At 44.4% G+C, this 72089-nt stretch overlaps 1 protein-coding gene and 2 long non-coding RNA genes across 3 annotated transcripts; 1 reads left to right on the top strand and 2 right to left on the bottom strand.

Annotated features, from left to right (window-relative positions):
- Positions 1-28627: 28627 nt before the first annotated feature.
- On the top strand, positions 28628-29226 carry LOC311313086. Its single transcript, XR_014630593.1, has 3 exons — positions 28628-28782; positions 28880-28974; positions 29101-29226. It is a non-coding gene; the product is annotated as an uncharacterized lncRNA (long non-coding RNA).
- Positions 29227-39281: 10055 nt separating this feature from the next.
- Positions 39282-45354, bottom strand: LOC311329702 (uncharacterized protein; the record flags this gene model as incomplete). The annotated part of the gene is made up of 3 exons (XM_084461599.1): positions 39282-39318; positions 44159-44628; positions 44737-45354. The coding sequence occupies 3 exons, from the start codon at positions 45352-45354 to the stop codon at positions 39282-39284; spliced, it is 1125 nt and encodes a 374-aa protein (XP_084317725.1).
- Positions 45355-45441: 87 nt separating this feature from the next.
- Positions 45442-46622, bottom strand: LOC311313083. Its single transcript, XR_014630592.1, has 3 exons — positions 46540-46622; positions 45939-46025; positions 45442-45588 (listed from the first exon to the last, which is right to left on the bottom strand). It is a non-coding gene; the product is annotated as an uncharacterized lncRNA (long non-coding RNA).
- Positions 46623-72089: the final 25467 nt, after the last annotated feature.

Raw genomic sequence — 72089 nt, 5'->3', positions numbered from 1 at the left:
GCTTTTATGACGTCAGAGTAGACGTTGCTGACGCAGACACTTAAATAGTCAGTGATCGATTCCACCTCATCAGAGTAGCTAGTGACTTCTGGATTTGACACACTAATTTAGAGAAAACAAGTAAGTCCATAATAGGGATAGAATTTAGAGTTGGAATTTTCTAAAATCATTCTGTATTGCTGTCTTTGACAAAAACACCTCCAATTGAAGACAGAATACAGAACATTTCTCTCAGAACTTTGTTTAACCAGGTTAGAAATTATGTCCAGGTTGAGAGCGATACTGGTTGATTACAGGACTAACAGTGATGTGTCTGGGTAATATGAGTTCCTGGGTGAACCTCCTCTTCATTAGTGATTTAATAATAATAGCAATAGTGATAATAATAATTTTAGATTGTTTTGCTTGCTGTTTTGTAAAGAGTTATCTAGTTACAGTAGGCCTACTGTGCTGTGTTGTAAAATCCTGTATATCCAAATATAGGCTGTAGTATTGCTGTAATATAAAGTGGTATATTAACCTTTTGAAGGAGCATGGTACTGTATTGCCCTGCTATTCATGCAGTAGCAAGTGCACTGTGGCATCTTGTAAAACTGAAGTTACTGTATGTGTAGGAGTACTGTACCATGATAGGAGTAGCCTGTGCACTGTGCATCTTGTAGCCTACCTTTTAGCCATATTATCATCCTACTGCTCAAATGTAGCATGCTCAATCAGGTTAGTAGTCAAGTGGAAATGAAATAAGACCTATTAGGGGACTGGAGAGGGCATGCAGTGTATGCTGTGACAGAAATCATCAGCACTAGCCTACTATCTAGACAACTATCTAGCCTACTATTTTCCCTGTAGCGTACCAGATAGCTACAGACACTCAAAACTGACCAGCAGACTGGTAGCTTTGACCAGCAGCTTTGCTACCTTCTCATCGTGTTCCTTTCTCTCCTCTTTTCTTGCTGCTGCCTTTATGTTTGCAATACATGATGACTGTTCACTCTGCGTGCAGCTTGTTAGTCTCTTGATGCTCAGACGCTTTGCACCTAAACTACCTGTATACAGTAGCTAGGTATGGGCCCACTGTTCTGTGTTGTAAAGTGCTGTATGACTACTGTACTGTGATGTATTGTATTGCTCTGCTATTAATAGCAGTAGCCAGTTCACTGTGACATCTTGCAACACTGAAGCTATGTATAATCGTACTGTGACATGCTAGGAGTAGCCAATGCACTGTGATATCTTATGATCACTGTACTACAGTGTATTGACTTCATGAATGTGACCCCGGTGTGACTGACTGGTTGTCCCTGTGCCCCCCTGACCCCCATAGCCTTTAGGAATGACAAAGCCCTGCGAGACTGTCTGGGTGGAGGAGCAGCTGCAGAACGTGGCCAGAGACATGGGCCGCCGGATGGCCAAGATGAAGAGGGAGTTGAGGGAGGAAGACGAGCGGAGGAGGAGGCAGGAGAAGGAGATGAGGAGGAGCGAGACAGCCAGGATGGTAGAGGAATACCTGAAGGACAGAGAGACGCAGAGCCAGGAGAGGGAGAGGGACCTCGTCGGCTCACAGATGCCCAGATTGAGGAGGCAGGCGTGGGTGGAAGATGAGGGGAGGGGGAGGCAGGAGGAGGAGAAGAGGAGACCCGGGAAGTCGGAGGAGATGGAGCGCATTCAGGTCCTCCTGACGAGATCGATGGATGACCGGATGACCGCGTTGAGGGTCGAGTTGAGGGAGGAAGATGAGGGGAGGAGGAGTAAGGAAGAGGAGAGGAGTAGGAACGAGATAGCCAAGATGGTTAATAAATGCCTGGAGGAGAGAGGGGAAAGGAGCCAGGAGAGAGAGAAGTACCTCCTGATCAGGGAGTTGGACCAGCGGATGTCCAGGTTGAATGTGGAGTTGAGGGAGGAAGAAAAGGGGAGGAGGATTGAGACGGCCAGGATGATGAAGGAGAGAGAGGTAAAGAGCCAGAAAATGGAGCAGATGCAACTGGAGAACATGATGGCCGTCATGATCAGGGAGTTGGACCAGAGGGTGAAAAGGTTGAGGACGGAGTTGAGGGAGGAAGATGAGGGGAGGAGGGGGGAGACAGCCAAGATGTCTGATATTGCTGTTCAGTGTCCCTCTAGGGAGCTGGCGACCAGTGACCAGCGGCCATCTCAGACATCTGGGGGCATCTTTGCTCGCCTGAAAAAGATGTGGAGTGAATTTAAGATGAGACAGCAGGAAAAGAAAGAGAAGAGGAAGGCCAGGCAAGAGGAGGAGAAACAGAAAAAGAAAGAGGAGAAAGATAGAAAGCAGAAAGAAAAGGAACTGAAAGAGATGAAGCCTCTAGAGAAGCACCGGAAGAAAAACGAGAACTTCCTGACCTTCTTGAGGTACATGGAAATGGTGGACAGCAAAGAGAAAGAGGAGAAGGATAGAAGGGAAATGGAAAAGCAGAAAGAGAAGATGGCTGTAAAGTACCGGGAGGAAACCGAGGACATGAAAAAGTGGAAAGAAGAGGAGGAGATGAAGAAGGCCAGGGGAGAGGAGGAGAAAGAGAAACAGAAAGAGGAGAAAGAGAAAGATGACGAAAAGGGAGAAACAGGAAAAGAAGGGAGAAACAGTAAAATAAGACGCAGGATCTGCTGGTAGAGGAAAAAGAACAACCATTGCAAAGGTGAGAGTATAGCCACATAGTATACCTTTAGCATCACCTGTGTTTTCTTCACAGTATTTGAAAACACACAAGCAAAATCAGTGACTGACAATATACTGTGGATATGTGAATGTATTTGTAATGACAGTCACTGACCCAGACGTCTGTGTCTTTGTCCTCTTGCAGATTTTTCGATATTTTCAAAAATATCAGAGACCAACACCCTCAGACAGACAGACAGACATCACAACAATTGTGCAATGTTCTATAATACTTACCATAAGGTTTATTTTCAGATGTGGGGGTAAGTGAGAGTCAACCTCAAATTTTCAAACATGCTTAATTTTGGAACCATTGTAGAAAAACATTTAAGGTGTAATTTCCAACAAAATTGGAGATGCACACTCATTTAGTGATACTTTTAAGAATGCCAGAACCAAGGATCAAGGTCACGGTCAAATTACGTAGCATGTACTCTTTATGTTCTGCTTGAGTGCCACCTGGGTTGGAAGAATGTTCTCTAGTTCCAGACTTGTGCGGAGAGCTCTTTCCTGGCATCTTTTATGTCCTTGCTGCTCACTTGTTGGGGTGATATATCAGCACCACACATCTCTGCAGCAGTAACACTGATTCTTCACTGACCTCACTTGGCATAGCGGTTCATTGAAAGCATCATTGACCAATGGATGGGGAGTCTTTCGTCGTTTCCCAGGCATTCTTCTACTGTCCTCCACCAACCAATACTGAATGCGACAGTGTTGGGTTCATTGTGGCAAGAACCATTGGTATACAGTTAGGTCCATAAATATTTGGACATTGACACAATTTTCATCATATTGGCTCTGTACACTACCACAATGGATTTTAAATGAAACATTAAATATGTGCTTTAAATGCAGAATTTCAACTTTAATTCTGGTATTTACATCCAAATCAGGTGTAGGAATTACAACAAATTTTATATGTACCCAACCTCCCTTTTAAAGGACAAAAGTAGTTGGACAAACTAACAAAATTATGAATCAAATTGCCATGTTTAATATTTGGTTGCAAATCATTTACAGTCAAATCCAGCCTGAAGTCTGGAACCACAGACATCACCAGACGCAGGGTTTCATCCCTGGTGATGCTCTGCCAGGCCTCTACTGCAACTGTCTTCACTTCCTGCTTGTTCTTTGGGCCGTTTCCCTTCAGTTTTGTCCTCAGGAAGTGAAATGCATGCTCAGTTGGATTCAGGTCAGGTGTTTGACTTGGCCATTGCAGAACATTGCACTTCTTTGCCTTGAAAAACTCTTGTCTTGCTTTCGCAGTATGCTTTGGGTCATTGTCAGGGGCATAGATTCACTTTTATTCCCATGGGTTTTTTCACCTCAAAGGGGCCCCTAGCCTGTCTGTCAATCAAAAATATGTTTCTAATAATATATTCATTAAAATAACCTATTGAATTTATCTTAATTTGTACCAGCTGAAACATATAGCTGTGATATACTGGAGCTATATAAACTTATTTCTACATAAGAACGAGGACCTGGGATAACAAAAGACGTGTTTTATTATAAGAGACCAGACTAAACATGACACAGCACTTCCAGGCATCAACTGCAGTTATGTAGTCACCAGTAGGCCTAGTATGTGCTAGAACTCCCCAACAAATAGTATAGCCATACTAATGTACTGTAAGACAAATCACTAGGCTCAATAGGCTATACGGTATTTTCACTCAATTCGCTCAGAGGCAACATGTCATGGTAAAGGCTAAGCCTAATAGTCCAATGTAGGCTACTCAAAAAATTTGTTTAACACATGAAAATGACAAAAAATATTTAAAAGTAGGCTATTCTTGGAATGTGTAGACTATCTGAACTGTGTTCTTCTTTTCTTCATCCTCGCAAATGTCTCAATTAGGCCTACATTGCTTAAGTCCACCCTCTGTCATTTCTCTCAATAAAACGCAGTGGATATACACCGAGTCTGACTAATGCCCCACAATATATTAAAACATAGTAGTCCTAGTAGTTTTGTTACCAAAAAAAATCAAAAGAGGATATTTTAATTCCCTACTAACTAATGACCCTGATAGCTCGCCTCAGCTGGACTGGACACGATGAATAGCAGCCGACTGGCGTTACCTCAGACAAGCAGCAGACACGTGCCAACAGTTTCGTTATATGTGTATGACTATGACCAAGAGACAGCTTAACTATCAAAAAAGTGAAAATATAGAGGCTGAAGAGTGTCCCGTAACACAAGGTGCAGAGATTAATCTAGAGAGGAGAGAAAGAATTTGCTTAGTGACACCTTACAAGCTAAGGAGCTGCAGGGGTTGGCTCAACTTGGCCGATGTTAACTCAAGCAGTGGACATACGCCGAGTCTGACTCATGCCCCACAATATTAAAACAGTAGTCCTAGTTCTGTTACCAAAAAAATCAATCAATTCCCTACTAACTAATTACTAACTCGCCTCACAGTGGACTGGACACGAGAAATAACAGCTGACTGGTGTTACCTCAGACAAACTCGTACTGCGACTGACTGAGGCGGAGAGAATCGTGTGAGGGATTTAGTGCGAAACTGTTCTCTGAAAAAGTCTGGAAAACCTAAACCCAAATTTACTACAATACAAGCATGTCTGTGATTGGTTGTAAGCTGCGCAGCCTGCGCATGCGTGATTTCATATACTGGAAGCTCCAGACAGAGCCAGTGTTGCCAGATTGGGCGGGTTCACGCCCAATTGGGCTTCTTTTCATCACGTTTGGCCGGAAAAAATAGCATTGGGCGGTTGGGCTGGAAAAAATAGCATTGGGCGGGCGTTTAAAAAAAAAAAAAAAAATTAAAACTGGCGGGACAGACGGTTCAATTTTATCCAATTATGTTAATAGGGTGGGAGATGTGCACCTGTCCAATAGGGGCGAGGGAGCTCTCCCTGTTCAATGCATTTGATTCACACGGTCAAGGAGAAGGTCGGAGTCAAATCTAGCTAGCTACCCCCCGAAGAAACCTAAAGATGCCAATTTGGGGATGTGGGATCAGCAGGTTTCTGTCATGATCACCGCATCGATGCCTTTTGTCTGGAGGTAGAGGCTTTTAAAGATGCCAGAGGAAATCTGTGCTTTCAGGATGTGGCACTTGGCGCAATCAGATTGCTCACTCTGCCCATATCAAATGCTCATGTGGAGAGAGAATTTTCCCAAGTGACGCTAAAGATGATGCCAGAAATCGCATGGGATTACCGCTGCTTTCTGCTCGCATGGACGCGCGCTCGGTCTAACGGAGCGGTTTGACGTCTGTTCCACCTCCCCGACAGTTGTTGGGGAGCTTTGACTCAACCATCTATTAATACTTGCTAATTAGCAAGTTCACCACATGTACATAGTTTTACATTGACAAGTTACGTTAGAAGTTGGAATGGACTCTTGGCCTGTTCGGCGTGACGGTAAGACATTTTTACTTAATACTGCAGGTGTTTCTGGATGTCGCATCATTGAGTGATTCATTACTTGTGTCTCTGCCTGCTTGCCTGCCTGCGTATCACACTCCTGACTCGGTTATTGTAGGCGAGCAGGCAGGCTATTCATGGGTGGTTATACAGGTGGTTATATAGGCCTACTATTGGAAGTTGAGTAGCCTAGTCCACTGTCACATTCTGCGGTTTCTTGTCACCACTAAAGCTTGTTATCTAGCTTGTCATCTTGAGTTGCTCTCTCGTCTATGACCGCAGCACCGCCGTTCCTCTGTTCATGATATAGCCATATGCTTCTCATGTGTTATTATAATGTGTTGCCTGCATTATCATTTCTTTGACTATTTGATGGGATTACGCAACTTTCTCTCTGTCGTAGGCTGTGTGTGACATATGTGTAGGCGTGTGTTGCAGTTTACCACGAGTTATTATTATTTTAGGTATTTCAACTGAAAGGCATTTTTCTTGGCATGCACTGCTATATATTATATACTATAATATTTGTGCGGTTTTTTATCACATTCGGCGGATTTTGAGCACTCATTGGGCTGGAAAACATCACACCAATCTGGCAACCCTGGACAGAGCGCTTTCAAAGTCAGACTGAGACTCCGCGGCTCTCGCTGTACTCGGCTCTCGTGATCTCGCTTGTAAACAGAGGAACTGTTTATGTTAGTATCTTTTGTGAACACAATCATTCCCCCCAAATGACCAGAAAAACTCACAAGATCGATTAATGGTCACCTTTATCTAATATAAGTCAACACGAGGCACACAGCAAGTCAGCGTCAACATGCTGTCATAACGTTAGCTAGTGCTACTGTAGCTACCACATCACTGCAGCCAAGATTGTTTGCTGCAAGCATGGGCATCATAAATAAATGCTAATCAAAATATGGTTTACGACTGTTGTGCGCTAGCTCACTTTACATTGTATGCTGTTTTCATTCAATATATTGCTCTCGTTCAGTTGTAGAAAAGCCAGCTATTTCTATTGCTAGCTAGCTAACCTATATAACGTCAGTGAGACAGCAGCCTCTCTGGCAGAACATACCGGTAGATGGGGTAACAGTTAGTCTAACGTTAGAGAAAGCAATTTACGAAGATGTTTTCACTCATGAGATTAAGCATCGATGCCCTGTTTAGTTGTTGGCTAACCAGCTATTTCTAGTTAACGTTACAGGCAGTCAGTGTTGATCCAAGACTGCAGCATCAGCCTCAGTTAAGACGAATAACTAGTCCAACAGCCTATGGCACACTTTCCAATCATATAGTATGGATAAATCAAATTAAACAGACGTATACTGAAATTAAAATTTATGTAGAAAAAACACAATTTTGACTGTAGTGTCTCCCCTTAAAGCACATCTTGTTAAATTTCAAATCCATTGTGGTGGTATAAATGGTTGCCACAATGAACCCAACACAGTGTATTACTCTCCCATTCCTTCATGGTTTCAGGGCCGACTGCTGGCATAAACACTAGTTCATGTTGTAGCTGGTAACCTACAGATTATATATTGATGAACTCATCCCTATAGAGTGCCTAAGTGGAAACAGGAAGTTTGGCCAGCCGGTGATTATCTAAAAAGAATGCAGCCACAACCAAACACCTAATTAGCAGGCTTATCTCAGAATCAAAATATCCCACACAAGGTTTTGGTTAATGTCAGCTAGCTTATATTAGCTAACTTGCGAGTTAACAGAGATCAGTAAAATTTATGTTTTAAATTGACAAACACATGTGGTCATGGCACAATTAAAACGGGATCAAAAAATTATTTGTCATCCACCGTTCACTAGCCTACCGTCCATATTTTTACCAATTTAAAGGACAATGCTCGTTTTTGACAACCTGGACCTTATTTATGACATATTATAAGACGTTTGACTCACCGAGATCACTTTGGCGTAGTTCGGAGGCATGTAGAAGAAATTTAAAATCCAGCGCAAGCCAGTATATCCATGTAATGGCTGTGTCGGGGCACTTAGAATGCAGTTTCTAAAAATCTATTTTCTGCCGCGAAACGGTTGTTTTCATCAATCTGTCTTGATGAATCGCTAGTTGTGCTTACATAGAGCATAGGCCTGTTGTGGTTTTCACACCAAGCGAGGTCCATGAACAATCAGTTACTGCTGGAGAGATTTGTGGTGCTGATGTACAAACCAACAAGTGAGTAGTACGGCATGAATGATGTCTTGAAACAGCTATCCACCAGAAGTCTGGAACTAGAGAACATTACTCCAGCCCAGGTAGTACTCGAGCAGAACAGTAAAACACTTGCTACGTTAATTTGACCTTGACCTTGATCCTTGGGTTCTGGCAGGCTCAAAAGAATGTATACTGTACATCCCCAATTTTGTTGGATATGACACCTTATATGTTTTTCTACACTGGTTCCAAAATTGAGCGTGTTTGAAAATTAGACCCAAGGCACTAGCGGCCATCTTGGATTTTACCTCTCACGGTCCTCAGGGGTCAGGTGGCTTTCCTCCACACTGATAAAATTATGGTATAGGCCATTCTAACTAGAAATGTCATGCAATTTCTTATAACATGCACAATTGTTTCACCGGTACCCAATTTCAAGTCAAAAAAATACATTTTTCAAAAACACTGCCTGCACAATGGTCTCAGCATCAGCAGAGATCCCGACCACAGCCTATTCTCCAACCTGCTGAACTATCCACACCAATCCAATACGACCTGTTCTCCAACCTGCTGAACTCTACACATCACCCCAACCACTGCCTGTTCTCCAACCTGCTGAAATCTCCACACCACCCCAACTACGGCCTGTTCTCCAACTTGCTGAGCTCTCCACACCACCCCAATGATGGCCTGTTCTCCAACCTGCTGAAATCTTCATATCACCCCAATAATTGCCTGTGCTCCAACCTGCTGAACTCTCCACACCACCCTGAACACAGCAAGTTCTCCAACCTGTTGAACTCTCCACACCATCGTGACCATGGCCTGTTCTCCAACCTGCTGAATTCACCACACCAACCTGACCACAGCCTGTCCTCCAACCTGATGGACTCTCCACAGCATCCCAACCACGGCAAGTTCTCCAACCTGCTGAACTCTCCACACCATCTTGACCACAGCCTGTTTTCCAACCTGCTGAATTCTCCACACCACCCCAATGACAGCCTGTTCTCCAACCTGCTGAACTCTCCACACCACCCTGAACACCGCAAGTTCTCCAAGCTGCTGAACTCTCCACACCATCGTGACCATGGCCTGTTCTCCAACCTGCTGAACTCTCCACACCACCCTGAACATAGCCTGTTCGCCAATCTGCTGAACTCTTCACACCACCCCAATGATGACCTGTTCTCCAACCTGCTGATCTCTCCAAATCATCCTGGCTACGGCCTGTTCTCCAACCTACTGAACTCTCCACAGCACCTCAACCATGGCCTGTTCTCAACCTGGGGAACTCTCCACACGACCCCGACCACAGCAAGTTCTTCATCCTGCTAAACTCTCCACACCACCCCAATGACAGTCTGTTCTCCAACCTGGTGAACTCTCCACACCACCCCAATGACAGCCTGTTCTCCAAGATGCTGAACTCTCTACAACACCCCAATGACGGCCAGCTCTTCAACCTGGTGATCTCTCTATGCCACCCCAACCATGGCCTGCTCTCCAGCCTACTGCTCTCTCCACACAGCCTGTTCTGTCACCAGCTGATCTCTCCACACTGCCCCAATGACGGCCAGCTCTTCAACCTGCTGAACTCTCCACACCAACCCAATACGACCTGTTCTCAAACCTGCTGAACTCTACACATCACCCCAACCACTGCCTGTTCTCCAACCTGCTGAACTCTCCACACCACCTCAACTACGGCCTGTGCTCCAACCTGCTGAACTCTCCACACCACCCCAATGATGACCTTTTCTCCAACCTGCTGAACTCTACACATCACCCCAACCAAGGCCTGTTCTCCAACCTGCTGAACTCTCCACACTACCCAAACTACAGCCTGTTCTCCAACTCGCTGAGCTCCCCACACCATCCCAATGATGGCCTGTTCTCCAAACTGCTAAACAATCTACACCACCACGACCACGGCCTGTTCTCCAACCTCTCATCTCTCCACAATGCCGCAATGGCGGCCTGTTCTCCAACCAGCTGAACTCTCCACAGCATCCCAACCATGGCCTGTTCTCCATCATGCTGAACTCTCCACACCTCCCCAATGACAGCCTGTTCTCCAACGAGCTGAACTTTCCACAGCACCACAATGATGGCCTGTTCTCCAACCTGCTGAACTCTCCACACCACCCTAAACACGGCCTGTTCTCCTACCTGCTGAACTCCACATCTGGTAAATGATGGTATAGGATATACTAACTAGAAATGTCATGCTTTTCTTATAAAATACACATTTGTTGCACCGGTACCCAATTTCAAGCTAAAAAATAAAATTTTCATTCAGGTTGCAGAGATCTCACCCACCCTGACCACAGCCTGTTCTCCAACATGCTGAACTCTCCACACCACTGTGACCACGGCCTGTTCTCCAACCTGCTGAACTCCACCTACAACATCCATTGTCATCCGCTTATCCGGGGTCAGGTCGCGGAGGCAGCAGTTCCAGCAGGGGGCCCCAGACATCCCTTTCCCTAGCAGCATCAACCAGCTCTGTCTGGGGAATCTTTAGCCGCTCACAGGCCAGTACGGAGATGTAGTCCCGCCACCTGGTCCTGGGTCTACCCAGCGGCCTCCTCCCAGCCCAGGAGGCATCCTCACTAGATGCCCGAACCACCTCAACTGGCTCCTTTCGATGCAAAGGAGCAGCGGCTCTACTCCGAGTCTCTCCTGGATGACTGAACTTCTCACCCGATCTCTCAGGGAGACCCCAGCCACCCTCTGGAGAAAACTCATTGGATGGCCAATCACAACTCTAATGTGAGTCGGGTTTGATACAACAACTGTACCTACTTGATACAATGATATGACGACTAACCCACTTTTCGATGCTCGTGATTGTTTGTAGGTCTATCCAATTGCATCCAGGGCATTTTGGTCTGCCACCATTGATAACGCCCCTTGAAATTCAAAAATAAACTTAGCAGCTCTGGACACTTCGCCCCCCCACCAGTGTGCGGCCGGTTGCAATGCCTTCTCCCTGCTCTCCTCCCTGCAGCTGCACTGCCATCTCCACGACGATCTCCGTGACGACGATGATGAGGATGACGACGCCCCCCTTGCGAACTGTGCTGATCCGTGTCTCGGCAGCGTGGGAGCGACGGAAGTGGTGGCCAACTTCCAACCCCGAGGGCCCCCGCGACAAGTCGCCGATGTCGCCTGTGCCCCCTGCCGACGGACATTCAGCCAGAAGCAGGTGCTGCTCCGCCACCAGCAGTCCAGCTGCAGTGATCTGTAAAACCCTGACAATGACAATAGCCCTCTTGCTCTCGACTCGCCCACTCCCGGCTTTGAGGCCGTGTGGTCCCCCGCCTCGGATGCCTCCAACAGCCCCGACGCCACCACAGACGGCCCCGACCCCCGCCTGCTGCACCGTACCCATGCTCGTACTACAGTAAGAACTTCCACTCTCCTGCGGGCCTCAACAGCCACCAGAGGACCTATCACGTCAAGGAGTGGCTCCTGGAAAAGAGGACTAGGCCCGCTGAAGTCAGACAAGGAGGAGGAAGAGGAGGAGGAAGGCCGCCTCTGACGAACAATGGCGACACCAAGCAGAAGGTCCTGGCGTACGGCTCCTGCGACATGGAGTTCCCGAGCACGGCCAAGCTCTACCTGCACCGCAAGAAGAAGCACAGCCAGGAGAAGGACATCCGTCGGGGCGATGGCACCCGGCCGCTGATCAACAAGCGCCTAAAGGGCGAGACGTACCCCTGCCAGGTCAGGCACGCCAATCACAACTGTTTATCTAACATGGGTCCGGTTTGATACAACGACTGTACCTACTTGATACGACGATACGACGACTAACCCACCTTTCTTTGCTTGTGATTGTTTGTAGGTTTCTCCAATTGCGTCCAGAGGCATTTTAGTCTGCCACCAGGTCTGCGGCAAGGTCTTTCTGCACCACCTGTCCCTCCTGGCCCACATCAAGCTGCACAACGCCCAGAGTCAGTGCCAGGTGGTGGGGGTGGTGTCATCAGGGGTGGAGAAGGTCCCCAGAGGGATCCGCCAAGCTGGCAGAGAAGGCGGTGAGGCCGGGGGCCTGGGAGGCCCAGAAAGGAGACAGGAGGAGAAGGGTGAGTTCCTGTGCGCGGAGGTGTTCCCGCCGTAGTGGTCTGCAGCGTCTGCAGCCCGGACATGGACGTTGTCTCCAAGGGGCCTGGGGGCCAAGCGGCAGAGGCTGCACCACTGTGGGCCCTGCCCCCTTCCTGGACGCCTTCCTGCAGCACTGCCAGGTGCACCTGCTCGCCAAGTCTGAGAGCTCATGAGTAATGTCATCACTTTGATTGCCTTATTCCTTATTATTTTCTTTGCTTTAACATAACCAGACTTACCTGCAAATTGATTGTGGTTCATTTTCATTGTAATATGAGTTGCAAATAAAGATTGTTTTCAAGAAATATGTGGCCCAACATGCATCAAATCCCATAAATAGGATTCAGAAGGTGGGATAGCTCATGAGCTCACAACAACTATCAGCAGCTTACATAACATTAATGGTAGCGGTCAGTGGCTAAAGCAGTTACACCGATGATTCCTGTAACGTTAGCTATTTTGCTGCAATTGGTTCAACTTCTGTTTCTGGACAAAGGTAAGGGATAAACCCAGATAACACAAGGCTAGCGGACCTACAGCAAGTCCCCGATGGATGCTCCACCACCATTCCACCGGTAGTTTATTGTCTATATCCTAGGCCCATTGGCCCTAGGCTTATGGATTTCTATTGCTAAATTAACTGACTGAACATTTTTTTGGTAACCCTTTCATAGTCCACAATTACTAAACATTTACCTGGTAAATACATGCAAGTATAGCCTAATATATATTGGGTGATTACTGAGACACCTATACTGTAGGTATAATTTAAAAACGGGAGTATTTCAGATGTTCAATTACTGCACATAAATTCAATAACTGACATAGCACCACCAGGTAACCTCTATCTAAGCCTGTTGCCCTCTCGTGGCCGAAAACGGTAAATGCAGTCTATCTGCCTCTATTGCTGAAACTGAACAAGGAACGTCTATCTAAGCCTGTTGCTGCCCTCCCGTGGCTGAAAATGATAAATGCAGTCTATCTGCCTCTTGAGGTAGCAACATAGAACTGCAGGTTCTGGGACCACTGCATCTTGTGGTAGCAACATAGAACTGCGGGTCAACAACACGACGGAGGAACCCAGGGAGGAAGCTAGGGAGGGAGGGAGTGACAACTGGACATTTGCTATCATTGGTGCGCTGGCTTACAGCCACGCACAAAAACAAGGCTTTCAGTTGTCTTTCACAACGGCTGCACACGAATGAGAACAGTCCACAAGACAAACAACACATACGACCCCTACTGGTAGCCACAGGTATTAATGTTATTATTTAATAATAAAAGAAGAAAATAAACAGAAAATCTGACAATACATTGAGTGCATAACATATGTGTAAAAAAAAATATTTGCAAACAATTTTCACAATATACAGCACATCACATTTGTTTTTGTTACACTTTGTTACTTTGTTTACAAAGACAAAAAATCATCCATTATAAAGATAGACAAATGGACATTATGATCAATAAAAAACAGCCTACAGTATGTCTATATATACAGACAAACCGTTTAACTTGGCCAGGCTGCAGTCGGCCACCTTGTTCTCCATCTGCTTCTCGAACATCTTCAGGTTGTATTCCAGCTCCATGGCCAGCAGCTCATCATGCAAAGAACTCCTTGACCTCATTTTAAAATCTCTAGGCCTATTTCACAAATGAAAAACACCTAGCCTCTATGGAAATGGGATGGTGAACTTGATAGTGAGAGACCATGGTGTGTATAGTGAACTTGATAGTGAGAGACCATGGTGTGGATAGTGAACTTGATAGTGAGAGACCATGGTGTGGATAGTGAGCTTGATAGTGAGAGACCATGGTGTGGATAGTGAACTTGATAGTGAGAGACCATGGTGTGGATAGTGAACTTGATAGTGAGAGACAATGGTGTGTATAGTGAACTTGATAGTGAGAGACCATGGTGTGGATAGTGAACTTGATAGTGAGAGACCATGGTGTGGATAGTGAACTTGATAGTGAGAGACCATGGTGTGGATAGTGAACTTGATAGTGAGAGACCATGGTGTGGATAGTGAACTTGATAGTGAGAGACCATGGTGTGGATAGTGAACTTGATAGTTTGAGACCATGGTGTGTATAGTGAACTTGATAGTGAGATACCATGGTGTGGTGAATTTGATAGTGAGAGACCATGGTGTGGATAGTGAGCTTGATAGTGAGAGACCATGGTGTGGATAGTGAACTTGATAGTGAAATGTCATAGTGTGGATAGTGAACTTGATAGTGAGAGACAATGGTGTGTATAGTGAACTTGATAGTGAGAGACCATGGTGTGGATAGTGAACTTGATAGTGAGAGACCATGGTGTGGATAGTGAACTTGATAGTGAGAGACCATGGTGTGGATAGTGAACTTGATAGTGAGAGACCATGGTGTGGATAGTGAACTTGATAGTGAGAGACCATGGTGTGGATAGTGAACTTGATAGTTTGAGACCATGGTGTGTATAGTGAACTTGATAGTGAGATACCATGGTGTGGTGAATTTGATAGTGAGAGACCATGGTGTGGATAGTGAGCTTGATAGTGAGAGACCATGGTGTGGATAGTGAACTTGATAGTGAAATGTCATAGTGTGGATAGTGAACTTGATAGTGAGAGACAATGGTGTGTATAGTGAACTTGATAGTGAGAGACCATGGTGTGGATAGTGAACTTGATAGTGAGAGACCATGGTGTGGATAGTGAACTTGATAGTGAGAGACCATGGTGTGGATAGTGAACTTGATAGTGAGAGACCATGGTGTGGATAGTGAACTTGATAGTGAGAGACCATGGTGTGTATAGTGAACTTGATAGTGAGAGACCATGGTGTGCATAGTGAACTTGATAGTGAGAGACCATGGTGTGGATAGTGAACTTGATAGTTTGAGACCATGGTGTGTATAGTGAACTTGATAGTGAGAGACAATGGTGTGGATAGTGAACTTGATAATGAGAGACAATGGTGTGGATAGTGAACTTGATAGTGAGAGACAATGGTGTGGATAGTGAACTTGATAGTGAGAGACCATGGTGTAGAGGAAAACCCAGTCTAACACCTGGAGGTAGATCATGGGGCGGCTGTAGTTCACAAGGTAGAGCGGGTTGTCCAATGATCGTAGGGTCAGTGGTTCGAATCCCACCTCCTCCTGTCCACATGTCGAAGTGTCCTTGGGCAAGACACTGAACCCCAAATTGCTCCCAATTAGCAGACTAGCACCTTGCATGGCAGCTGCCATGAATGGGTGTGTGCAGGGCTGAAAATTAACACCTGCCACCGGCCAAACGCAGGTAAAATTTCCAATTGGTGACTAGATTTCGGAAGCCTATCTGAAAAATATATATATACTTGGCCGGTAGATTTTTTCATCTATAGTCCCCTTGGCAGGTGACTCACCGTGAGCCAAAAAGTTAATTTTCACCCCTGGGTGTGTGGATGGGTGAATGAGAGGATAAAAGCGCAATATAAGTGCAGTCCATTTACCATCTACCATCATGAGGTCCTTCAGGACTGGAGAGCGCTTCTGTTCCAGCAGACTCTTCAGGGCGATGATGATGGAGATTATCATCAACACCTTCTGGACCTGAGGACAGATGGATGATTGAGGATGGTGCCCTCTAGTGGTGCTATAGCTTAATCTCAATTTCATAAATATTTCTTGTGGAAAGTGTCTCAAGAAGTTGGACTACGGAGTAAATGTAATTTAAGACGAATAATAAAACGAGATACAAGATACACGGATACAAACGGCCGAAATGAGTTTTCTCCGGAGGGTGGCTGGAGTCTCCCTGAGAGATCGGGTGAGAAGTTCAATCATCCGGGAGAGACTCGGAGTAGAGCCGCTGCTCCTTTGCGTCGAAAGTTGCCAGTTGAGGTGGTTCGGGCATCTAGTGAGGATGCCTCCTGGGCGCCTCCCTAGGGAGGTGTTCCAGGCGTGTCCGGCTGGGAGGAGGCCGCGGGGTAGACCCAGGACTAGGTGGCGGGACTACATCTCCGCACTGGCCTGTGAGCGGCTAAAGATTCCCCAGGCAGAGCTGGTTGATGCTGCTAGGGAAAGGGATGTCTGGGGCCCCCTGCTGGAGCTGCTGCCTCCGTGACCCGACCCCGGATAAGCGGATGAAGATGGATGGATGGATGGAATAAAACGAGAAATGGTGCTCAGAGAGCACAGACCTCCGCCCATGAATGCATTTTGTGGCTCTGTGTGTGTGCATGCGAGGAGGACGTTTGGGTTCAAATAAACTTGCCTTGCCTTTGTGCCAGTCCAAACCCCATGTCTAAAAATTCATCAGAACGAAGGAAATTAAGTGTTTGATGCTCAACAACCCCCTTCTCCCTCTAATGTGTCCCTCCTGGGTGTTACCACGAAAAAAATGCATCTATGGGAAACACTGCCTTCATTATAAGGCTCAAATGTTTCACTGCTCCCATCAGAATTTTTATTATTTTTTTGTCCAAAAATGTTTCTTTTGATAGGTTGCTGATCTCTGATCTCTGGTATATATTCATGTTTTAATGAGAGAAGTGACAACTTATCCAGACACATCACAGTGTATCAGTCATGGCTAGACATGCATGTGCCATGTGCAGGTGTACAGTGGTGAGTGGAGCAGAATGGCGCATGTTTGATGGAGCCTCTCCTGTCCTCTACTGGTCAAATAAGCTCTTTGCACAAGCTCCACTACTTCCTGAAATTCTACAGGCATCCTTATTTCCTGTCCTATACTATTGGATGGAAGTGATTTATCAGGTGTGCGGCACACCTGATCACACCTGATTAATCACTTCCATCCAATGGTATAGGACAGGAAATAAATATGCCTGTAGAATTTCAGGAAGTAGTGGAGCTTGTGCAAAGAGCCTATTCTTTACTGACATCTTGTGAGGATCAAGCCAAGTTGATAGGATTTTATAAATTGTAATTGTTTTTTCTGTGTAAATTCAGCTACTAAAATCAGCTACTCTAGAATTATTTTGCCGTTAGACAGTCATATATGTCTCAGTATGTATGTAAATGGCAAATAAATTGAACCTAGGTAGATAGATAGACAGACAGACAGACAGACAGACAGACAGACAGACAGACAGACAGAGGGAGAGAGGGTGGGTAGGTAACTAGATAGATTGATACTGTAGATAGATAGATAGATAGATAGATAGATAGATAGATAGATAGATAGATAGATAGATAGATAGATAGATAGATAGACAGACGGATAGATGGATAGATAGACTGATACTGTAGATAGATAGATAGATAGATAGATAGATAGATAGATAGATAGATAGATAGATAGATAGATAGATAGATAGATAGATAGATATAGCACACATGCACACCTCTACAACACTCAGGCACTGTTAAAGAGCCTGATGGCCGCTGCCATAAAGGAACGTCTGAACCGCTCCGTATTGCACCTGGGTGGGATAAGCCTGTAGCTGAACTTGAACTTGACAATGGGATCCCTGGGTACATTTGAGGGTGACAGATGCCCAGCAGCACTGGAAACGCATGCAGAGAGCAGCAGCGGAGGCCGACACAAATGTGCTGATGAAATATAAATGGATACATGAATATTCCCAGTGTTGCTGATTTCAGATTGTGTCGCTCGTCAGTATAGCTTCCACCAGCACTTTGCCCACACTGGGTTCAAACTTGGGTCCTCATTTACGACACTCACGTGACCACTTCTTGTAAACACCGCTACTAAACACACCTCCGAAAAGCTAGCGGTTTGATGCCACTGGTGGGCGGTATTTAAACTGAGAAGTGAGTTAACCAATTCAACTCTGTTACACCAGTACATGTACAGAAGGCAAGGAGATACCAGGACGTGGGAGTTGGGATAGATACATTCCTCATTTCTATGAGTTGAGGGTTGAGTAGGAAAACAGCCCACATTTCTACTGCTGATGCCACGTTACCTGCATGCGTGCTGAGGTATCTACATTGAGAACAAGGACTCAAGCTGCCAGCATGTAGAAATAGTAACTAGTAGTGATTCTGGTGAGCGTGTTCAACATGTGCAGTGCTTATAGCTCTGTAACACACTTTTCCTTTAGGGGGCGCTGTAATGAGAATAGGACTTAATTCAGAATCTTTGTTACCAGATTAGTTTGTGTGTGTGTGTGTGTGTGTGTGTGTGTGTGTGTGTGTGTGTGTGTGTGTGTGTGTGTGTGTGTGTGTGTGTGTGTGTGTGTGTGAGTGTGTGTGTGTGTGTGCAGACAGAGAACACAGTACCTGATCCCTCCAGGGGTGTGAAGCTTGTGTGGGCCACTGGTCTGCTGTGTCCCTCTAGCGGACAGCGATGGACACCTGGCTTCAAACAAACACGATACACACAGTCGGACACAAGACACACACAGTCTCTGTTACACTCACCCAGTCAAAATAGACGTGAGGGAGGAATAGTAGCTAATAGCGGTGCTAACTTGTCGTAGTAGGGGCAAGGGGAGGGGATGCTGTAATACCAGGCCAGCATCTGTTTATTAGATTAGAAAGCGACTATTTAGCTCTATTTGAAACTGGCATGCACGACAAGCAGATAGTAGATTGATTTTGCATGTGTTACACTTCCCAGGCACAGGGTTGGGTGTAGCAGGTCTATTTAAGATGGACAGAAAAGGTAGACGATGCTGTTAGTATCTTTCACAACAGCTGCTCTCAGACGAATCAGTTTGATTAAGCAATAGGCTCACTCCAGTATGGGTCTGTCTTAATTCTGTCTTTCTTCTCTCTATAGAAATGCTTTTTCTAATGGATATAGCTTATGAATACTTTTTCTAAAATATAAATATATATCCAAACTAGAATGCGTGCAGGACATGTTTGGTAATGCTGCATTTGTTAGGTCGAGAGCTTTGTGCCAATCAAAACTGCTAACAACCAACTAATAAAGCAACCAATAAACTTATGCTACCAAAAACATTAACCTCTCACCCTGGGCTGTCAGCTAGGTAATAATTACAAATAAACTCACTATTCCTATTCTATAGAACCCCAAACTCACATTTCCCTACAAACAATATTCATGTTGTTTACATGCAACTAGTATACCTATTTGTATATGTTGAGCATTGTCCCCTTATTAATGTAAAGTAAGACTGAACTGTTACTGCTACATGAAAAGCAGATTACACAAATTATAACACCGTTGAGAACTACATGGGTGACCGCCAAAACTATGCACGCGCTGACTAATTTAATGACACAATAAAGGCTACCGTTAGGCTTAAGTAAACTGACTCATATTTCGTTCATACATTACAAAATATAGTGCCATACAAACATTCAATAATCAGGGTCCGAGTATACAGGAGCATTCCTCAAGGTGAGCTTTGCTTTTTATTAAAATAAATGTTGTAGGATCTTAAAATAACATCTAGACTAGCCTGACGGCTACATTACTAGCTATCACTGCGAATAACTAGCTAGCTAATCTAACTGCTATTAAACATATTGTTACACATAGCTACTACTTTATTACACTTTCAAACACTTAGCCTACACATTCAAATCAACGTTATGATGTAATTCTCGCAGTTTACATGTTTGTACATTAATACCAACCGAGGGCACCGCATATGCTGTTTTTACCTTCCTAAAATCGGTTTCTGGGGTCTCAGAAAAGTGAATTTTAATGTCCTATGCAGATAAAAACTCACATTTCGCCAAGACACTGTAAGACACGGGCTGTATTATAAAATGTTACATACAGAACAAGAGAGATTAATCTACATAGCGAGGAAGCACGGGGTCTGTGCATCATGGGAACTGTAGTCAGTTTACACCCAGCGTTCCAAAACCTGCTGTAAAACGTTTTATTATTCTGTCTTTAACTGCACACATATAATCATAATCCATCACCGATGACTCAATGTAAGTGTCTTAGAAACGATGTGAATAATTACTCAATGCAGCTCAAAATATATTTTTTTCTAAAGACCACTAGAGGGCGCGTCATCACTTTACATCTCCTCTTGCTTTTATGACGTCAGAGTAGACGTTGCTGACGCAGACACTTAAATAGTCAGTGATCGATTCCACCTCATCAGAGTAGCTAGTGACTTCTGGATTTGACACACGAATTTAGAGAAAACAAGTAAGTTCATAATAGGGATAGAATTTAGAGTTGGAATTTTCTTAAATTATTCTGTATTACTGTCTTTGACAAAAACACCTCCAATTGAAGACAGAATACAGAACATTTCGCTCAGAACTTTGTTTAACCAGGTTAGAAATTATTTCCAGGTTGAGAGCGATACTGGTTGATTACAGGACTAACAGTGATGTGTCTGGGTAATATGAGTTCCTGGGTGAACCTCCTCTTCATCAGTGATTTAATACTAACAATAATGATACTAATAATAATTTGAGATTATTTTGCTTGCTGTTTTTTAAAGTGTTATCTAAATATAGGCCAACTGTGCTGCTAGGCTACTGTAGGTATACTAAAGGCCGAACTGTTCTAGCTAGAAGTTTGGCCTACAGTAGCTAGGTTGTTGTAAAGTGTTCTACAGCTATAGGTGTGCTGTGTTGTAAAGTACTTGTATACAGCTACAGTGGGTTAATGTCTACTGCTGTATGTTGTAAGGTTCTGTACAGCTAGATATAGGCCTAATGTTCTGTGTTGTTAAGTGCTGTATAGCTACAGTATGCTTACTGTAATATAAAGTGGTATATAACCTATTGAAGAAGCACGGTAGCCTACTGTATTGCTCTGCTATTGATGCAGTAGCCAGTAGGGGTGTGCCCGAACGGTATTCGGATGAGTACAAATAGTAGCTTTTTCCCGAATAGTAAATTCGTACGAATATTGTAAAAAAAAAAAATATATTCGGGAGGGGGAGAACAGTCAAATACTGTATGAGCGAGCGTGCGCGCACGTTCTGTCTGCTTGTTGACATGACACGACGAGGGAGAGAGAGAGAGAGAGAGAGAGAGAGAGAGAGAGAGAGAGAGAGAGAGAGGGAGAGAGAGGGAGAGAGAGAGACGTCTAGACAACGCGGAGAGGGAGAGAAAGCTTGGAGCGCGCTGATAGGAGGCACTAGGCAGCAACGAACGTGAGCAGCACCGAGGGCGTTTGTCCTTAGTTCACTGGTTTATTGAGACAGTTATTGGATTTTGTTTTCTTGTCGTAGTTTACCTGCTGCAATAGCCTATGTGAACTGTAGCGTTTGTTTGTGCAGTGGAGGACCGGTAGCTGTTAGCTCAGTGTAGTATATCTAGCTAACGCTCGCTATTTCAGCTACGCATGCTCAGCCTCTCACTAGCCTATACAATGTCCGGCGATTTTGAAATATAAAATAGCCTAATTATGAAAGTATATTTTAAGAACTGAAACAGAAATGATCAAATGTTTGATCCGTTATCAGCACAAGAGTAGTGTAGTGTAGGCCTAGGATAGGCTATTATTCTCAAAGTCCTTATCTCTGATATAACAATAATAAACTATTTAAACAGATTAAAAAAAAAGAAGATTAATTTCACTACAATACCCCACTTACCCATGGTTTAAGCACTGTTGCAACTTGAGTAGACTATAGGCCTACAATTAGGCCTAGTCATTTTCCTCGGCTTATTAGCCTAGGCTACATTTAATTTGGCTTTGTCATATTTGCTGTGCAAATGCATGATTGGTTGAATATGTAGCTTATCACTTGAATATTTGGGTTGTTGGAATATTGTTTATTGAACATTTGTAATGTTATTTTCGTTCATAGTCCTAGCGCATGTAAGTACCCGGTAAGTAGGCTACCCCATAACTACCTGTTAGTACCCGGTACCCCGTACTTAAGTACTCGGTATGGGTAAGACACTGGTAAGAGAGTGTAAGACACATGTATTACACTGGTAAGACACTGTAAGACACAGGCTGTATTATAAAGCGTTACCGACAGAACGAGACAGATTAATATATTGACATAGCGAGGAAGCACGGGGTGTGTGCATCATATGAACTGTAGTCAGTTTACACCCAGTGTTCCAAAACCTATTGTAAAGCCTTTTATTCTGTCTTTAAACTGCAACATATAATCAAAATCAATAAACAGTGACTCAATGTGTCTCAGAAACTATGTGAATAATAACTCAATGCAGCCCAAAACATTTTTTATTTTATTTATTACTAATAAGAACCACTAGAGGGCGTTTCGTCACTCCCCTTGCTTTTATGACGTCAGAGTAGACGTTACTGAGGCAGACACTTAAATAGTCAGTGATCCGATTCCACCTCATCAGAGTAGCTAGTGACTTCTGGATTTGACACACTAATTTAGAGAAAACAAGTTAGTCCATAATAGGGATAGAATTTAGAGTTGGAATTTTCTAAAATCATTCTGTATTGCTGTCTTTGACAAAAACACCTCCAATTGAAGACAGAATACAGAACATTTCTCTCAGAACTTTGTTTAACCAGGTTAGAAATTATGTCCAGGTTGAGAGCGATACTGGTTGATTACAGGACTAACAGTGATGTGTCTGGGTAATATGAGTTCCTGGGTGAACCTCCTCTTCATTAGTGATTTAATAATAATAACAATAATGATAATAATAATTTTAGATTGTTTTGCTTGCTGTTTTGTAAAGTGTTATCTAGTTACAGTAGGCCTACTGTGCTGTGTTGTAAAATCCTGTATATCCAAATATAGGCTGTAGTATTGCTGTAATATAAAGTGGTATATTAACCTTTTGAAGGAGCATGGTACTGTATTGCCCTGCTATTCATGCAGTAGCCAGTGCACTGTGGCATCTTGTAAAACTGAAGTTACTGTATGTGTAGGAGTACTGTACCATGATAGGAGTAGCCTGTGCACTGTGCATCTTGTAAAACTGAAGTTACTGTATGTGTAGGAGTACTGTACCATGATAGGAGTAGCCTGTGCACTGTGCATCTTGTAGCCTACCTTTTAGCCATATTATCATCCTACTGCTCAAATGTAGCATGCTCAATCAGGTTAGTAGTCAAGTGGAAATGAAATAAGACCTATTAGGGGACTGGAGAGGGCATGCAGTGTATGCTGTGACAGAAATCATCAGCACTAGCCTACTATCTAGACAACTATCTAGCCTACTATTTTCCCTGTAGCGTACCAGATAGCTACAGACACTCAAAACTGACCAGCAGACTGGTAGCTTTGACCAGCAGCTTTGCTACCTTCTCATCGTGTTCCTTTCTCTCCTCTTTTCTTGCTGCTGCCTTTATGTTCGCAATACATGATGACTGTTCACTCTGCGTGCAGCTTGTTAGTCTCTTGATGCTCAGACGCTTTGCACCTAAACTACCTGTATACAGTAGCTAGGTATGGGCCCACTGTTCTGTGTTGTAAAGTGCTGTATGACTACTGTACTGTGATGTATTGTATTGCTCTGCTATTAATAGCAGTAGCCAGTTCACTGTGACATCTTGCAACACTGAAGCTATGTATAATCGTACTGTGACATGCTAGGAGTAGCCAATGCACTGTGATATCTTATGATCACTGTACTACAGTGTATTGACTTCATGAATGTGACCCCGGTGTGACTGACTGGTTGTCCCTGTGCCCCCCTGACCCCCATAGCCTTTAGGAATGACAAAGCCCTGCGAGACTGTCTGGGTGGAGGAGCAGCTGCAGAACGTGGCCAGAGACATGCGCCGCCAGATGGCCATGATGAAGAGGGAGTTGAGGGAGGAAGACGAGCGGAGGAGGAGGCAGGAGAAGGAGATGAGGAGGAGCGAGACAGCCAGGATGGTAGAGGAATACCTGAAGGACAGAGAGACGCAGAGCCAGGAGAGGAAGAGGGACCTCGTCGGCCCACAGATGCCCAGGTTGAGGAGGCAGGCGTGGGTGGAAGATGAGGGGAGGGGGAGGCAGGAGGAGGAGAAGAGGAGACCCGGGAAGTCGGAGGGGCGCCTGGAGCGCATTCAGGTCCTCCTGACGAGATCGATGGACGACCGGATGACCGCGTTGAGGGTCGAGTTGAGGGAGGAAGATGAGGGGAGGAGGATTGAGACGGCCAGGATGATGAAGGAGAGAGAGGTAAAGAGCCAGAAAATGGAGCAGATGCAACTGGAGAACATGATGGCCGTCATGATCAGGGAGTTGGACCAGAGGATGAAAAGGTTGAGGACAGAGTTGAGGGAGGAAGATGAGGGGTGGAGGGGGGAGACAGCCAAGATGTCTGATATTGCTGTTCAGTGTCCCTCTAGGGAGCTGGCGACCAGTGACCAGCGGCCATCTCAGACATCTGGGGGCATCTTTGCTCGCCTGAAAAAGATGTGGAGTGAATTTAAGATGAGACAGCAGGAAAAGAAAGAGAAGAGGAAGGCCAGGCAAGAGGAGGAGAAACAGAAAAAGAAAGAGGAGAAAGATAGAAAGCAGAAAGAAAAGGAACACCAGTTTTGTTACCAAAAAAAAATCAAAACAGGATATTTTAATTACCTACTAACTAATGACCCTGATAGCTCGCCTCAGACAGTGGACTGGACACGATGAATAGCAGCCGACTGGCGTTACCTCAGACAAGCAGCAGACACGTGCCAACAGTGTCGTTATATGTGTATGACTATGACCAAGAGACAGCTTAACTATCAAAAAAGTGAAAATATAGAGAGGGAAGATAAAAGAAAATACTGCAGTGCCATTCCTTACACGCTGATGAGCTGGCAAGTTAGCCTACTAGCTAGCGTCCAGGTGAGGCTGAAGAGTGTCCCGTAACACAAGGTGCACAGTTTCATCTAGAGAGGTGAGAAAGAATTTGCTTAGTGACACCTTACAAGCTAAGGAGCTGCAGGTGTTGGCTCAACTTGGCCGATGTTAACTCAAGCAGTGGACATACGCCGAGTCTGACTCATGCCCCACAATATTAAAACAGTAGTCCTAGTTCTGTTACCAAAAAAATCAATCAATTTCCTACTAACTAATGAGCCTGATATCTCGCCTCAGACAGTGGACTGGACACGAGAAATAACAGCTGACTGGTGTTACCTCAGACAAACTCGTACTGCGACTGACTGAGGCGGAGAGAATCGTGTGAGGGATTTAGTGCGAAACTGTTCTCTGAAAAAGTCTGGAAAACCTAAACCCAAATTTACTAAAACACAAGCATGTCTGTGATTGGTTGTAAACTGCGCAGCCTGCGCATGCGTGATTTCATTTACTGGAAGCTCCAGACAGAGCGCGTGCAGCAGCAGACTGCCTCGCTGGGGCGACTTTCAAAGTCAGACTGACTCCGCGGCTCTCGCTGTACTCGGCTCTCGTGATCTCGCTTGTAAACAGAGGAACTGGTTATGTTAGATCTTTTGTGAACACAATCATTCCCCCCAAATGACCAGAAAAACTCACGAGATCGATTAATGGTCACCTTTATCTAATATAAGTCAACACGAGGCACACAGCAAGTCAGCGTCAACATGCTGTCATAACGTTCGCTCGTGCTACTGTAGCTACCACCCCTACTAACACAGTGGGTTGCAGCAACGTTGCACATAAGTTGTACTTAGGTAAGTTGCAACGTTACCATCAGGCGATGTTGTGACAACGTCCATCTAAGGTCGAAAATAACTTTACCCTCCTAAGTCTAATTAGACTTTTCTGCAACGTTGCAGAAACATTGGCAATATGGGTCCCTGCAACGTCATTAAATAACGTTGCAGTGACGTTGGATTAAAGTCCTATTAGGCTAGCAATAGGATTGCAATCGGGCTATCCCGTGACGTCACTGCTTGCTTGGTTCACAGTTAAAGTAGGCAGGATTCTTTGCCAAACTGCTCCTGTCTTTTTTATTTTTTATTTTATTTTCGCTTATATCCTTCATATTGTACTGTATGTTGAGGTTAATAACGCATCTTAGAAATGTTATTGATTGTATATTTACCTGTTTGTTATAAATTGAATGCTTTTTCATTAATTAAAAAAAATTCTACTAACTTTTCGGTGTCGACCAAGATATAATTTTTCAAAAGACGTGTCGAGAAATCCCATTCATTCTCTCGGCATTATGGAACGCTTCCACTAGGGGGCGATGAGATTATTTTCCCTCCCTATAGATGGGTTCGCCGCCTACGTCACAGCAGAGCGAGCACGAGGCCTCTGGGTAAAAAGGCAACGCTAGCCACAGTAGCCAGGAGCTCCGTTTCATGTAGCTTATTATGCCTCAAAGCTGCTGTGCTGTGAACTGTACAAACAGAAAAGGACAAGATGATGGCCTCAGATTCTTCAGCATCCCCTCGAGATGTCACCCTTTTCAGAGGAACCGTCGAAAGCTGTGGTTTAAAGCCATAAAGAGAGCAGATTGGGGACCAACAAACACAGTGTGGTGCGCACTTCAGATCTGGTAAGTTATACCAGTTACCTCGGGGGGTTTTTTCTCATCAAATTACATTGATTTGACCGTTGGTTTAGCTATTTATTTGTTTACTTACCGGTAATATAAGATTTAAGTAAACAGAAGTAACTCAACCTGAACGCTAAACTAAGTTCAGGAATTGGAAGCCTAATGCTAGCTAGCACGCTACCTAATGCTAGCTAACGCTACCTAATGCTAGCTAGCACGCTGCCTAATGCTAGCTAACGCTACATAATGCTAGCTAGCACGCTGCCTAATGCTAGCTAACGCTACCTAATGTTAGCTAACGCTACCTAATGTTAGCTAACGCTACCTAATGCTAGCTAGCACGCTACCTAATGTTAGCTAGCTAAGTCAAGGCCCGAACTTGGCTAACGTTTAGACAATATTGCAAATACTCCGACAAACTATTGCACCTATAAAACCTTTTTTCTGTTACTGCTGGCTTTGTGTTCGCCGCGAACATTTGCAGAAACATAAGCGAACGGTCTGAGCTGGTAGTTTGTGTTAGGTAACGTTGAACACTAAAATGGCCGCTGGACTGAGGGAAATGTGAATTGTTTGTTTGACTCTGCTGAATTTGAGACTCACATTGGGAGCTCGCTCGTGTCAGGCTTTCTAAGGCCATCACGAATCTTAGGCTAATATTACATAGGCAACAGTGAAGGCGAAGCCAAGATAATGCTTTATATATTTCCATTTATCTGGAAAGTGGGAGACTGAGAACAATGCCACCCACGAGGTAACCGCGGTATCATAGACAATAGCGTTAGCTCGAAACAAAGATGGAGGCAGCTTTGTTTGCCACATTAGTAATATCGGTGTGTATTGTTGGAGTTCGAGTCAAAAACAGGCGTTCCTGTTAAAACTGAAACTGCATGTTTGTGTTGAAATGAAATGTCTATGCCTACTGCACACTGATAGTTGGACTATTTTTTATTTATTTTGAATACCATTTTACTCATCTTGCAGATTTTCCAAGCTTGTCCCATGTGGGCGAGCGGGGCCCAGGCCCCATTTATAGCACCCCAGCCAGATCATACAGCACCCCAGCCAGACCAGGTAAGAGTGGCATGTACTGCTGTGGTGTCTACCTGTCTTGTCTTTATTTAGTTTCCCTCCAAATGCCAGAAGCCAAAGCCAACACCATAAAGTTTCCTGCTAATCCCTTTAGGTTTTCAGTTAGCTCTGTGATTGGCTTTTTTAGATTGAATACCATTTACTCATCTTGCAGATTTTCCGTGCTCATCCCCTGTGAGCGAAAACCATGCAACCCCAGGCTTCATGTATAGCACCCCAGCCAGACCAGGTAAGAGTGGCATGTACTGCTGTGGTGTTGTGATGTCTACCTGTTAATGTCTTAATTTATTTTCCTTCAAATGCTAGAAGCCAAAGCATGCTGCCAACACCATACAGTTTCCTGCTAATCCCTTTCCTTTATCCCTTTTGTTTTTCAGTTAGGTCTGTGATGCCGTCGCCCAATAAAACGGCTCCAGCACCATTGACTCCATGTACCCCTCTACCTAATCGATGCTGCTCTGCAGATGCTGGTATGGGACTACTTCATGTTGCATGCAGGGATATATTTTGAGTTTCATTTAGTTTTATGTCAATGTACTTATAGCCACATCTGTGTTTATCTAGATTTCCAGAGGTCTGTACATCAGCAGTTCTCAGAGATGCGGGAGCAACTCCGTGAGCTTGCACGGACTGTGAGGGAACTGGCCCAGAGCATGCGGCCTGGGGAGTCTGGAGCCCAGGGAGAAGTGCTGGATGTACTGAACCCTGCCCAAACGGACGAGGAGCTGCAGGTCTGTGAGGCCAGGTTGAAGGACCGGGAACATCAGAGGAAGATGGTGAGTGTCTGCAGGGCAGAACTTTGTCTTATTTTTGCAGTGCAGGGAAGGGTACAGTAAATGACTGTCTTTGTTTTGCAGACACAATACCTAGGTGCCATTGGTGGCAGAGACTTGGCGGACACAGTCCGGCGGGTGCTGTCAGCTGTAGCCACACATGCGGTGTGGAGCGCCTACAGTGTGCGTGGGAAGAAGGGGAAGAAACCACTGAAGAGTATGACACTCTTCAATGTTCTAACACGTAAGAAATGGTTCATATTTTGAATATTTTTTAATACATCGTCTTTGTTCCATGACCGATGTGAATTGAAACCATTACCTTTCTTGATAACTTAAAGGTGCAGTGATGGTCTCCATGCCAAAGGCTATGATGGCGTAGGTGGCCGCCCAGCTGCAGGAGACATTGAAACATGCCCCTGCTAAATGCAGAAGGGTAAGTGATGTCTTTTTTTTTTGGTTTCTCCTACCCAGTGACACTGCATGGTTCCAAAGATTGTGTACCACTTTTTTGTGCATGTATGTGCGTTGTGTATTTACGGCCATTTCATTGTGTCTTTAGGTATCTGCAGAAGTCCGCCTGAGCACAGCCCATCCAAGAACAGTCCATCTGAGCACTCCCCAGCATTCTGATGAGGAAGACTTCCCTTCCTAGCTGCCCCCCAGCCCATCTGACGCCCCCCTGCAGCCCATCTGAGCACAGCTCCCCCCCAGCCCATCTGACGCCCACCCGCAGCCCATCTGAGCACAGCCCCCCCCCAAGCCCATCTGACGCCCACCCGCAGCCCATCTGAGCACAGCCCCCCCCCCCCCCATCTGAGCACAGCCTGCCTTTTTTTTTTTTTAAATAACTTTTTTTGTAAATAACTTTTTGTAATTTTTTTTTTTAAATCCTTTTTGTTTTTAAACTTGTTTATCATGTTGCAGGCCAGACATTGTGTACTTTTTTAATAAAATAAATTGTTCTTGACTGAATGGTGTTGTGTCATAACTTTTGTACCATAATTTTGCTTGCTGCATTGACTATGACATTAATAGGCTCCTTGCACAAGCTCCACTACTTCCTGACACTCTACAGGCGTATTTCTTTCCTGTCCTATACTAGTGGATGGAAGTGATTGATCAGGTGTGCTGCACACCGGATTCATCGCTATTGCTATCCAATAGTATAGGACGGTAAAGAAATATGCCTGTAAAGAGTTTCAGGAAGTAGTGGAGCTTGTGCAAGGAGCTGATTTGTTTTGTAATGCAAATTATAAATGTAGCCAACGGAAGTGTAGACCACGTTGCAGCAACGTAACAAAGTAATATATAAACGTGTATACAACGTTGCAGCAATATACATCGAAATCATCGCGGAAATCACAACGTTGTGTACACATTGCAGGCACGTTGCAGACACGTTGGACCTGCACGTTGCAGCAACTTGTGTGCAGATACCGCGTTTGCGTTGCATGCACGTTTAACTTGACGTTGAGTGGACCATACAAAAGTCTAAATTGCACGTTTCTGCAACATTGCTGCAACCTGATTGTGTTAGTAGGGACATCACTGCAGCCAAGATTGTTTGCTGCAAGCATGGGCATCATAAATAAATGCTAATCAAAACATGGTTTACGACTGTTGTGCGCTAGCTCACTTTACATTGTATGCTGTTTTCATTCAATATATTGCTCTCGTTCAGTTGTAGAAAAGCCAGCTATTTCTATTGCTAGCTAGCTACGTCAGTGAGACAGCAGCCTCTCTGGAAGAACATACCGGTAGATGGGGTAACAGTTAGTCTAACGATAGAGAAAGCAATTTACTAAGATGTTTTCACTCATCAGATTAAGCAACGATGCCCTGTTTAGTTGTAGGCTAGCTAAAACGGGATAAAAAAATTATTTGTCATCCACCGTTCACTACCATCCATATTTTTTCCAATTTAAAGGACAATGCTCGTTTTTGACAACCTGGACCTTATTTACGACATATTATAAGACATTTGACTCACCGAGATCACTTTGGTGTAGTTCGGAGGCATGTAGAAGAAATTTAAAATCCAGCGCGAGCCAGTATATCCATGTAATGGCGGTGGTCGGGGCACTTAGAATGCAGTTTCTAAAAATCGATTTTCTGCCGCGAAACGGTTGTTTTCATCAATCTGTCTTGATGAACTCGCTAGTTGTGCTTACATAGAGCATAGGCCTGTTGTGGTTTTCACACCAAGCGAGGTCCATGAACAATCAGTTACTGCTGGAGAGATTTGTGGTGCTGATGTACAAACCAACAAGTGAGTAGAACGGCATGAATGATGTCTTGAAACAGCTATCCACACAGAAGTCTGGAACTAGAGAACATTACTCCAGCCCAGGTAGTACTCGAGCAGAACATTAAAACACTTGCTACGTTAATTTGACCTTGACCTTGATCCTTGGGTTCTGGCAGGCTCAAAAGAATGTATACTGTACATCCCCAATTTTGTTGGATATGACACCTTATATGTTTTTCTACACTGGTTCCAAAATTGAGCGTGTTTGAAAATTAGACCCAAGGCACTAGCGGCCATCTTGGATTTTACCTCTCACGGTCCTCAGGGGTCAGGTTGCTTTCCTCCACATCTGATAAAATTATGGTATAGGCCATTCTAACTAGAAATGTCATGCAATTTCTTATAACATGCACAATTGTTTCACCGGTACCCAATTTCAAGTCAAAAAAATACATTTTTCAAAAACACTGCCTGCACAATGGTCTCAGCATCAGCAGAGATCCCGACCACAGCCTATTCTCCAACCTGCTGAACTATCCACACCAATCCAATACGACCTGTTCTCCAACCTGCTGAACTCTACACATCACCCCAACCACTGCCTGTTCTCCAACCTGCTGAAATCTCCACACCACCCCAACTACGACCTGTTCTCCAACTTGCTGAGCTCTCCACACCACCCCAATGATGGCCTGTTCTCCAACCTGCTGAAATCTTCATACCACCCCAATAATTGCCTCTGCTCCAACCTGTTGAACTCTCCACACCACCCTGAACACAGCAAGTTCTCCAACCTGTTGAACTCTGCACACCATCGTGACCATGGCCTGTTCTCCAACCTGCTGAATTCACCACACCAACCTGACCACAGCCTGTCCTCCAACCTGATGAACTCTCCACAGCATCCCAACCACGGCCTGTTTTCCAACCTGCTGAACTCTTCACACCATCCTGAACACGGCAAGTTCTCCAACCTGCTGAACTCTCCACACCATCTTGACCACAGCCTGTTTTCCAACCTGCTGAATTCTCCACACCACCCCAATGACAGCCTGTTCTCCAACATTCTGAACTCTCCACAGCACCTCAACCATGGCCTGTTCTCAACCTGGGGAACTCTCCACACGACCCCTCTCCTCCCTGCAGCTGCACTGCCATCTCCACGACGATCTCCGTGACGACGATGATGAGGATGACGACGCCCCCCTTGCGAACTATGCTGATCCGTGTCTCGGCAGCGTGGCAGCGACGGAAGCGGTGACCTCCAACCCCGAGGGCCCCCGCGACAAGTCGGTGCTGCTCCGCCACCAGCAGTCCAGCTGCAGTGATCTGTAAAACCCTGACAATGACAATAGCCCTCTTGCTCTCGACTCGCCCACTCCCGGCTTTGAGGCCGTGTGGTCCCCCGCCTCGGATGCCTCCAACAGCCCCGATGCCACCACAGACGGCCCCGACCCCCGCCTGCTGCACCGTACCCATGCTCGTACTACGGTAAGAACTTCCACTCTCCTGCGCGCCTCAACAGCCACCAGAGGACCTATCACGTCAAGGAGTGGCTCCTGGAAAAGAGGACTAGGCCCGCTGAAGTCAGACAAGGAGGAGGAAGAGGAGGAGGAAGGCCGCCTCTGACGAACAATGGCGACACCAAGCAGAAGGTCCTGGCGTACGGCTCCTGCGACATGGAGTTCCCGAGCACGGCCAAGCTCTACCTGCACCGCAAGAAGAAGCACAGCCAGGAGAAGGACATCCGTCGGGGCGATGGCACCCGGCCGCTGATCAACAAGCGCCTGAAGGGCGAGACGTACCCCTGCCAGGTCAGGCACGCCAATCACAACTGTTTATCTAACATGGGTCCGGTTTGATACAACGACTGTACCTACTTGATACGACGATACGACGACTAACCCACCTTTCGTTGCTTGTGATTGTTTGTAGGTTTCTCCAATTGCGTCCAGAGGCATTTTAGTCTGCCACCAGGTCTGCGGCAAGGTCTTTCTGCACCACCTGTCCCTCCTGGCCCACATCAAGCTGCACAACGCCCAGAGTCAGTGCCAGGTGGTGGGGGTGGTGTCATCAGGGGTGGAGAAGGTCCCCAGAGGGCCCGCCAAGCTGGCAGAGAAGGCGGTGAGGCCGGGGGCCTGGGAGGCCCAGAAAGGAGACAGGAGGAGAAGGGTGAGTTCCTGTGCGCGGAGGTGTTCCCGCCGTAGTGGTCTGCAGCGTCTGCAGCCCGGACATGGACGTTGTCTCCAAGGGGCCCGGGGGCCAAGCGGCAGAGGCTGCACCACTGTGGGCCCTGCCCCCTTCCTGGACGCCTTCCTGCAGCACTGCCAGGTGCACCTGCTCGCCAAGTCTGAGAGCTCATGAGTAATGTCATCACTTTGATTGCCTTATTCCTTATTATTTTCTTTGCTTTAACATAACCAGACTTAGCTGCAAATTGATTGTGGTTCATTTTCATTGTAATATGAGTTGCAAATAAAGATTGTTTTCAAGAAATATGTGGCCCAACATGCATCAAATCCCATAAATAGGATTCAGAAGGTGGGATAGCTCATGAGCTCACAACAACTATCAGCAGCTTACATAACATTAATGGTAGCGGTCAGTGGCTAAAGCAGTTACACTGATGATTCCTGTAACGTTAGCTATTTTGCTGCAATTGGTTCAACTTCTGTTTCTGGACAAAGGTAAGGGATAAACCCAGATAACACAAGGCTAGCGGACCTACAGCGAGTCCCCGATGGATGCTCCACCACCATTCCACCGGTAGTTTATTGTCTATATCCTAGGCCCATTGGCCCTAGGCTTATGGATTTCTGTTGCTAAATTAACTGACTGAACATTTTTTTGGTAACCCTTTCATAGTCCACAATTACAAAACATTTACCTGGTAAATACATGCAAGTATAGCCTAATATATAATGGGTAATTACTGAGACACCTATACTGTAGGTATAATTTAAAAACAGGAGTATTTCAGATGTTCAATTACTGCACATAAATTCAATAACTGACATAGCACCACCAGGTAACCTCTATCTAAGCCTGTTGCCCTCTCGTGGCCGAAAATGGTAAATGCAGTCTATCTGCCTCTATTGCTGAAACTGAACAAGGAACGTCTATCTAAGCCTGTTGCTGCCCTCCCGTGGCTGAAAATGGTAAATGCAGTCTATCTGCCTCTTGTGGTAGCAACATAGAACTGCAGGTTCTGGGACCACTGCCTCTTGTGGTAGCAACATAGAACTGCGGGTCAACAACACGACGGAGGAAACCAGGGAGGAAGCTAGGGAGGGAGGGAGTGACAACTGGACATTTGCTATCATTGGTGCGCTGGCTTACAGCCACGCACAAAAACAAGGCTTTCAGTTGTCTTTCACAACGGCTGCACACGAATGAGAACAGTCCACAAGACAAACAACACATACGACCCCTACTGGTAGCCACAGGTATTAATGTTATTATTTAATAATAAAAGAAGAAAATAAACAGAAAATGTGACAATACATTGAGTGCATAACATATGTGTAAAAAAAAATATTTGCAAACAATTTTCACAAAATACAGCACATCACATTTGTTTTTGTTACACTTTGTTACTTTGTTTACAAAGACAAAAAATCATCCATTATAAAGATAGACAAATGGACATTATGATCAATAAAAAACAGCCTACAGTATGTCTATATATACAGACAAACCGTTTAACTTGGCCAGGCTGCAGTTGGCCACCTTGTTCTCCATCTGCTTCTCGAACATCTTCAGGTTGTATTCCAGCTCCATGGCCAGCAGCTCATCATGCAAAGAACTCCTTGACCTCATTTTAAAATCTCTAGGCCTATTTCACAAATGAAAAACGCCTAGCCTCTATGGAAATGGGATGGTGAACTTGACAGTGAGAGTCCATGGTGTGAATAGTGAACTTGATAGTGGGAGACCATGGTGTGGATAGTGAACTTGATAGTGGGAGACCATGGTGTGGATAGTGAACTTGACAGTGAGAGTCCATGGTGTGTATAGTGAACTTGATAGTGAGAGATCGTGGTGTGTATAGTGAACTTGATAGTGAGAGATAATGGTGTGTATAGTGAACTTGATAGTGAGAGATAATGGTGTGTATAGTGAACTTGATAGTGAGAGACCATGGTCTGGTGAATTTGATAGTGAGAGATCATGGTGTGTATAGTGAGCTTGATAGTGAGAGACCATGGTGTGGATAGTGAACTTGATAGTGAGAGACCATGGTGTGGATAGTGAACTTGATAGTGAGAGATCATGGTGTGGATAGTGAACTTGATAGTGAGAGACAATGGTGTGGATAGTGAACTTGATAATGAGAGACAATGGTGTGGATAGTGAACTTGATAGTGAGAGACCATGGTGTGGATAGTGAGCTTGATAGTGAGAGACCATGGTGTGGATAGTGAACTTGATAGTGAGAGACCATGGTGTGGATAGTGAACTTGATAGTGAGAGACCATGGTGTGGATAGTGAACTCGATAGTGAGAGACCATGGTGTGGATAGTGAACTTGATAGTGAGAGACCATGGTGTGGATAGTGAACTTGATAGTGAGAGACAATGGTGTGGATAGTGAACTTGATAATGAGAGACAATGGTGTGGATAGTGAACTTGATAGTGAGAGACCATGGTGTAGAGGAAAACCCAGTCTAACACCTGGAGGTAGATCATGGGGCGGCTGTAGTTCACAAGGTAGAGCGGGTTGTCCAATGATCGTAGGGTCAGTGGTTCGAATCCCACCTCCTCCTGTCCACATGTCGAAGTGTCCTTGGACAAGACACTGAACCCCAAATTGCTCCCAATGAGCAGACTAGCACCTTGCATGGCAGCTGCCGTGAATGGGTGTGTGCAGAGCTGAAAATTAACACCTGCCACCGGCCAAACGCAGGTAAAATTACCAATTGGCGACTAGATTTCGGAAGCCTATCTGAAAAATATATACTTGGCCGGTAGATTTTTTCATCTATAGTCCCCTTGGCAGGTAACTCACCGTGAGCCAAAAAGTTAATTTTCACCCCTGGGTGTGTAATGATGGGTGGGTGAATGAGAGGATAAAAGTGCAATATAAGTGCAGTCCATTTACCATCTACCATCATGAGGTCCTTCAGGATTGGCGAGCGCTTCTGTTCCAGCAGACTCTTCAGGGCGATGATGATGGAGATTATCATCAACACCTCCTGGACCTGAGGACAGATGGATGATTGAGGATGGTGCCCTCTAGTGGTGCTATAGCTTCATCTCATAATTTCATAAATATTTCTTGTGGAAAGTGTTTTAAGAAGTTGGACTATGGAGTAAATGTAATTTAAGACGAATAATAAAACGAGAAATGGTGCTCAGAGAGCACAGACCTCCGCCCATGAATGCATTTTGTGGCTCTGTGTGTGTGCATGCGAGGAGGACGTTTGGTTTCAAATAAACTTGCCTTGCCTTTGTGCCAGTCCAAACCCCATGTCTAAAAATTAATCAGAACGAAGGAAATTAAGTGTTTGATGCTCAAAATTTCCCTACAACCCCCTTCTCCCTCTAATGTGTCCCTCCTGGGTGTTACCACGAAAAAAATGCATCTATGGGAAACACTGCCTTCATTATAAGGCTCAAATGTTTCACCGCTCCCATCAGATTTTTTATTATTTTTTTGTCCAAAAATGTTTCTTTTGATAGGTTGCTGATCTCTGGTATATATTCATGTTTTAATGACAGAAGTGACAACTTATCCAGACACATCACAGTGTATCAGTCATGGCTAGACATGCATGTGCCATGTGCAGGTGTACAGTGGTGAGTGGAGCAGAATGGCGCATGTTTGATGGAGCCTCTCCTGCCCTCTACTGGTCAAATAAGCTCTTTGCACAAGCTCCACTACTTCCTGAAATTCTACAGGCATCCTTATTTCCTGTCCTATACTATTGGATGGAAGTGATTTATCAGGTGTGCGGCACACCTGATCACACCTGATTAATCACTTCCATCCAATGGTATAGGACAGGAAATAAATATGCCTGTAGAATTTCAGGAAGTGGTGGAGCTTGTGCAAATAGCCTATTCTTTACTGACATCTTGTGAGGATCAAGCCAAGTTGATAGGATTTTATAAATTGTAATTGTTTTTTCTGTGTAAATTGTAAGAATTTCTTCATATACCAATATTGTTAACCAGGTGAAATCTGCAGGCTTGGTGAAGTGAGTACGTATCACAGTATTGTTGGCCTTTGAGATCTTTTCTTCTGTTGCTCTGCGTTGTGTGATTTTTTTTAGAAGCCTTGATAAGAGTTGCAGCACCATCTAATTATGAACCACGATGTTAATTGCCTTTCTTGTTGTGATAGTCATTGATGAAATCACCCAACACGGGATTGGAAGCGGCGACAGATGATAGATTTATTGTACAAAGATACAATCACATGGAACACTGGGATGTTTCCCTAGTCTCTCTCTCTCCCTGCTTCTCTGCTAGTCAAGGCCTTAGACTTCCCTCCCCGCATGGTGTTATCAGCGTGTCTGCCTGCTGGGAGCAGCGAATCTGTCCGGCTGAGTTGCGTACCGTTTCCAAATCGAAGTCTCAAGGTTTGGTTGAGACGTTAAATAGTGCTCTCTCGGCCCACCCCCCACACCTAGGCCTGCCCGTTTAGGGCCTAGTGAAGCTAGATTGGTGGAGGAGTGACCATACAGATGTGTCGCCTATCACCCTAACATGATGTCTTAATCACCATTGGTTGTCAGTCTGGGTTGTGTCTGTTTATAGTGTCCCATAGAGATGTGTCATTGATACCCCAGAGGAGAGGCCCCCCCTGTGGCCTAAGTGTGACCTCTTGACACCCACTACCCCGAACGGCCACAGCAGCAGCAGCATCAGCTGTCTCCCTCACTCTATCGACTACACAGTGTCCACGTGAAAACAAACAAACACATTAAATCAAATACATAGCAGTAAGACTCTGTAGATGTTATAGACATTTCTTCCTAGATTCCTCAGTATGTCCTTGGCTCATGCTGTGGTAGGTGAATGCTGTGCATGGTCATTTTGATGCTGTAGAAAGAATACTAATAGGAACATACATTGAATGGTGGGATGAATAAACACATTTGCACAGCTGAGATAACAGTGATGGCGTGTGTGTGTGCATGTGTGTCATATTAAACAAATAACGCATACAGTGCTTGAGGCTTTTGAGGCTCCCCGAAATCTGTAATTTTGATTGGCTGGAGGCCCAAGGTAATTGCCTATTCTGCCTATAGGAGGCGCCAGCCCTGCATATTGGTTCACATGTTTGACAGGGGAGAATGAGTGGAGCTGTCAGTTGTTTTCCATCTTCTTTGGCCGACAGATATTTTCCATGTACATTACTGGAAAAGCCCGTTAGTAAAAACAAGTGAGGTTCAAAAATATTAGAGTTGTGCAGGATGAAAATTCACTGTGCAAACGTGGACGAATGAATCAAATAAGATAGAATTTATAGGTGCTTTCTTTTAATAGGAGAAACAGGATTAAAAACAATTTCCAAGTACAGAAACACAAAATACGACTATCAAAGAAACAAGAGAGCAAAGTTACAGAGTACATTTGCATCTTGTTTTAGCACTAAGCCATAGCTTGCTGTTCAATTTCAGGAGTATTAATGTTCCCTTTCACAAATGGGCTAGTACCATATATCTTGCTTTTAAAGATAAATTACATTTCCTTTATGTCAAAATATACCTTTATTTAAAAGTCATGGTAATTTAATACTCATATTGGATTTATACACAATTTATTTTGATTACTTTCAGTTAAGCTTCATCACAACAATACATTAGTCTTTAATGCCATAAAATAATCTTTATTCCATACAATGATAGAGTAAGGGAACTGAGCCTATTTGCCAAGCAAAGTATAAAATATAAAAATGTTAATCTTTCAAAGTATACACAGTGATTAAATTGACCATATGTACTAACAAGCCTTTCACATACAAAAAAGCCAAGTTATGGAAGGTTTGGGCATATACAGATTCAATGTGTTACTTTTTGGGTTAACAGAAGTCTGGATGAGTAACTTATGACAACAAGGAATCTAATCTACTTCACAGGTGAGGCTCAAAAAAAGTAGTAGTCACGGTTACAAGTTAATTTGCCCACGTACACAAATTTAGGTGGAGTCTATCCTGTTATATTAGCCATTAAATTATTCCATTTGATTTATTAGGTGCCCTGAACATTTGACAGACATTTCTTAAATTCAGTTTAAAGAACATAGATATACCACTCTATACAGTCCTGAAAGAACTGAATTTTATACATGACTTTTGTTTACCATCTACGCAGCCCCAAAATGCACAGACCAGAGCAATCATCTTGGAGCTTCCATGCCATGGGTATGGTTACTGCCCCTTTTTTGAATCTGAATGGCGTCAAGTTCTCGCCTCGTTTTCACCCAAAAAGGGGGGTGTCTGCATGTGTCCATTTACTACAATTTGATGTCACAGTGCTCTGGTCTATCCCTGCTGCTGGAAGCCTCCCTTCAGAGACCAGCTGGGCGAAGGGGAAGCGCCTGAACTGAGTCCTCACCAGGGTGGGCCGTCCCAGGGAACCACCGAGCAGGCGGGGCTACCGACCTGGTTGAATTGAATTGAAACCTTTATTGCCCCAGAGGGGAATTTGTTTAGCACACATCAAGCATACAGAAAACATTAAAATGTACGCCCATCACCATCACCACAATGTCACCAACCACCATCATCGTCATCACCATCCTCACCAACATCATCGCATCAACATCATCATCACTGCAACAGGCATCAACAGCTGTTCAACAATTTAATGCTTCTTGGCACAAAAGAAGTGCTGGCTCGTTTTGTCCTTGTTTTGGGCGTTCTAAACCTGCGTCCAGAGGGGTCAGCAACACGTGACTGTGGCAGAGAAGGCCAGACTGTGGCAGAGAAGGCCAGACTGTGGCAGAGAAGGCCAGACTGTGGAGCACAGAGCCCCAGACCTCCTCCTTCCATGTCCTCTGCTAGGTGGACACTGCCCTTTAGAACACCAAGACACAACAGGCTGTTCACCACTGGCTGAACGTTGGATAACTGGAAGTAGCTGCTGTGTATATGGACACGAAAAGAAGAAGACCGTTTCGTCATATATCAAATCAAATCAAAGCTTTATTTGTATAGCGCATTTCATACCCAGAGGCAACACAATGCGCTTTTAGTCTCAAGTCTCCAGTCTCTGTAATATAGTCTCAAATTGAAATTGCACTGAGCCCTATGGTGGAGACTGAGACTGCCATACAAGTCCTTAGTTGTATTAAATTTGCTGAGTATAAATTGGTGTAAAATGACCATTGAGGAAATGAAATAATCTCTGGCCTTATCTAATATTAACGTTACACTAAAACCTTTAAACATTAACGTTACACTAAAGCATTTTGGCAAGAAACCCTTAGGCACAAAGTTAACAAACGCAGACAATCTTGAATCCACTGGGAGTTTTATAATCGGCTCGGATAATCATAAAGCAGTAACAAGAAACAGACAGGCTCTAGTCAGCATCTAGCTATGAAGCTGCTGGTGTAGTTCGCAATATAACATAATAGTGAGCGATATAATCCAGTTTTAATACCGATTATACTGAACTGAATGGTATCCGAGGTTTGTAGCAAAACAATAAAATTAATTGTCTAATTCAAAACTAAAAAGGAGTGTTTTCAATATTATCCAAGTCCCTCCATTAATCTCAAATTAAAGACGTACTGTACATGGCGCCATGGACTAAAGAATAGTTTGAATACTAGTGCAAATAAGAAGAATAGAGTAAAATCGATCATTCAAAGATGGTTCAAATTGCATCCTATCTGATGTCAACCACACTTGCCATACTTGTTACAGCAGCAGAGGCTACACACTTCATATTTCACATTCAACAGTTCAACAACGACTGTAAAAACATTGATTGTAATGTTCAAGAACATGGAAAATGTTGTTAAAACATGACTCTACAAAGACAATAGATTTTGTAAAATTAAAAATTAAAAAAATAAAAATTCTGTGTTCACACCTACAGGTGCTGACACAAATATTGGAATGTAATGGTATCTTGAGGATATCTAGACAAGCCCTAGTGAGTAGTTGTCATCCAACATACAAAGTAAAAATGGTCATGGTATTTCCACCATCCTTTAGAAACAAAAGACAGCAGTGAAGCAGAAAAGCTACCTAGCATAAAGTGGATGTAAAATGCCATGAGAAAGTCATCATTTTCAAAAAGTAACTTGCACACAGACCAGAGCAATCATCTTGGAGCTTCCATGCCATGTCACTTTACATCTCCCCTTGCTTTTATGACGTCAGAGTAGACGTTACGAGGCAGACACTTAAATAGTCAGTGATCAGATTCCACCTCATCAGAGTAGCTAGTGACTTCTGGATTTGACACACTAATTTAGAGAAAACAAGTAAGTCCATAATAGGGATAGAATTTAGAGTTGGAATTTTCTACAATTATTCTGTATTGCTGTCTTTGACAAAAACACCTCCAATTGAAGACAGAATACAGAACATAATTCTCTCAGAACTTTGTTTAACAAGGTTAGAAATTATTTCCAGGTTGAGAGCGATACTGGTTGATTACAGGACTAGCAGTGATGTGTCTGGGTAATATGAGTTCCTGGGTGAACCTCCTCTTCATTAGTGATTTAATAATAATAATAATAACAATAATGATAATAATTTTAGATTGTTTTGCTTGCTGTTTTGTAAAGTGTTATCTAGTTACAGTAGGCCTACCGTGCTGTGTTGTAAAATCATGTATATCCAAATATAGGCTGTAGTATTGCTGTAATATAAAGTGGTATATTAACCTATTGAAGGAGCATGGTACTGTATTGCCCTGCTATTCATGCAGTAGCCAGTGCACTGTGGCATCTTTGTGACACTCAAAACTGACCAGCAGACTGGTAGCTTTGACCAGCAGCTTTGCTACCTTCTCATCCTGTTCCTTTCTCTCCTATTTTCTTGCTGCTGCCTTTATGTTTGCAATACATGATGACTGTTCACTCTGCGTGCAGATGTTCAGATGTGTTCAGCTTGTTAGTCTCTTGATGCTCAGACGCTTTGATCCTAAACTACCTGTATACAGTAGCTAGGTATGTAGGTAGGTGTAGTAGTAGGACAATTATTTTTCTGTACAGAGTTGTATCAATGATAATAGTTTAGTTTGCGTCCTACTAAATGCCTATGTAAACTGTAATGTTAGTGCTAGCTGGTGGTGCAGCTAGTCAGAGCTGTACGTATTACCTATAACGTTAGGTCTCGTAAACGTTTGCTGAGGCAGAGATAAGGTGCTGTAATGTTGTCATAACAGTTGTCTTTAGCTAGTAATAAATCAGTTTTGGTATAACCGTTGCAAATTCCTAGGTTTGAGCAATGACTAGCTAGGTTCACTTGCCCACTGAATTGCATAACAGGCTTAAACAAACGAGACTAGACGTCTGGTTTGTTTATGCAATTCAGTCCAAGTCCAGCGTAATTATGTTCATATTTCATATGCTACACAGAATATGCTGTAGGCTACACGGAAAAGAGTGTTTCATGTCTGCAAGTAGTTTGATATTGTCAATCATTTCCCTTTTATGACCAGACAAAAATGGACATTGGAATTTTTTTGGTCAAAGCAGCAGAAAGGCAGGACCTGGAGAGGCAGGCAGGAGATGCATCAGGGTTACAGGTGAGATTATAGTCTGACTCAACAGATGTAGGTTTTGTGGATAAACCTTGTCATTCGTTGTCACATTGCCCAATCACTGGCGACGGAAATTAATCTGATTCGGCCACCACCCAGATTCAATCCAGACTACGTGAAACAACAACAACCTATTGTGTCCCTACCAAAGCTCAAATCAAACCTACGCCCCTGCATCCAGCTCAGGTTTAACTTTACATGATGACAGGCTGTGAATATGGTACAGTATATTAATTTTGTTCATAAACTCATAAAGACCATGAGGTTAAGGCTTGGATCATTTATATCTCATATTTGTGTAGGGTTAGCTAGTTATGGATAATTCTACACTGTGGAAGTGAATGGAAATTAATATTTGAATTTATATGAATTGCAATGTTTCAAGCCATCGAATTAAACTACTTTATTTTAAATTTTACTTTGGCCTCTTCCTTAAGCATGTATTCAAAATAATACTATTATCTGAATGAAAAGTACTGAAACAGATGTATAATGTGACAAAAAATGTATTATTTTATTATTTTGGCCGGTAAAAAATATACTTGGCCGGTGGATTTTTTCATCTACCAGTCCCCTTGGCAGGTGAGCCTAAAAGTTAATTTTCAGCCCTGCCTATAGAACATTGCACAATTGTTGTGATGTCTGTCTGTCTGTCTGAGGGTGTTGGTCTCTGATATTTTTGAAAATATCGAAAAATCTGCAAGAGAACAAAGACACAGACGTCTGGGTCAGTGACTGTCATTACAAATACATTCACATATCCACAGTATATTGTCAGTCACTGATTTTGCTTGTGTGTTTTCAAGTACTGTGAAGGAAACACAGGTGATGCTAAAGGTATACTATGTGGCTATACTCTCACCTTTGCAATGGTTGTTCTTTTTCCTCTACCAGCAGCTCCTGCGTCTTCTTTTCCTGTTTCTCCCTTCTTTTACTGTTTCTCCCTTTTCGTCATCTTTCTCTTTCTCCTCTTTCTGTTTCTCTTTCTCCTCCTCTCCCCTGGCCTTCTTCCTCTCCTCCTCTTCTTTCCACTTTTTAATGTCCTCGGTTTTCTCCCAGCACTTCTCTACAGCCATCTTCTCTTTCTGCTTTTCAATTTACTTTTCTTTCTGCCTTCTATCCTTCTCCTCTTTCTCTTTCTTCTCCTCTTTCTTTTTCTGCTTCCGCTCCTCCATTTCTTTGCACTTCATGAAGTCCAGGAAGTTCTCGGTTTTCTTCCGGTGCTTCTCTAGAGCCTTCATCTTTTTCTGGTGTTCCTTTTCTTTCTGCTTTCTATCTTTCTCCTCTTTCTTTTTCTGTTTCTCCTCCTCTTGCCTGGCCTTCCTCTTCTCTTTCTTTTCCTGCTGTCTCATCTTAAATTCACTCCTCATCTTTTTCAGGCGAGCAAAGATGCCCCCAGATGTCTGAGATGGCAGCTGGTCACTGGTCGCCAGCGCCCTAGAGGGACACTGAACAGCAATATCAGACATCTTGGCTGTCTCCCCCCTCCACCCCTCATCTTCCTCCCTCAACTCCGTCCTCAACCTTTTCATCCTCTGGTCCAACTCCCTGATCATGACGGCCATCATGTTCTCCAGTTGCATCTGCTCCATTTTCTGGCTCTTTACCTCTCTCTGTCAGGGGCCGGAACGCGGACCCTGGACCCGTGTAGTGAGACCCCCGGACAGAACAGGCAGACAGAGGGGAGTGGTTGGCACTTGGCCGTTTAATAATAAATAATAAAATGGGGAGAACTGGTGCCACAACAAAATGGGGGAGGTGCAAACCAATGGGGGGTATGTATGGATGTGTGTGTGGTATGTACATGAGATGGGGAAACAAAGAGGGGTGCGTGGGTGCGGTGTGTGCGGTATGGGTATCAGCCGGAATGTGTTTGTGAATGTGCTGCGAGGCCCTACGAGAGGTGGAGGGAAGGGTCCGGGAACTCTGGCGGTCTTTGGTGGTGAGAGGAGGCGGAGCGGCGGCAGTCCCGCGGAGCGAGGGAGGTCCAGGAGGCGTGCGGGGAGCGGAGTCCGGGAGGAGAGAGTGGAGGGCAGGAAGCGAATGGGAAACGCGGCGCGGAGGCCGGGAGGACGCGGGGGCCGGAGAGGCGCGAGGACGCTGGACCTTCCGGGGGGAACAAAAGAGGGAACACAACACAGGGAAAACAAATCGTTAGTCGAAATAAGCAAACTTCAAAATGGATCAGGGGCGATAGCCAGCTCGTCTGATTACCCTATGAGGGCTAGAAACGTCTGAGCCCCGAGCGGTGGTTCCAGCGTCCTCTTGTAGAGGCTCCGCTAACAGGCAACAGCTGCAACGAGTTGGCCGGTGATTGCTGCTGCTGCCGGGCGGAGCCGGCCTCTCCGGCAAGGGGTGGAGTCCGCGTCCTCGAAGCGTGTGCCTCACTGCCCCTACGACTCGACTCCCGGACTGGACCCAAAGACCGAGCTGGGCCCACAACACTCTCTCCTTCATCGTCCTGGCCGTCTCAATCCTCCTCCCCTTTTCTTCCTCCCTCAACTCCACATTCAACCTGGACATCCGCTGGTCCAACTCCCTGATCAGGAGGTACTTCTCTCTCTCCTGGCTCCTTTCCCCTCTCTCCTCCAGGCATTTATTAACCATCTTGGCTATCTCGTTCCTCCTCCTCTCCCCTTCCTTACTCCTCCTCCCCTCATCTTCCTCCCTCAACTCGACCCTCAACGCGGTCACCCGGTCGTTCATCGATCTCGTCAGGAGGACCTGCATGCGCTCCAGACGCCCCTCCGACTTCCCGGGTCTCCTCTTCTCCTCCTCCTGCCTCCCCCTCCCCTCATCTTCCACCCACGCCTCCCTCCTCAACCTGGGCATCTGTGAGCCGACGAGGTCCCTCTCCCTCTCCTGGCTCTGCGTCTCTCTGTCCTTCAGGTATTCCTCTACCATCCTGGCTGTCTCGCTCCTCCTCATCTCCTTCTCCTGCCTCCTCCTCCTCTCGTCTTCCTTCCTCAACTCCCTCTTCATCATGGCCATCCGGTGGCCCATGTCTCTGGCCACGTTCTGCAGCTGCTCCTCCACCCAGACAGTCTCGCAGGGCTTTTGTCATTCCTATGGGGGTCAGGGGGGCACAGGGACAACCAGTCGGTCACACCGGGGTCACATTCATGCAGTCAATACACTGTAGTACAGTGATCATAAGATATCACAGTGCATTGGCTACTCCTAGCATGGCACAGTACGATTATACATAGTTTAAGTGTTGCAAGATGCAGGGGCGTAGGTTTGATTTCAGCTTTGGTAGGGACACAATAGGTTGTTGTTGTTTCACGTAGTCTGGATTGAATCTGGGTGGTGGCCGAATCAGATTAATTTCTGTCGCCACTGATTGGGCAATGTGACAACGAATGACAAGGTTTATCCACAAAACCTACATCTGTTGAGTCAGACTATAATCTCACCTGTAACCCTGATGCATCTCCTGCCTGCCTCTCCAGGTCCTGCCTTTCTGCTGCTTTGACCAAAAAAATTCCAATGTCCATTTTTGTCTGGTCATAAAAGGGAAATGATTGACAATATCAAACTACTTGCAGACATGAAACACTCTTTTCCGTGTAGCCTACAGCCTATTCTGTGTAGCATATGAAATATGAACATAATTACGCTGGACTTGGACTGAATTGCATAAACAAACCAGACGTCTAGTCTCGTTTGTTTAGCCTGTTATGCAATTCAGTGGGCGAGTGAACCTAGCTAGTCATTGCTCAAACCTAGGAATTTGCAACGGTTATACCAAAACTGATTTATTACTAGCTAAAGACAACTGTTATGACAACATTACAGCACCTTATCTCTGCCTCAGCAAACGTTTACGAGACCTAACGTTATAGCTAATACGTACAGCTCTGACTAGCTGCACCACCAGCTAGCACTAACATTACAGTTTACATAGGCATTTAGTAGGACGCAAACTAAACTATTATCATTGATACAACTCTGTACAGAAAAATAATTGTCGGTCAACATATTGTATTCCCTATTGTTCAATAACTTCAATCTTACTTCTGCTTAATCAAAATTCCCGCTGTTGCCGACAGTCGATGCTCGATGTGCTGTGAGCTGCTGAGCTCGCGAGGCACTCGCTGGGTCACAGAGGGAGGGAGGGAAAGTAGGCTACTGTATATTGTTGATTGGATAGCTTGCTGAACGCAGCTGTCAACCTGGTCTTAATTCCCAACCGTTTTGCTTTCGCAAGTTGTGAATGGTAATTAAAAACTACAGTTTTCACTCTGTATTATTTTTGGTAGGGACAATTCGTGTTTCCGTGGCTTTGGTATGGACATGTCCATAGCGTCCATACCTAAAACTACGCCTATGGCTGGATGACCAGTGAAGTCAGTCAAGGGGGAACCAGTACCGTCTTCAGAGTTTATAAGCTACATGACAAGCGATCAAAGACATCCCTTCTGAGAAACAGTGGCGTGGTATGCTATGGAAGCCCAGAGACAGGATGGTTTATCTACTGTAGGTGTTGACTGTAGAAGCGCGCGTCCTCTGAGGTCAATGGGAAGGATGTTCTGTGCGCGAGTAGCCTCGCGTCACCAGTCTCTCCTAGTGCGCGAGGCAACAGTCATGTGACTGAAAACTTGATTTGGTGCAGCGGGGGAGCAACGCACAACAAACAGACCGCCGGTCTATGGCATGGATGTGGCGACATCGCACGCATCATTTATTACATGACTCTATTGCAGGGGTGCCCACACCTTTTCAGCTTGGGAGCTACTTTTAAAATGACCAAGTCCAAATGATCTACCTACATTAAAAATGCTAAACATATTTTTATATATATATATACACTGAGTATATCTTAAGTTGGTATACCTTGCATACCTGCATGAACCCGTATGGCACAATACAACACAACATTTTTGGTCATTAGTCTACCTTACTCTGATGACTTGCACTGAATGGAATCAGCCAGGGTTGCATAGTCCGGGCAGTAGCTGCTGGTAGCCATCCTCAAGCAGGCCTCCAAATGATCATCAGTCATGGTGGAACGGTATTTGGACTTAATAATCTTCATGTGGGAAAAGGCTGACTCACATAAATAAGTGGAGCCAAATAATGCAGTCAAGAAGGTAGCACATTTCCTCATGTTTGGGTACTTTTCCTCTGTGAGTAAGTTCCAGAACTGTCCATGAGCCCTGGCCTTCAGCTAAATGTCAGCTTGTAGTGTCAACATCTCGTCCTCCACTCCAGACGGGTTCAGGTGAAACAGCGTTGCGATTTTTGATGCGAGTGAATCAACCTCAACATCTTCCTGAAATGGGTAGCACATAAATGTAGCGACTGGCTCGAGTACAGCAAAGTCTTGAAAGCGTTTGTCAAACTCTGATACAATTGTCCCAATCTGCTCTGCGAAACGCGCACTGTCAAGTTGCGCACAAGCCTTCTTTTGCATCTCCAACTCTGACGCAAGGTTTTGGAAGTTCGCCAAATCATGGCGCTGCAGTTTTGAGGACACATGTTGCAATTTTCGTTTGAAAGCATTAACTGAGCTAATCATATTGACCACGGTTTTGTCTTTTCCTTGCAGCTCTAAATTAAGATCATTCAACATGTTGGTCAGATCGGTTAAAAATGCCAAGTCTAGCAGCCACTGATCGTCATTTAGTTGGTTGTATTCTGCATGTTTAGTGACAAGGAGAAACTCTTTTATCTCCGGACAGAGCTCTCGGAACCTCTGCAGGAATTTCCCCCTACTAAGCCATCTCACATCAGTGTGTCTCACATCAACTAGGTAGGCTAATCAGCTCGCCGGAGAATTGCAACTGGCGCGCATGCGTGGTGAACCGTGTGTTTGAAAAGATGAGATCTCAGACTGGCATACCTGTACGTCAATCAAGTGGCAAATGCCATAGTGAGGATGGATGATAGGCTAACTTTTTTTGGGGGGCGGGGGGTGTTTATTATTTTTTTTCAATGCCATGCGATCTACCCACACTACCTTTGCGATCGACCGGTCGATCGCTATCGACGTATTGGGCACCCCTGCTCTATTGGTACAAACATTTACCCGCCAGCGTGGCGGATAGCCTCCGAAATTTAGTCGCCAAATCTAAATTTTACCCGCCATTGGCGGGTGTTAATTTTCAGCCCTGCTTACATGTAGGTACGGGGTACATACCGGGTACTTACATGTAGGTACGGGGTACTTACCGGGTACGTACATGGCGTGCACAGTAGCATAGGTACTTTTACTTACAGGTAGGTACGGGGTACTTACAGGTAAGTACGGGGTTCTTACAGGTAGGTTTGGAGTACTTGCATGAAAGTACCCGGTAAGTAGGCTACCCCATAACTACCTGTAAGTACCCGGTACCCCGTACTTACATGTAAGTAGCCTACTCGGTATGGGTAAGACACTGGTATTACACTGGTAAGACACAGGCTGTATTATAAAGCGTTACCGACAGAACGAGACAGATTAATATATTGACATAGCGAGGAAGCACGGGGTGTGTGCATCATATGAACTGTAGTCAGTTTACACCCAGCGTTCCAAAACCTATTGTAAAGCCTTTTATTCTGTCTTTAAACTGCAACATATAATCAAAATCAATAAACAGTGACTCAATGTGTCTCAGAAACTATGTGAATAATAACTCAATGCAGCCCAAAACATTTTTTATTTTATTTATTACTAATAAGAACCACTAGAGGGCGTTTCGTCACTCCCCTTGCTTTTATGACGTCATAGTAGACGTTACTGAGGCAGACACTTAAATAGTCAGTGATCCGATTCCACCTCATCAGAGTAGCTAGTGACTTCTGGATTTGACAGACTAATTTAGAGAAAACAAGTAAGTCCATAATAGGGATAGAATTTAGAGTTGGAATTTTCTAAAATCATTCTGTATTACTGTCTTTGACAAAAACACCTCCAATTGAAGACAGAATACAGAACATTTCTCTCAGAACTTTATTTAACCAGGTTAGAAATGATGTCCAGGTTGAGAGCGATACTGGTTGATTACAGGACTAACAGTGATGTGTCTGGGTAATATGAGTTCCTGGGTGAACCTCCTCTTCATTAGTGATTTAATAATAATAACAATAGTGATAATAATAATTTTAGATTGTTTTGCTTGCTGTTTTGTAAAGAGTTATCTAGTTACAGTAGGCCTACTGTGCTGTGTTGTAAAATCCTGTATATCCAAATATAGGCTGTAGTATTGCTGTAATATAAAGTGGTATATTAACCTTTTGAAGGAGCATGGTACTGTATTGCCCTGCTATTCATGCAGTAGCCAGTGCACTGTGGCATCTTGTAAAACTGAAGTTACTGTATGTGTAGGAGTACTGTACCATGATAGGAGTAGCCTGTGCACTGTGCATCTTGTAGCCTACCTTTTAGCCATATTATCATCCTACTGCTCAAATGTAGCATGCTCAATCAAGTTAGTAGTCAAGTGGAAATGAAATAAGACCTATTAGGGGACTGGAGAGGGCATGCAGTGTATGCTGTGACAGAAATCATCAGCACTAGCCTACTATCTAGCCAACTATCTAGCCTACTATTTTCCCTGTAGCGTACCAGATAGCTACAGACACTCAAAACTGACCAGCAGACTGGTAGCTTTGACCAGCAGCTTTGCTACCTTCTCATCCTGTTCCTTTCTCTCCTCTTTTCTTGCTGCTGCCTTTATGTTTGCAATACATGATGACTGTTCACTCTGCGTGCAGCTTGTTAGTCTCTTGATGCTCAGACGCTTTGCACCTAAACTACCTGTATACAGTAGCTAGGTATGGGCCCACTGTTCTGTGTATTAAAGTGCTGTATGACTACAGTATGCTTGCTGTAATGTAAATTGGTACATAACCTATTAGGAGCAGTACTATACTGTGATGTATTGTATTGCTCTGCTATTAATAGCAGTAGCCAGTTCACTGTGACATCTTGCAACACTGAAGCTATGTATAATCGTACTGTGCCATGCTAGGAGTAGCCAATGCACTGTGATATCTTATGATCACTGTACTACAGTGTATTGACTGCATGAATGTGACCCCGGTGTGACTGACTGGTTGTCCCTGTGCCCCCCTGACCCCCATAGCCTTTAGGAATGACAAAGCCCTGCGAGACTGTCTGGGTGGAGGAGCAGCTGCAGAACGTGGCCAGGGACATGGGCCGCCGGATGGCCAAGATGAAGAGGGAGTTGAGGGAGGAAGACGAGCGGAGGAGGAGGCAGGAGAAGGAGATGAGGAGGAGCGAGACAGCCAGGATGGTAGAGGAATACCTGAAGGACAGAGAGACGCAGAGCCAGGAGAGGAAGAGGGACCTCGTCGGCCCACAGATGCCCAGATTGAGGAGGCAGGCGTGGGTGGAAGATGAGGGGAGGGGGAGGCAGGAGGAGGAGAAGAGGAGACCCGGGAAGTCGGAGGGGCGTCTGGAGCGCATTCAGGTCCTCCTGACGAGATCGATGGACGACCGGATGACCGCGTTGAGGGTCGAGTTGAGGGAGGAAGATGAGGGGAGGAGGAGTAAGGAAGAGGAGAGGAGTAGGAACGAGATAGCCAAGATGGTTAATAAATGCCTGGAGGAGAGAGGGGAAAGGAGCCAGGAGAGAGAGAAGTACCTCCTGATCAGGGAGTTGGACCAGCGGATGTCCAGGTTGAATGTGGAGTTGAGGGAGGAAGAAAAGGGGAGGAGGATTGAGACGGCCAGGATGATGAAGGAGAGAGAGGTAAAGAGCCAGAAAATGGAGCAGATGCAACTGGAGAACATGATGGCCGTCATGATCAGGGAGTTGGACCAGAGGGTGAAAAGGTTGAGGACGGAGTTGAGGGAGGAAGATGAGGGGAGGAGGGGGGAGACAGCCAAGATGTCTGATATTGCTGTTCAGTGTCCCTCTAGGGAGCTGGCGACCAGTGACCAGCGGCCATCTCAGACATCTGGGGGCATCTTTGCTCGCCTGAAAAAGATGTGGAGTGAATTTAAGATGAGACAGCAGGAAAAGAAAGAGAAGAGGAAGGCCAGGCAAGAGGAGAAACAGAAAAAGAAAGAGGAGAAAGATAGAAAGCAGAAAGAAAAGGAACACCAGAAAGAGATGAAGCCTCTAGAGAAGCACCGGAAGAAAAACGAGAACTTCCTGACCTTCTTGAGGTACATGGAAATGGTGGACAGCAAAGAGAAAGAGGAGAAGGATAGAAGGGAAATGGAAAAGCAGAAAGAGAAGATGGCTGTAAAGTACCGGGAGGAAACCGAGGACATGAAAAAGTGGAAAGAAGAGGAGGAGATGAAGAAGGCCAGGGGAGAGGAGGAGAAAGAGAAACAGAAAGAGGAGAAAGAGAAAGATGACGAAAAGGGAGAAACAGGAAAAGAAGGGAGAAACAGGAAAATAAGACGCAGGATCTGCTGGTAGAGGAAAAAGAACAACCATTGCAAAGGTGAGAGTATAGCCACATAGTATACCTTTAGCATCACCTGTGTTTTCTTCACAGTATTTGAAAACACACAAGCAAAATCAGTGACTGACAATATACTGTGGATATGTGAATGTATTTGTAATGACAGTCACTGACCCAGACGTCTGTGTCTTTGTCCTCTTGCAGATTTTTCGATATTTTCAAAAATATCAGAGACCAACACCCTCAGACAGACAGACAGACAGACATCACAACAATTGTGCAATGTTCTATAATACTTACCATAAGGTTTATTTTCAGGTGTGGGGGTAAGTGAGAGTCAACCTCAAATTTTCAAACATGCTTAATTTTGGAACCATTGTAGAAAAACATTTAAGTTGTAATTTCCAACAAAATTGGAGATGCACACTCATTTAGTGATACTTTTAAGAATGCCAGAACCAAGGATCAAGGTCACGGTCAAATTACGTAGCATGTACTCTTTATGTTCTGCTTGAGTGCCACCTGGGTTGGAAGAATGTTCTCTAGTTCCAGACTTGTGCGGAGAGCTCTTTCCTGGCATCTTTTATGTCCTTGCTGCTCACTTGTTGGGGTGATATATCAGCACCACACATCTCTGCAGCAGTAACACTGATTCTTCACTGACCTCACTTGGCATAGCGGTTCATTGAAAGCATCATTGACCAATGGGGAGTCTTTCGTCGTTTCCCAGGCATTCTTCTACTGTCCTCCACCAACCAATACTGAATGCGACAGTGTTGGGTTCATTGTGGCAAGAACCATTGATATACAGTTAGGTCCATAAATATTTGGACATTGACACAATTTTCATCATATTGGCTCTGTACACTACCACAATGGATTTTAAATGAAACATTAAATATGTGCTTTAAATGCAGAATTTCAACTTTAATTCTGGTATTTACATCCAAATCAGGTGTAGGAATTACAACAAATTTTATATGTACCCAACCTCCCTTTTAAAGGACAAAAGTAGTTGGACAAACTAACAAAATTATGAATCAAATTGCCATGTTTAATATTTGGTTGCAAATCATTTACAGTCAAATCCAGCCTGAAGTCTGGAACCACAGACATCACCAGACGCAGGGTTTCATCCCTGGTGATGCTCTGCCAGGCCTCTACTGCAACTGTCTTCACTTCCTGCTTGTTCTTTGGGCCGTTTCCCTTCAGTTTTGTCCTCAGGAAGTGAAATGCATGCTCAGTTGGATTCAGGTCAGGTGTTTGACTTGGCCATTGCAGAACATTGCACTTCTTTGCCTTGAAAAACTCTTGTCTTGCTTTCGCAGTATGCTTTGGGTCATTGTCAGGGGCATAGATTCACTTTTATTCCCATGGGTTTTTTTCACCTCAAAGGGGCCCCTAGCCTGTCTGTCAATCAAAAATATGTTTCTAATAATATATTCATTAAAATAGCCTATTGAATTTATCTTAATTTGTACCAGCTGAAACATATAGCTGTGATATACTGGAGCTATATAAACTTATTTCTACATAAGAACGAGGACCGGGGATAACAAAAGACGTGTTCTTTATTATAAGAGACCAGACTAAACATGACACAGCACTTCCAGGCATCAACTGCAGTTACGTAGTCACCAGTAGGCCTAGTATGTGCTAGAACTCCACAACAAATAGTATAGCCATACTAATGTACTGTAAGACAAATCACTAGGCTCAATAGGCTATACGGTATTTTCACTCAATTCGCTCAGAGGCAACAGGTCATGGTAAAAGCCTAATAGTCCAATGTAGGCTACTCAAAAAATTTGTTTAACACATGAAAATGACAAAAAATATTTAAAAGTAGGCTATTCTTGGAATGTGTAGACTATCTGAACTGTGTTCTTCTTTTCTTCATCCTCGCAAATGTCTCAATTAGGCCTACATTGCTTAAGTCCACCCTCTGTCATTTCTCTCAATAAAACGCAGTGGATATACACCGAGACTGACTAATGCCCCACAATATATTAAAACATAGTAGTCCTAGTAGTTTTGTTACCAAAAAAAATCAAAACAGGATATTTCAATTCCCTACTAACTAATGACCCTGATAGCTCGCCTCAGACAGTGGACTGGACACGATGAATAGCAGCCGACTGGCGTTACCTCAGACAAGCAGCAGACACGTGCCAACAGTTTCGTTATATGTGTATGACTATGACCAAGAGACAGCTTAACTATCAAAAAAGTGAAAATATAGAGATGGAAGATAAAAGAAAATACTGCAGTGCCATTCCTTACACGCTGATGAGCTGGCAAGTTAGCCTACTAGCTAGCGTCCAGGTGAGGCTGAAGAGTGTCCCGTAACACAAGGTGCACAGTTTCATCTAGAGAGGAGAGAAAGAATTTGCTTAGTGACACCTTACAAGCTAAGGAGCTGCAGGTGTTGGCTCAACTTGGCCGATGTTAACTCAAGCAGTGGACATACGCCGAGTCTGACTCATGCCCCACAATATTAAAACAGTAGTCCTAGTTCTGTTACCAAAAAAATCAATCAATTCCCTACTAACTAATGAGCCTGATAACTCGCCTCAGACAGTGGACTGGACACGAGAAATAACAGCTGACTGGTGTTACCTCAGACAAACTCGTACTGCGACTGACTGAGGCAGAGAGAATCGTGTGAGGGATTTAGTGCGAAACTGTTCTCTGAAAAAGTCTGGAAAACCTAAACCCAAATTTACTAAAACACAAGCATGTCTGTGATTGGTTGTAAACTGCGCAGCCTGCGCATGCGTGATTTCATTTACTGGAAGCTCCAGACAGAGCGCGTGCAGCAGCAGACTGCCTCGCTGGGGCGACTTTCAAAGTCAGACTGACTCCGCGGCTCTCGCTGTACTCGGCTCTCGTGATCTCGCTTGTAAACAGAGGAACTGGTTATGTTAGATCTTTTGTGAACACAATCATTCCCCCCAAATGACCAGAAAAACTCACGAGATCGATTAATGGTCACCTTTATCTAATATAAGTCAACACGAGGCACACAGCAAGTCAGCGTCAACATGCTGTCATAACGTTCGCTCGTGCTACTGTAGCTACCACATCACTGCAGCCAAGATTGTTTGCTGCAAGTGTAGCCGGAATGAACCGGCAGCGTTGTGTTCTGGTGCGCTAGACAGTACACTGGACACTGCTTGACTTTTCTTTGTTTATTCAGGTCTCTGCATCTGAAATGTGGCAGCATACAAAACAGCTGGGCGTCACTCACAACGCTGTCACACTCAAACAGACCTCCTCCATGATCAGAAAAGCACTCACCTGACTAATACAAAAATCAGATGAAACAAACATGCATAATACACAAAACATTCTAGACAATCACACTGTACCTGAAATGTGGCAGCATACAAAACAGCTGGGCGTCACTCACAACGCTGTCACACTCAAACAGACCTACGTGCAGTAGGAAAAGAGCGCCAGATTTAGCTAGCTAGCAACGACTTTCAACATGCGAACTCAGTCAAACTCGGCCAAAACAACAAAAACATTGCATCCAATACGTCTCACCAGCAAAATAAAACCCCAATGGCCCCTCACATCCTCTGCATACAGATAAATCATTCAACAATCATTCGAACTTCACTCATCTCTAACCGCAGCACACAACGTGACTCACCTCCTCCATGATCAGAAAAGCACTGACCAAAACTACGCGAGGCCGGGATTACATTGCGGCGAGATGGCAAAAGAAGCGTTCATTTCAAAATAAAAGTAGGAATGTAGAATAACAAAATAAAACACAGGATTTTGGATAAATAACTTACTCTATCAAGAAATCAACCATTATGGTTAAAAATAATACTTAGTAATAAAGAACTAGAGAAAGTGATTTTTGTCTTTGCTACATTCTCCCCTCTCTAATTTAGCCAAAATCCTGAACACACAAAGATTCCAGTTCCAACAGTGTAAAACAGTTACAAATCAAAACGTATCACATTACCTGGACTACAATACCCACAGGATTACTATCTACTGCATTGTAAGCAACTCGCTAAACAAGTTCAGAAAGACAACAGAAGGTGATCAAGCTCCTGCTACTCTTAGTAAATGTGATGCCTCGTACACCACATATAATCATGGTAAACATTTTCCTGTCCAGCCTGCACATATTGATTCAAACCACAATTAAGTCACTGTTCATAATAAAATAAACAAAAGTGCTAACACAGTGTGTGGGTGAACTACCTAGTTCCGCTACTATGGTAGGCTAAACAAAGATTGTGACCTCCTACTAAGTGTGTCTACCATACTCTTAGCAAAGGGTTTCTGCACCATTGTTTCAATCAACCTGTTAACTGCCTTGACTGCCCTGCCTGCCCGTGTCCTGACAACTGGCCCTCTGTTCTCTGGCTCTTGTACAGGCTTTTGACTAAGTGACGGGGGCATGGGAGTTAGTGTGTCACAGGATACTATCCTATTGAGCGGGGGCGGTATTGAAATGTCAGGGGACTCTGCCTTATCTGCCGTGGGGCCATGGGCCGAAGGGACAATGTCAACATCAGCATCCGTGTTAGAGAAGTCCATAACTTCAAGAAAGTCTGCTTCAGCTTTACTCTCCCCAGCATCCTGTAAACTGTCCTTGGCTGAATCCAACTGTGAGTCTATTTGCAGGTCAGCATCCCCTGATGACAAACTTGAGATCTCCCCAGTCTTCCTTGACTCATTCTTATCCACAGAGGAACCATCACTCTCATCATGAGATGCACATATCCATGCCGAGGTACGGTCTTCAGAAGCTTCTACCTCCAGGCTGTTCACCGAGTCACTGCATAGAGATATCTGCTCACTAGCCTCATCTGAGATAGTTTGATCAAGCTCACTACTTGTCTGTTCCAGGACTGGGAGGAAACTAACATCCAACATCAAGTTACGATGTACGACTTTGGACTTTCCGTTTTCATCGATGACTTTGTAAACGTGAGTTTGAGGATTACGATCTGTGATGGTGTAGACCGTAGGTTCCCATTTATCCGCAAGCTTTCTCTTCCCCCTTTCAGCTTTATTTGCAAGTAGGACCCGACTACCCACTTCCAGGTGAGTGCCACGAACCTTCTTGTTATAGACAGCCGCTTGGTGTTGTTGTTGTTTCCTTGTATGTTGCTGAGCGATACTGGCTGCTTCATGGAGATCAGTCATCAGAGTCTTTGCATAGGTCTTGTAGTCGACGACGACTGGGTCCCTCATCACCTGTTTGAAGACCACGTCCACCGGGAGCCTAGGAACTCGACCGAACATGAGATGGAATGGAGCATATCCAGTTGTTTCATGGACTGTGGCATTATAAGCAAACGTCAAGGTCTGTATTTGCTGCGTCCATCGTTGTTTAGCCTGCAGTGGCAGGGTCCGAAGCATACTTCCGAGGGTCCTATTGAACCTTTCCGTCGTCCCGTTCCCCATGGGATGGTAGGCGGTTGTGTGTGACTTGGTGACACCAGACAGTTTGAGGAGTTCAGCGATGAGCTTGCTTTCAAAATTTGCTCCTTGATCGGAGTGGATCCGTTCTGGGAAACCATAAATGCAAAACACATTATCCCATAGCTTCTTTGCCACTTGTTTGGCGGTTTGGTTGGGACAAGGGAATGCATGGGCCATCTTTGTGAAATGGTCTGTTATGACCAAAACATCCACTGATCTTTGCTTACTATCCTCTGCGGTCCAGAAGTCAAGACACACCAACTCCATGGGTGCAGAGGTCCGAATGTTCTCCAGAGGCGCTCGGGCAGCAGGTTCAGGACTCTTCGCGAGAACACAGCGCTGACAGCATTTGACATACTCTGTGACATCTCTATCCATCTGTGGCCAGAAAAAGCGCTGTCTGGCCAAATGTAAAGTTCTTGCTTGGCCCTGATGTCCAGCTTGGTCATGTACTCCAGCGAGCGCATTTTTCTTCATGCTTGCCGGGAGGACAAACTGGAATTTCCTCTGTTTGGTTCGTGAGTCTTTTGTCACCCTATAGAGTGCTCCATCCTGGATCTTAAATCGCTGCCACTGTTTAAGAAGTATCTGAGCTTGACCATTCAACTTTGCCTTCTCTCTCCTAGAAGGAGGTATTTTACGGTGCACAAATGGAAGGATTTCTCCAATGGCTGTGTCTGATTCCTGACTAACTCGGAGCTCGTTTAACGTGGGAACAGTAGGTACATCATCAGACTCCGAGAGTAGAGATTGAGGAAGGGAGTCAATAAATTGAACCGCTCTGGATTCTGCAGCTGTCTCCCATTCAATGTGAGCTTCACAGATAGACTTAACCTGTGAAACATCCACTGGCTCCATACAACGGGCTCCGTTTTCTCTGAGGAATTTGACCCTGCTCCGGAAGGCATCCTGAACTCCATCCCCATTTGTTTCATCGGCTTCTGACAGAAGACTTTCGTACAGCTCGTTGATCAGTCTCTGACTCACCATTCTGGAGAACGGGTCCCGACTCAGGGCATCGGCAACAGTGTTTTTTGTGCCTGGGATGTGTCTCAGATCGAACGTGTAAGGGGCCAGCTTGGCTACCCAACGCTGTTCGCAAGCATCCAGTTTTGGTTTTGTCATGATATACGTTAAAGGGTTATTGTCTGTCCAAACCGTGAAGGGATGACCCTTTAACCAATGGCTGAATTTTTCACAGACACTCCACTTCAGCGCTAAAAATTCTAGTCGGTGAGCTGGATACCTCTTCTGTGAGCCAGATAAAGTCTTACTCGCGAAGGCGATGGGGCGGGCCTTTGCTTCACCTTCCTTTACCTGAGACAGTACAGCCCCGAGGCCGTCGAGAGAGGCATCAATGGACAGAATCAAAGGTTTGGAAAAGTCCGGATGAGCGAGAACAGCACAGCTCAGTAGACGATCCTTGAGAGTGTGTAGAGCGACATCGCATTCCTCAGTCCAGTCAGCAGGCTTGAGCTTACGGAAGGTGCCAGCGTTGGGTCTTGATTTTCCAGCTTTTCCCTTGCGCTTTTGGCCAGCAGTGAGAGCGAAGAGAGGTTTTGCTATCGCTGAGCAGTTGGGAATGAAATGCTGGTAATAGAATACCATCCCAAGAAAAGACTTGATCCGTCGTACTGAGGGAGTACACCTGTCGTCTTCCATGAGGTCGGACTTGGACATGTTGGATATGACCTCAACCTTATCTGGATCCACAGCTACTCCTTCGCCACTTATTATGTGCCCGAGAAACTTGACAGAAGATCGCATAAAGTGGCACTTTTTAGGACTTAACTTAAGGTTATGAAGCTCCAGACGTTTGAACACTACCTCTAACCTCTCTAGTGCCTCATCTTCAGTAGGAGCAAACACAAGCAGGTCATCGAGGTAGCATAGAAGACTGCTGAAGTTAAGATCCCCGAATATGCTTAACATCATTCGCATGAACGACGCCGGCGAGTTGCACAGCCCCTGGGGCATCCTGTTATACTCGTGCAGTCCCAGGGGTGTCGTGAATGCTGTATACTTTTTGTGTTCTTCAGCCATGGGTAGGTTGTAAAACCCGGACGTAAGGTCCATAGTGCTGAAAAACATGTTTCCTCCTAAAGCAGCCAGACAGTCTGCTTGATGCGGGAGTGGGTGGGCGTCCTTGACAGTCTTTGCGTTCAACCATCTGAAGTCAGTGCAGATTCTCATGCTGCCGTCCTTCTTCCACACTAACACCAGGGGCGAGGCGTAATCACTGACAGACTTTCGGATTATCCCTTGCTCCTCCATCTCTGTCAGGACTTGGCGCAGCTTTTGGTAGTGGGCAGGTGGGACCCTCCGATATGGTAGACGGAAGGGGCGCTCATCAGTAAGCCAGATGCGGTGAACAAAACCCTTCGCTTCCCCACAGTCCAGAGCATGTTTTGAGAAGATGTTGTTGTATTTCTCAAGCAGCTGTATGAGTTTCTCTTTTCCAGAGTGATCAAGGTGGCAAAGGTCTATGTTTACCTCTCCGAGTCCCATGTCCCTCAACCTCTGCTTCAGATCCTCTGGCTTGCTTGTAGACTGCTTATCCTCTGAAGTAGCTTCGGTATACTGACTGCAGCCCTGAAGCACCTCCAAATCCTCCATAGCCAGGCAAGGAGATACATCCGCCAGTTTACAGTTCCTTTTCAGAGTGATGGGCTTGTCTGATAGATTAGTCACCTTCATGGGGACCCATCTGTCTCCCCACATAGGCGTGACAATGCGGCCCACTATAATGTTTCGAGGCATTGTCTTGGATGTGGTTGGTTCAACTATCACAGTGCTGCCTGGTGATAATGGAGTTCCGTATGGTAGCTTGCCCCAAACCAGGTGCTCGCTCCTTGCCATTAGTGTCACTGCTTGTGTGAGCTTGACGCTGCCAATCTTGTCTGGCAGCTCCTCACCTCTCCAGCGCGAAGTGTTTGCCATAAGATCCAAAAACTGCTGACATTCAGAGGATCCCCCTGCATCACGTGAAATCAGATCCCAGTAATCACGGTTGGTTTTGATTTGATGGAGAACATACTTCAACATATTGGTGCCTATGATGATGTCATCCTTTTGACCAGGGACTACTAGGACCGGAACAACACAGGAGACTCCATACATGTTCAGTTCTACTGTATACATACACTTGGGACTAACCTGTACCCCCCCACAGCCGACCAGAATTATTCGCTTAACCATTTGTTCTGTTTGTGTTAGAATGTTTTGAGCCAAGAGAGTCTTTTCCACTTCTGCACTAATGGTACAGGCCATAGACCCAGTATCAAGCATTCCCCTAATTTGGAAGGAGCCATTGACCATTACTGGTGCATAAAACAGTTCGCTGTATGGCTCAACCTTGTGTATGTTCTGAACGATAACTGTGCAATCCTCAGACACAACCTTACAAACATTCGCATACACCTCTTCCAAATTTTCATCTGCTCTGAGGGTTGGCTCTTCGATGCCCACACATCCCCTCTCCGAGTGTGGGCCACCTAGTTTAAACCTGCCCCGCTTTGTTCATGTCCGTGTGGCGTCTGGGCAGTCCTCTGTGGGTCTGTACGTCTAGGTCTCTCTTGTTGACATTCCCTTCTCCAGTGGCCGGGCTGAAAGCAATTCATGCAGAGATTGTCCTGTCTGCAATGAGTACCAGTCGAATGTTCGAGTGATTGACATACCTTGCACCTCCTCCGGGGGGCGATCCCGGACAGTGGCGCAGCTGATGCCTTCTGGACCCCTTGTCCCAGTACACGATCCAAGAGACCAATGAGGGACTGTATGCAGGCGCCATCTGTCTGAGGGAGGGCAGCCGCTCCCTGTTCACTCTTGTTAACTGTAGGCACAGTATTCCCACCAGCTGCTGCACATTCAATCACAGGTGTCTGAACGTTTACACTCAATTGCTTCACAGGTGGTGACTGGATGGCTTTTGCCCTAGCATCTCTTTGGTGTTCGACCAGATGTTCCTGGATCTCCGTTGCAGTCCATCTCTCCGCTGTCTTGAACTTAAAAACACTGGAAAGTGCTGGATCAGGACAGTGTTTTACGAACATCATGGTCACTTCTCTGGCCAGGTCTTCCATGTTCCTCCCCTGTCTCCTCAGGCACTCATCTGCCACGTCCACTGCTTTATTCAACCGAATCCAATAATCCATTGGAGTTTCCATGGGACGGGGAAGAGTGCTGTAAAAATCAGCAAGGGGCATTGAGGAATATGTCATTTCGCCAAAATGCTGCTTGAGTATGTCTACGATGAGTTTGGGGTTCTCAGCAGGTTTCAGAGCTAGATTGCTACGCAAGGTGATTTTGACGATGTCTCTAGCCTTTCCCATCAGCTTCGACATTATTTCGTGGGAGTGTTCATGAAGTGGGAAGCCTCTCTTTTTCAGGTACGTATCCATGCTCTCCTCCCATTCATGGACTGTATATTTATCGGTCCCGTCGCCTCTGAAGTGTGGAGGTTCTTTAGCGTCTGCCTTCATGATCAACTTAACCCCAGTGAGGTTCAACTCTGAAGGACTCTGACCTATGTTCATGCTCTGTGGCTGAGAGAGGACGCTATTCTGGCTAGCTGCACCTTGCTGTAGCTGACTAATGAGTTGGGCTCCAATTTGCTCAGCCAGCTGGGTGATCAGACTCCCTATTCCTGCACTCATGTCTGTAGGGGGAGGCATATCAGCACCTACACGGGTGGAGGCAAATACAGGTGAACCCACATCCCCAAGGTCTGAAGGGAGTGCGTGCTGACTAGAAAAGAATGTATCACTACGCATGGGGACTGGGCCGAGCACGGATGGGCCTACTGGGCCCCTAGGGGAAGGGGGTGTACCAGTGCGCTCATGGGCAGGGGTGAATACGGGTCCACCTACTGCACCCCTAAAATGGGAAGGCGGTGTGCATGGACTAGGGGGAACTACATCATGTATGGGTGTTGAAGGAAACGTAGTTGAACCTACTGATCTACTCTCTATACCTTTCCATACCCAACCCCTCCCTGCACCCACAACACCGTCCTCAACATCAAACGTCACCCCTCTCTTTTTATCATCATCCATTACTAATAAGTATCTCACAGAAATTAAAGCTAACAAGTATGAAAATGTGAGACCGAGTCTGTGACTTTGAACAATCCGTTTTGGCAAAGAAATTAAATTAGAAGGAAAAAAAAAGATTCCCAGTCCATTCAATAAATGTAGGACTATTCACAAAACTCCAGCCCTACTCTATAACATGGATACTTGTGTTTAGATCTTAACGTTCATACTTGTTACAGCAACCCACGGCGATCGCTTGATGGCGGTCTAGAAGAAATCCGGGTCACGGCACCAATGTAGCCGGAATGAACCGGCAGCGTTGTGTTCTGGCGCGCTAGACAGTACACTGGACACTGCTTGACTTTTCTTTGTTTATTCCGGTCTCTGCATCTGAAATGTGGCAGCATACAAAACAGCTGGGCGTCACTCACAACGCTGTCACACTCAAACAGACTCATCTCTAACCGCAGCACACAACGTGACTCACCTCCTCCATGATCAGAAAAGCACTGACCAAAACTACGCGAGGCCGGGATTACATTGCGGCGAGATGGCAAAGAAGCGTTCATTTCAAAATAAAAGTAGGAATGTAGAATAACAAAATAAAACACAGGATTTTGGATAAATAACTTACTCTATCAAGAAATCAACCATTATGGTTAAAAATAATACTTAGTAATAAAGAACTAGAGAAAGTGATTTTTGTCTTTGCTACACAAGCATGGGCATCATAAATAAATGCTAATCAAAACATGGTTTACGACTGTTGTGCGCTAGCTCACTTTACATTGTATGCTGTTTTCATTCATTATATTGCTCTCGTTCAGTTGTAGAAAAGCCAGCTATTTCTATTGCTAGCTAGCTAACCTATATAACGTCAGTGAGACAGCAGCCTCTCTGGAAGAACATACCGGTAGATGGGGTAACAGTTAGTCTAACGTTAGAGAAAGCAATTTACGAAGATGTTTTCACTCATGAGATTAAGCGACGATGCCTTGTTTAGTTGTAGGCTAACCAGCTATTTCTAGTTAACGTTACAGGCAGTGTTGATCCAAGACTGCAGCATCAGCCTCAGTTAAGACGAATAACTAGTCTAACAGCCTATGACACACTTTCCAATCATATAGTATGGATAAATCAAATTAAACAGACGTATACTGAAATTAAAATGTATGTAGAAAAAACACAATTTTGACTGTAGTGTCTCCCCTTAAAGCACATCTTGTTTAATTTCAAATCCATTGTGGTGGTATAAATGGTTGCCACAATGAACCCAACACAGTGTATTACTCTCCCATTCCTTCATGGTTTCAGGGCCGACTGCTGACATAAACACTAGTTCATGTAACCTACAGATTATATATTGATGGACTCATCCCTATAGAGTGCCTAAGTGGAAACAGGAAGATTGGCCAGCCGGTGATTATCTAAAAAGAATGCAGCCACAACCAAACACCTAATTAGCAGGCATATCTCAGAATCAAAATATCCCACACAAGGTTTTGGTTAATGTCAGCTAGCTAATATTAGCTAACTTGCGAGTTAACAGAGATCAGTAAAATGTATGTTTTAGATTGACAAACACATGTTGTGGTCATGGCACAATTAAAACGGGATCAAAAAATTATTTGTCATCCACCGTTCACTACCATCCATATTTTTTCCAATTTAAAGGACAATGCTCGTTTTTGACAACCTGGACCTTATTTACGACATATTATAAGACGTTTGACTCACCGAGATCACTTTGGCGTAGTTCGGAGGCATGTAGAAGAAATAAAAAATCCAGCGCGAGCCAGTATATCCATGTAATGGCGGTGGTCGGGGCACTTAGAATGCAGTTTCTAAAAATCTATTTTCTGCCGCGAAACGGTTGTTTTCATCAATCTGTCTTGATGAATCGCTAGTTGTGCTTACATAGAGCATAAGCCTGTTGTGGTTTTCACATGCCATGATCTTTAGAAACGTCTTTCGAAACGAAATAGCTTCCTCACCAAGGCTCCGAACCGGTTCAAGGAACGGAAACGAAAACCGAAAACGAACGGTATTTTACGAGGAACAGAAACAGGAACGAAAACAAAATGGTCTTTAATTGTTCCAGAACAGAAATGTTAATTTGAAATCTTTAAAACCGGTTAATAACGTTATTTTTTCGTTCTTTGTAGTAGGCCTATATAGCGAAATGAAGAGATTTAGATATTACAACAACACACCATAGCCTAGTTCAGACTAGGGATGTGCGCAGCGACTATTTTCACTGACGACTAGACGGTGGTTTTGTAACCGATTACATGACTAGTCTAAAAACAGGATTCCCAAGTTTCTACAACAAGTGCTATTTAGAAAAATTGAGGATGTTTCTCAAACTCTGCAAGCTAAGATGCATGGCTATTGATGTTTCCCAACCACTCAGCGGCAGCCAATTTGCACGCGTTGCGCAGGGCTGTCACACACTCTCCTTTGTTTGCCAGTGCAAAACAGTAGTTCAGCCTGTCCTTACAACTTATTACTTAGCAAAGATATCAATGTGATTTATTTGGTTTAATTGAAGAAGAGTAGGCTAGCCTGTAATGTTTCAGTAGGCTAAAACTAGATTTCACATAAAGATCGCGGATGTCAGAGTGGGCAATAACGTTCGAAGGCAAATTTATTCCAACATTGGTCCACAAAGTATGATGCAAATAATAAAGTGAAAGAAATAATAGCCTACTGTGCAAATATAATGTTTTATATGGACCTGCCTACTGTGCAAATATAATGTTTTATATGGACCTGCGTGTCTGCAATAAAGTTCCTCTATCTTTATAACCAACATTCAGCGGAAGCCAGTTTTCACTCGTTGGGCATCTCGCTCCAAGTCTGGTTTGGCTATTTAAAACACGGAGTACTTTGTGACAGTTGCTTGGATGTATACTAGTATGCATAAACCTATGTTTTGCGAATTTAATGGTCTACCTCCTTCAGAGTTCTACTCGGCAATTAGGCTGTGAAAGCGAGCGCGCCTCTTGGAATCTAGTCATAGCCTATTGTTGCACAGGTTTCCGTCACGTCTTGACTTTCACAAACCAAATGATTAGGCTACATTAATTAATATGAGCACACTTTAGTGACAATGTGCCGTGCAACCCTGATCATTGAATAGCATAAGTTAAATGACTATAATATTAAAGACCGCGGATGCCAGATGATAGGCTACGTATTAGGTGTATAGGCGCCAAATCCGGAGCGCCCATACAAAAGGAACGCAGCATAAACAATAGGGATTGCGCAGATGAATGAATGAGGTGACTAATTATTTATAAATAACATAAAACATAAAACGAAATAATAAACAAACAATAGGCCTACAGGCGCAGAATAAAATAGCTTGCAGCAACAGTAGCCTACAAGAAAATATTTTTAAAAGGATGATGAGCTATGATGATTTAAGATAGACCTGTGCATAGTTTACGGTGTGGATTAAGGGCATACGGGAATAGGACTAATGTTGCGTATTTCTTGTAAAATAATCAACAAGGCTACACTACAGCACACATCACCAAGGCTAATATTGTTGGCAATAAGGCCACCACACACCACAACCCTAGACTTGTTGATTAGGTTATAGCCTACCTTACAAGAAATACTGTAGGCCTATAGAGTCTTAATAGGCTAACACCCCCGGAACGGTGAACGGAATGTTATTTTTCGTTCTTAACCGGTTCAGGAACGCTATGTTGGTGGCGGAACACGAGAACGGAAACGTTAAATATGCTGGTTCTGCTCGGAGCGAACCGATTGAAAAATAATTTCGTTTTTAAGCCCTGTTCCTCACTTGCTCCAGCACGAATTCGCACAGCGCGCAATCGTTGCTCCAGCACGCTGTGCGCATGCGTGCTGGAGCAAGTGAGGAAGCTATTTCGTGTCTAAAGACGTTTCTAAAGATCATATTACAGAGGCATGTGAAAAACAACACAACAGGACTATGCTCTATGTAAGCACAACTAGCGATTCATCAAGACAGATTGATAAAAACAACTGTTTCGCGGCAGAAAATCGATTTTTAGAAACTGCATTCTAAGTGCCCCGACCACCGCCATTACATGGATATACTGGCTCGCGCTGGATTTTAAATTTCTTCTACAGGCCTCCGAACTACACCAAAGTGATCTCGGTGAGTCAAACGTCTTATAATATGTCGTAAATAAGGTCCAGGTTGTCAAAAACGAGCATTGTCCTTTAAGGTCCCATGGTGGTTTTCACTTCCTGCTTCCGCTTAGCACTCTATTGGTGGAGAGCACCCTCTACCTGCACGAAATGTTTGTTTTTTCTATCAAAGCATATATAAAGTAAATGTTGGTTGCATTCCGAATCGCATATCTCTACCTTTTACTACCAGTACGTACTACAGCTGCCCATTGAAAGTGCGTACTTTGCATGCAATACACATGCAATTGGGATATACTACCTTGTCATAACACTGCGTCTTGGAATTTCACCACATCCGTCGCTGTCCATGAAGTGACATTTGTCCACAGCTGGGATTCATCAAAACGCCTCCGGCATGACTCGCACATGTGACATAATTCCCGCTGAGCACAGGATGACAGTGCAGGTGATTGCACTGGGCTGTTACTCTCTGCAGGTGCACTGTTGACTGAAGGACAGTTCTCCAGGTCTAGAGGGTGTGCTTGTAAAAAAGTAATTTATCTGGTCTTCAGCAGGTGTCACAGATTTCTCTTGGAGATGTTTCCGTCAGGTGTACTACAACAATCCCCCCGCCTAAGCACTTATTGTATTTTATTGTATTATATTATATTGCACTGTACTTTAGATTGCTATTCTTGCACTTTGCCTTCAGCACTAGATTATGCTCTTAGTCACTTGTTTTAGAGGGAAGATGCACTTGTGAGTTCTGGCAAGTAGTAGTACATTGGCTCTTCCTACGTTAAATGCAATTATTGTTAGTCGCTATGGATAAAAGCGTCTGCTTAAAGACTGTAATGTAGTGTAATGTAAATGTGTCTGCTGAAACTTGTCATATTTCTGCTGGCCACCCTGTCTGGATCACTTCACATGGCCATCTGCACTCATCGGCTGTTGCAGTTCTCGTGTTCAGCTTCTCTTTTGAGATTAGTAGATGAGCTGATAGTAGATGTACTAGTAAATCGGCTCGTCTAGGCTCGGCTCAGCATGTCTGCGGTGTACAGCTCTTTACCAGGCTTGTAACTGACATGCAGATTGTAGGACTGTAGTCTCATCATTGTCCTCTTGGAGGAGCTTTTTGGAGAGATTTCTTAAACAGTGTTTCAAGGGACTTGTGATCCATCTTCACTTGTACTGTCGTACAGTAGATGTATTGCTGGAATTTATTACATCCATAAACAATCGCCAACAACTCTTGTTCTATATGAGCGTACCTTTTCTCACAGTGAGAGACCTCGAGCCGTACGCAACTGGCTGTTCATCTTGCAGTATCACTGCTCCCAGGCATTGCGTCCACTGCCAGTATTACTTCTTTGTTAACATCGCAGTACTTTAACACTGGGACACTTCTCACAAGAAGCTTCATCATTTCTAAGCTCTTCTGTTGCTCTGACTCCCAATGCCAATGCGTTCTCTCTTTATGGCTTTGTTAAAGGAAAATGCTCGTTTTTGACAACCTGGACCTTATTTACGACATATTATAAGAAGTTTGACTCACCCAGATCACTTTTGTGTTGTTCGGAGGCCTGTAGAAGAAATTTAAAATCCAGCGCGAGCCAGTATATCCATGTAATGGCGACGCACGGGGCATAGGGAATGCAGTTTATCAAAATCCATTTTCGGCCGCTAAACGGTTGTTTTCATCAATCAGATTGCATGAATCGACAGTAGAGATTCCTCTACGCGAGCCATTCTTTCGGTTTTCAAATACGTGGTCTGTAGCCACTGTAATATGATCTTTACACGCCTCTCCCCCACTTGCTCCAGCACGCATGCGCACAGGCCAGCGCGCAGACTGGATATTCTCACTCACATTCTCTGCGCTACGATCGTAGTTGGTGCCGAGAATATTGTCGTCGTCATTCGTCAGCAACAATCCGATCGTAGCGCAGAGAATGTGAGGGAGAATAGCCAGTGTAAAGATCATATTACAGAGGCTACAGACCACGTATTTGAAAACCGAAAGAATGGCTCGCGTAGAGGAATCTCTACTGTCGATTCATGCAATCTGATTGATGAAAACAACCGTTTAGCGGCCGAAAATGGATTTTGATAAACTGCATTCCCTATGCCCCGTGCGCCGCCATTACATGGATATACTGGCTCGCGCTGGATTTTAAATTTCTTCTACAGGCCTCCGAACAACACAAAAGTGATCTGGGTGAGTCAAACTTCTTATAATATGTCGTAAATAAGGTCCAGGTTGTCAAAAACGAGCATTTTCCTTTAAGACCTTGTGGATCGATGCAAATTCTGAGTTTCTTGGGCTTCACTTCTGTTACCATACTGTTAACCCGGTGCGCTCTGTTTCACAATGACTCCAAGATCCTCCATTCTTTTCAGTTCAGTTTTAATTGTCCTTCAGTGCTACATGTACTGTACTTTCCATGGTGCATGAATAACTGAAGCAATGAGCAAGAGCTGGATATGGTGCAGTCCTGGTACACATTCTCCTCCAATAGGGAACAAACGGTTACCGGTTAGTATTACCATCTCAAAATTAAATTAGCATTAAAACCGTGTTTGACTTATAAACCACGGTAAATACTGTCCACAGTCAACGTGGATTTGTTGTTGTTGTTGTGTTCTTGTGATTTGTTCACAAATATGGGGGAAGGCAGAGCAGTGGAGATGTTTCCACCTAGATGGCTACGTCTGAAGTTAACTTGCATGTGGGGACTTTAGAAAGGATGGAAAATATTATGGTTTCTCTAACTTGCTAGTAGCTTGTGTCAATAATGTAAACTGAAGCTTTCAGTGTAACCTATTTTTGTAAAACACTACACATTCTGCTGCTGTAGGCTAGTCATGCACATTTAGTTTCACTTTCATTTTTGTATAAAGAAGATCAATGGAGAAAACGTGTATGTGTGTGTGTGTGCATGAGTGATTGAGTAAATGATTGAAAAAGAATAATAATGATAATGATGTCTGTGTATCAGTACCTTTCGAGCATTTTCTGCATATTTTAACAATACCGTGATAATACTGATAACCGTGGTAATTTTGGTCACTATAACCGTGATATGAAATGTTCATACCGTTACATCCCTACTAATAAACAAATCTTGGTATTGGCACAGTAGCTCTACTAATTCCCAGAGCCCTCATGAAGAATATTGGCCTCATAAAACTGAATGTTCTACTGCAGCTCAGTATGAACTTTTCTTTGAGCGCTTCCAGATGGTCCTCTTGTTGTCAAAGAGAAAAAAAAATTGCAGTTCACTATAGATCCAATGGAGGGCGACATTATAGTCAAGCTGAGCATGATACAATCAGACACTGTTGGACAAGCTCTCTGGCAAATAAACATTTATTATCAAATCGAAAACAGGCATATAGTACCATAAACATTGTAAAATAAATGAATCCAAAGGCCATTAATGTAGGTAGGCTACATCTGAATAACCTAAGAATGAAATGAGGATATTACAACCACCGACCAAATAAATAGCCTAATAATGAACATGGACACGGGTTGTCTTGTGAAATAAGCCTTACCTAGCCTATACTCTCTCAGGTTGTGTGCCAAGAGGACCAGTTTTTCCACTGTCAAGGAGAAGGGAATTCCTTGTCTGGTTATATCCAGCCTTGAATATGCGCTCCAATATTTCCACGGATTTCTTTGCAGTCGTCATCGTGCATCAACGCATGTTGCGTGTGCTTTTTTATTTTATCATAAGCTGAGGTTATCTAGGCTTAATAGGCTAACCTATCCTAAAAGAATCCACAATTCTGAACTGAGAAACACATTCTGAAAATTGCAAACTTTGAATTTTGACTGTTCCGGGCCAGCCCTAGCTCTTAAAAAAAACCTGCTGGACTGGCGCTCATGGGAATAATGTTGCAGATGGATAAAATAACACAGGATGAAGGTATGTGATTGTTGAATCTGAAACTTTAGTCATAAAAACATGCTTGTTTTTTTTTGCATTCTAGCTAACCTGAGTAGGATTGTAAGACGTTGCTTGTTAGCTAGCTAGTTACCAGTTTTCTTGCAACATTACAGATGTCTTTTGATTTTGTAAGCTAGCTAACAGTTTTCTTGCAACAATAAAGTTGTGCTATGATTGAATTAAACTGAACAGAGCCTGTAATTTTAATGTGACAAGCTGGCTAGAAAGTAATTAATGCATAATTAATTTTAGCTGAAACATTTTACATGCTAGCTAATATGAGTAGGACTGCATAATAGTATAACATTTTAAATGTCCAAATTGCCCTAATAGTTTCAGGCTAACAAACAATTTGCTCTCTAGCCATGTTAAATGTTGAATTGTATTTTTCTAGATGTGGACATACTGGACATATTTCGATAGCTGGATAATTTACATATTTCGATAACATTGTCTTTATGTATTTAATAAATAGGCCTAATGATACGTCTAAAGTATAACTATGTACTGTCTTGGTGAGCCTATATTTAATCATCGTAATGTAATGTCTCTTATCTTTTCACGATATCCCCACTATCATCTACCTGGTCATGCTGATGGAACATCATCACACTCAATCTATTTAATAAGCATTGTTCTCAAATTAACTAAGAGATTTGTTGCTCATTCATTTGTCCATCTCTAGTGTGTTTGTGTGTGTGTGTGTGTGTGGGGGGGGGACATGGAAGTCTTTCTCAGAGGTGAATGATGCTTTCAATGAGCTATGCATACCAAGCGAGGTCCATGAACAATCAGTTACTGCTGGAGAAATTTGTGGTGCTGATGTACAAACCAACAAGTGAGTAGTACGGCATGAATGATGTCTTGAAACAGCTATCCACACAGAAGTCTGGAACTAGAGAACATTACTCCAGCCCAGGTAGTACTCGAGCAGAACATTAAAACACTTGGTACGTTAATTTGACCTTGACCTTGATCCTTGGGTTCTGGCAGGCTCAAAAGAATGTATACTGTACATCCCCAATTTTGTTGGATATGACACCTTATATGTTTTTCTACACTGGTTCCAAAATTGAGCGTGTTTGGAAATTAGACCCAAGGCACTAGCGGCCATCTTGGATTTTACCTCTCACGGTCCTCAGGGGTCAGGTGGCTTCCCTCCACATCTGATAAAATTATGGTATAGGCCATTCAAACTAGAAATGTCATGCAATTTCTTATAACATGCACAATTGTTTCACCGGTACCCAATTTCAAGTCAAAAAAATACATTTTTCAAAAACACTGCCTGCACAATGGTCTCAGCATCAGCAGAGATCCCGACCACAGCCTATTCTCCAACCTGCTGAACTATCCACACCAATCCAATACGACCTGTTCTCCAACCTGCTGAACTCTACACATCACCCCAACCACTGCCTGTTCTCCAACCTGCTGAAATCTCCACACCACCCCAACTACGGCCTGTTCTCCAACTTGCTGAGCTCTCCACACCACCCCAATGATGGCCTGTTCTCCAACCTGCTGAAATCTTCATACCACCCCAATAATTGCCTGTGCTCCAACCTGCTGAACTCTCCACACCACCCTGAACACAGCAAGTTCTCCAACCTGTTGAACTCTCCACACC

Source organism: Borostomias antarcticus (genome assembly GCF_949987555.1).
Source record: "Borostomias antarcticus genome assembly, chromosome: 1".
Lineage (NCBI taxonomy): Eukaryota > Metazoa > Chordata > Actinopteri > Stomiiformes > Stomiidae > Borostomias > Borostomias antarcticus.
This window is presented reverse-complemented; position numbering and strand designations above follow the sequence as displayed.